The sequence below is a fragment of the Elaeis guineensis genome, chromosome 7, assembly GCF_000442705.2.
Source record: "Elaeis guineensis isolate ETL-2024a chromosome 7, EG11, whole genome shotgun sequence".
Lineage (NCBI taxonomy): Eukaryota > Viridiplantae > Streptophyta > Magnoliopsida > Arecales > Arecaceae > Elaeis > Elaeis guineensis.
Window position 1 is genome coordinate 70027661 of NC_025999.2, and position 72089 is coordinate 70099749.

The 72089-nt window shown below is 39.8% G+C and overlaps 1 non-coding gene across 1 annotated transcript; it reads left to right on the forward strand.

The window, feature by feature from the left end:
* Positions 1-17156: 17156 nt before the first annotated feature.
* LOC140859514 (small nucleolar RNA R71) lies at positions 17157-17262 on the forward strand. Its single transcript, XR_012143052.1, has one exon. It is a non-coding gene; the product is annotated as a small nucleolar RNA R71 (small nucleolar RNA).
* The last annotated feature ends 54827 nt before the right edge of the window (positions 17263-72089 follow it).

The window sequence follows — 72089 nt, forward strand, 5'->3', positions numbered from 1 at the left end:
CTCATAGGAATTCAAGTCTAAAGAGGATTCGGATTTAACCATGTGCTAGCATAGTATTCCTATGTTGTGCATGTGTGGTGCTCCCAAACTTTGAGAGGCCATGAGAGGAGTCAAGGTGACAACTTTGGGAGGCTAGGATTGGATTTTGGTCCTAGGGCTAGGACAGGAGAAATCCTAGGATGTAGCTGTGGAGAAGGAGCAGCTTCAGGATAGTCGAGTCGACTCGGTCTGATTTCGAGTCAATTCGATCTCAGAGGAACAACCAAACAAAGAGCTGCATTTTGGACATGCAGGGTTGGCATGTAGGGGAGTTGACTCGATTCTAAGATGAGTCGATTTGGATGCAGGTGAGTCGACCCGATCTCAGGTGGAGTCGACTCGATCTTTGTGGATAGAACTACATGAGATTTCTATTTAGGTCTAGGATTGGGCTTTGATCCTAGGGGCTTGGGGCTCGAGTTTATGAGTTCCAAGGGTGGTTAATTCATGTATGGAGTAGGATTTAGTCCAAAGGGATGAGAGCATGTGAGACATGGGTGTACATGGGCTCGGTGAGTGTTTTCATGTGGCTTAGCCAGAAAAATTTTTGTATCAAGGTTTATTAGGATTTGAGAAATCCTAGGGTATATAAATCCATTATGTAATAGTTAATGGAATAAGGAATACAATATGACTTTTCTCCCACAACCTTTTTCTCTCTTTTCTCTAAGGTAGCCATTCCTTCCAAGAGAATTTAGGAGAAGGGAGGCACCTCCCTCAAGGAGGCGCCCCATCTAAGGTGGGCATTTGGATTGCCCAAGGTGGTGTTTGCCCTCTTTCTTCATGCTTAGGATTAGGTGTGGAGGTCTCTTGTTGCTGGATCGAGATCAAATCTCCATGCATGGAGTGTTGCTGTGGTACCAGGTTAGGCATTTTCATATCGATTTTTCGTGTCGAGTTTCTTCCATCAGGAGATCATGGCTGATCTCTGGATCCTCACATCAGTGTTTAGATCCTAACAATTGGTATCAGAGCAGGATGGGCATGGATGAGAAGGAAGAGGTGATGGAACGTAAGGTTCAGTACAAGGCAGTGCAAGATTACAAGAACTCCAAGTTGATTCTTTGAGGATCTTTTCTTCTTGTTGGGTCCAGGGTTCCAGTACTTGATAGAGTAAAGAAGAAAAGCCCCATGGGTTTGGGGAGGAAGAAGAAGGAGATCCGTCAAAGAAAAATAGATCTGCATATCCGGTTCCAAGGTAAAAGTCTCTCTAAACCAGTTTACCTTTGTTGTGATTGTAGTTTGGCCAACCATAAGTAGCAGGATGGAGGTTGAGTTTGAGAGGGTGATGAGAAGGGGTTGCTTCTCAATGTGGAAGGGTGAGATAGAGGATTTGTTGGTCCAACTCAGATTGGAGGCAGTCTTGGTGAAAATGGTTGGAGGATGACGGATCATGGTGGAGTTCTGGGAAAAAGAGGTGCATGGGAGAAAAAGGAAGGGAATGAATCTTGGATGCTATTGCTGATTCAGAGGTGGAAGACAATCTCTAGATAGTTTTGGAAGGGTCCACGGCATGTAGAGGGTTCGAGACAAGAGCAGTAGCGATCGAGGTGCAGCTGGACATGCAACAGGGCAACGTTGTACAGCTGATCTCAGGGTTCAGTCGTTGGGTTTGAAGAGCTGGATGAGCTCTTGAATTTTAGAGGAGCCCGTGTGGTGCGGTGTATCCCAGATGGCTTCAGAGGGGTCTGAGGAGTGTGGAGGATCCGAAGGGATAGCGATGATATTCGAGGTACAACGGCAGGCTCAACAGGACAGCGTTGGATGGTTGGCCTTGGGGGACTTGGTTACGGAGTTGGCTTCTGTGACATCAGGGAGACTTCAGTTTCAGGTGGAGAGGGTTTCAGTATACAGCAAGTGCTGGCATAGAAAAGCTGCGGATTCTCCAAAAAAGTCCAGAGCAATAGTTCATGCGGCTGTCGAGCAGAAGGATGGTGCATTTATCAGATTTGTCTGTTGCAGGGTCACCAGATCATAAGGAGGTGGAGCAGCACAGGTGCATCCACACATGGAAGAGGAGAAGCATTGGAGAGAAGTTTCTTCATGGGTGATGATGAAGACCATGACCATAGCACGAGCTCTAGGTGAGGAGGTGCAGAGAGAGGTGGAGTCTCCCATATGCTCGGATAATGGTGAGGGGGCACCAGGAGAGGGCCTAGAGGTGTATGCATCAGGGTTAGATGATACAGCGACGACAGGATGCAGGGAGGATCCGAAGACCTATGAGGAGATTTCCACCAGCATGGACCATAGGTGGGTTGGAGGCAGGAGCTGCGGTCACTCCAAAATTTTTTGATACTGCGGTGAAGCATGTTGCAGGAGCAGCGGTGGTAAGAGCCATTGGGCCAGTGATGACTAGAGCCACCAAGCAGCAACAAGCAGAGTCATTGGAGCTGCAGTGGTTAGGAGTCATAGGTGGAGTTGTTGGTGGTGTGATAGGTGGAGTCACAGAGGCAGCAGCAGGAGTAGCTGCTAGATCAGTGATGGATACAACCGTTGATGATAGGACCTACAAGAGAGGTGTCCGGATGCAGGTCGAGATCTTTAGCCATAAGGGAGTCGGTGGCAATCTTTGAAAAACTTCAGGACTGAGATATATTACGATGGCGAGGAGGTCTATGCAGTTGGCTTCACTCCTCATTAGTCAGGTCATGCAGAGGATTAAAGCTCAGTGAAAAGTGGTGGTCATCAAGTTTTTGAGGGCACCAAGATGGAGATTGTTGTGCATGTGTGGTACTCCAAGCCTTGAGAGGTCATGAAAGGAGTCACTGCGATAGCTCTAGGAGGTTAGGATCGGGTTTGGGTTCTAGGACTAGGACGGGAGCAATCCTAGGATGAAGCTATGGAGAAGAAGTAGCTTTAGGACAGTCAAGTTGACTCAAACTTAGTTCGAGTCGACTCGATCTCAGAGGAACAGCCAAACAAAGAGCTGCATTTTCGATGTGTAGGGTTGGCATATAGAGGAGTCAACTCGATTCTGAGATGAGTCGACTCAGATGTAGGCGAGTCGATTCAGTCTCAGGTGGAGTCGACTCGATTTTTACAAACAGAACTGCACGGGATTTCTGTTTGGGTCTAGGATTGGACTTTGATTCTAGGGGCTTGGGGCTTCGGTTTATGAGTTCCAAGGGTGGTTAATTCATGTATGGACTAAAATTTAGTCTAAGAGGATGAGAGCATGTGAGACATGATGTATATGGGCTCGATGAGTGCTTTCATGTGGATTAGCCAAAAGATTTTTGTGCCAGGATTTATTAGAGTTTGAGAAACCCTAGGGTATATAAACCCATTATTGTAATAGTTAATGGAACAAGAAATACAATACGGCTTTTCTCCCATAATCTTTTTCTCTCTTCTCTCTAGGTAGCCGTTCCTTCCAGGAGAATTCAAGAGAAAAGGGGTGCCTCCCTCAGGGAGGCGCCCCATCCAAGGTGGGTGTTCAAATCACTCAAGGTGGTGTTTGTGCTTTTTCTTCATGCTTAGGGTTAGGTGTGGAGGTTTCTTGTTACTAGATGCCATGGAGATCAGATCTCCATGCATGGAGTGTTGCTGTGGTACTAGGTTAGGTGTTTCCATATCAATTTTTTACATCGAGTTTCTTCCACAAGGAGATCATGGCTGATCTCTAGATCCTAACGTCAGTGTTTAGATCCTAACATCCTAAACCCAATAGGATTTCTCAAATTCTTAACCCAATTAAACAGTGTGAGTCTAATTGCTCAATCCTAGATCAATTTTCTTTGTGTGTGACCCTATATGTTCAATTCTGTCTGGTAGTAGATATATTGTGATCTTCATTAACAATATCATTGAAACTCTTTTCAATTAAGTTAATTTCAAAATTATTAATCATCAAATAATTCTCAGTTGATCCTACAATCCATCAGTGATATCTAGCAGTATGTAGTGGCAATCCAGCAGAACTGAATAGATGAACCTCTAGATGTAGTTGCCGTGTGATTCGATTTTTTTATCATGAATTCCAATAAGATCATGGTTATGGATAACTCATCAATCTGATCTTGTCATATGTAAGATTCAATCAACTTGAGTTCTTAGTAAAATCTTATGAAAACTTCTTTTCATCATTCACACTTTCATGGTCATGAACTTTCGAACTCAGTTTATGATCCTTATAGAATTTCTCCCTCACTATTAGGATCGATAAATCCCATTTAGGTATACATTCTATTCCTACAATAAACTTATTGTAGCCAATATACACCTCAAGACTCCGTATGGTTAGAAAATTGATTTATGATGTAGTCAAACTACAGCAATCTCATTGTGAATAGTCAAGGCACCGTAGGTCTGAAAACTATTCACACTACTGTAGCATCAAGTATATCATGATGAGAGGTAGATATCCAAATGACTACTCATATTGGTCACACTCGATATTCTTATTCTCTAACAAGCACATGCACTCTCGCTTAATATCCCATAATGTAGATTCGAGACTCATCTACCTCTAAAAAAATGATCCATACACCAACTTATCTAGATTGATCATCATCTCCGTGATAATCCTATGGTCGAGAGTAGTTTATGAATTAATCATCAATGACACATGCCTCAAATTTTTAATTCTTAAGAATATGTGTTATCATCTTGTTAATTCATTGGATGATTTATAGACACATCACACAATATGAATAGATAAATAACTCAAATTTTATTTTATTAATAAGTCAAAATTACAAACTATGTTCTTAGAAAGATTATATATGTCGGCCTAATTGACTTCTAGTGCATACATCTAACATGAAGATGCTTTGATACTCACCGAAATCTACCACATGATGAGCTAGGATGGGCTCGAGAATATTTCCCAATATATTCCCTCGAGAACATCTCTCCTTCCTTAAAGATGGCTGAAGTCATGAAGCGATAAGTGGATAAGTACAGAAAAAGCTCAACAAATAGATCAAAAAATCAATCCCTTGGAAATATCTTGATTCTGACCAAGATCTTCGAGGCCTAGACCGACATGACATCAATAGCTTTGGAAATGCTGGAACTCAAGCTAAGACAATGTCCTCAGAGAATGACTGAGAAATACCTTGGGAAACATCTGAAGATGCAAGCCAAAGTCTCCAACTCGGCATCACTAGAATGAATTTCAATGAACCGACATCTGAAGAGAGCATTGGAAGACCATTTCCATACTCACCCAATCACCTAAAGATTGTCTAGGAGATCGGATGATCGCTGAAGCCCGATACTTGGAAAAATTCTATTAGAACAACAGAATTCAGAAGGTAAAGACACTTCATTCATTTGTTGAAAGTTCATTTACAAAGTCACCGAAGGAGAGTACAAAAGATGGATAGACAAAGGAAAAAGTTCATAACTTATCAGACAGCACCTCGACATCGACGATTGGCTCGGGATCGATCTGAACTTCCACCACTGTCGGCTCAATGGTGGGACCTTTGAGGGTAGGTGGCTCATCAAATGTAGGCCCAACTATGGGGGGAGGCTTAGCTGCAATAAGTTCCATGATGGGCTCGACCGATTCCCCAACTTACTGTTCACCCTCTTCCTTGACATCTACATATGGATCAAGTCGACTGATATCGACCTCGAGGAAGAAGTGTGTTACCTGAGCCTAACAAGAGTCAAGATCATAATCGAAGGAAGCTAAAGAGCCCGTAATGATTTCTACTTGAAAATTTGCTAAAGTCTTATAATCATCAATGGCCTTCAACTTGGCTTCAGCAACTGCCTTTGTCTTATTAGCCTCTACCTAACCCTCCAATGACATGATGTTTTCTTCAGCAAATTCACCTCCCATTGAAGTTCCCCCTCGAGATCAACAACTCTCCTTTGCTACACCTCCAAGAGATCGTGCTCCATAGCGAGGAGGCTATCGAACTACATGATCCCCTCTTTAGCGACCTGAAGCTTGGACTGGGCCTTGGAGGTGCCATCCTCTGAATCCTTTCTTTTGGCCTCCACGACCTAGAGATCCCTTTCCAACTTCCCCTTCACCCAGCCTAGTCCGACGTGATCTTGTTGATCTGGACTACATTGTGCACCAGCTATAAGGGCAAACTGAAATCAGAGAACGTCAAAATAAAAGAAAAGGAGGAACAAGAAAGTCCAAAACCTACCTTTATGATATCCTCGAATGAAGAAGCTGAGGTTTATCCGAAGGTCGGGCCTTAGTTCTGAACCAATCAACTGGCAGCAGCATCATCCCAATAAACTCTTGAAGAATTTACTAGTTTTCAAGAGCCGAAGCATCCCTTCGGAGTCTCTTCACCATTGTGACGAACTCCTCCTCATAGGTCGATAATGGAGGCCCCACCTCCTACTAAGCTGGAGAAGCGGAGACATCGAACAGACAGGGGGTGACCTAAATCAGACTGGCGATGAAGTCCATAGAGGGGGTGGTGAGGATGTTGCTCACAGACTCTGCAGTGATTGAAAGAGCTACCCCCAACAGCAATGCAACGACCATTGACTGCACATCGTCTGTGCTGGAGGTCTCGATCGAATCCAAAGAAGCCGATGGAGCTGGAACTGAAGAAGTCATCAATCTCAACCTCTTCGAAGCACCCTCCCTCGAACCAGAGTTCGGCCTCATCTTTCGAAAGGAGAGGTTGATCATCTCAGTGGTGGGTCTTATTGCTGCAACCCCAAAAAATAGCAAGTTAACATCAAATCAATTAAGATAAAGATTAGACAATCGATGAAAACTAAATGAAGAACTCGGACATACCCTAAGGAGGAGTCAGACTGAGGCCAACATTGTAGGGTGCCTACTTACTCAAGATTTTGCTTAGCCTTGGTACCTCAATGCCCATAAATTTATTGAAGTCCTCCACATCTCTAGGGAAGATGGATTTTTCATTATTCGGAGAAAGCCTGGGATTGCCCTAGACCCAATCAAAACCCTAGGGAAGATTGGATGAAATGAAGAAAAATCTCCTCTTCCAATCATGAATGGAAGAAAGGAGATCCTTGATAAACTTGCACCGTTGGCAAAGACCGAAGTACCACCACCCTCTATCATAAGGGCATCTCTTCAAAATGAACAACACCTTGAAGAGGAAAGTCCTTGGATGAGTACAGAATAGGTAACAAAAGACAATGAAAACAAAAATCATCCAAATGGAGTTTGGGGTGATCTGGATCGGAAGGATGCCATAAAAATCAAGAAGATTGGAGGCAAAGGGGTGATGGGGCAAGTGAAGACCCACTCAGAGAGTCTCCTCGTAGAATGAGACTGGACCCTTTGGAGCCAACAAGACATGACCGCTCCAATACAAAACTTCAAGCTGAAAATCAGAAGGAATGTGATATTGAGATGGAAATCCTTGGAGGTCATGATGGATAACTCCTCCCCCCAGGTCCGAAAGAACTCCGATGCCTGGATGAAGAAGCACTTGCAGCAGTAGACCAAGGGATCCTCTCAGGCCTAGACCGGAAAGGAGGCGACGAAGAGCTACACTCACCCCAATGACTTTCACCCCGATCTTCTCTATCAAAAGACATTCTGAGAAAAGACTAAAAGAAAGAAAAGAAGGGAGATCAAACTAGTGTGAGAAAGAAGGATGAGAAAATCTATCGAAAAGTAAAATTCTAGGCCGGATAGGCCTCTCAGACACTCAGAGTACTCCTTGAAATTAGAGAAGAAGAAAAAAGATGCAGTGGTGGGGAGAACTTTGAACTGAGACATGGAAAGCAACTTGCAACCAAAAAAATAGAGACAATGAGGAGGGGGCCTATTTAAACCAACCTCCGATGGCCCTGATCAAAGCCCTAATCCATTAGATCCCTACCGCACGTCTTCAATCAAGGCCGTCCAACCTCGCGGCCCTTTGACACACCACCACTCCGATTCAACCACGTCAACTAATCCACGAGAAATAGTGCCAGGCCAGTTGATGTTCAACAGGTGGCACTCCATAGTTAGCAAGACCATAACCACCAAAAAGTAGCTTTTGAAGCTGAGATAGTAGTCTGCCTTAAGCCGCCCATACCTCATAAATGCATCAAGATTTTTGAGATGCCAAATCTTTCCAAATCATTAAGCCTTGATTCACAAAGTGACTTGTCAAATCAAAGAAAAATCTTAGAAAGCGATGTGATAATTTGTCTAGAGATTAAGCAGCTCAGATTCATCCACTTGGTCAAGCTCTAAGGACTACTACTTCTTTTACCCAAGATGACCACTTCGAACTCGAAAGTAGGGGGATAAGTGTTGTGGAGTCATGCCACCTCAACCATGAACCTCGGGACATCTCCAAAAATTCTGGGTCGATGGAAATATCGGGATGACTGTAGAGACCTTCGGATCCATCACACAAAAGTCAAAGCAAAATAGCCGCACCAACTTAAACATCAATCGACCTTTGGATCAATCCTCAGCCGACCTTCGGGTCGGAACTCTATCAACCTCTAGGTTGATATCCCGTTGTCAACAGGGATGAGATCCACAGTTGACTCCAACCTCTGGGTTGGGATCCCACCAACCACCAAAAATAGGATCCCATGATCCGTACCAATACAGATCTGATTGAGACGGCACTTCAGCCATGGGCCAATCCCAATCCATCAACTCATTAGACCACGTAGGCAATCTATTAGAATCTTCTAACCAACTTCTAGAACATGGCCATGTGGATGTAACAAACACCCATGACTAACCACTAATAAGCCCAGGCCTGGCAACCTACGGACCTAGGAATAATAAACTCTGGCACCTCCCTATATAAGAAGGTAATGATGGGATCCTCAGGCAAGCTCTAGTAAGCCAATCCAAACTACTCTTAACCCTCATAGTCTCTCTATCTGTGCTCAAGCTCTGATTAACTTAAGTATTGGAGAGTCCCCCACCGAAAGCCCCCCACCTCCGGCATGAGTGGACTTCTTTTGCAAGTCTGTCTTGATGTCTCGGCATCTGAATCTTCCTCCACCCTCAGCCACATCAGCATCCCTGGAGCCTTAACTCAACAATGTCTATTACGTAATAATTAACTATTCTTCTTAATAATTCTCAAAAAAAGGTTAGCCTTTGTGATAACCTATTCAAAATGTTCTTTGGTTATATGTGCACTATCATATATTATCGACATTCAGAAACTTGTCACATTTCATATTTTTTAGGTTACTTCTAGGAGCACTTCTATAGTCTTGTTGATTGAAGCATATCTCAAGCAGTTGTTAGTCTCTTTCCCAAGAAGTTTAGTGTTCAAATCTTGGTAAGCTTTTCATTTTAGGTGTAATGATGCTAGAGGTGTTTGTCATGTGATGCAAACTAAAATGAAGTTGGCGAAATTATTTTGTCAAGCCTAGTGCCCTAGGATTTTAGAATTTTATGACCAAGGTAGATCAAGAGACATTCATAAGGCTTAATTAGTAAAACAAAGGCATCCTCAATGTTTAATAATCTCGGCACTCAAGCCAGATGAAACATGTCTGGCACTTCTCTACAAGTTCTTAATGAAACTAGCTTGCTTGGGTATCTTAAATATCACATGTTTCAACCTTTGCAGTTAGTCCTTGTCATCAGTTATCAGGAGTAAGCTACTTGTATGCATTCATTCCTATATGTTTAAGTATATAAATTGTATACCTCTGCTTAAAGTATGCTTGTCAATAAAATTTGATGAATGATTGCTTAAACTAAAACGTCACTAAAACAAATTAGTACTATAGGCAAAATGTTATTCAGTTTACTTATAAAGTATCCCCTATGTAATAGAGGATGGAGAAAAATATAGTCAACAGGAAAATAGAGAAATGCTTCATCTTTGTTGGAGTTTTCAAAGGAGAGAGATCGAAAAGTAATTTTTTCATGGGAATAACATTTTCATATTTCACAGAAAAGAAAAATTCATATGAGATATAGAAAAGTTGCTTTTTCATCGATTGAAAATTGAGATAATAAGTGTCCTTAAGCTTTTGGATAGAATGGGTAATGCGTAGTCGTTGATAGCACCAAAAATAACTCTACTCACTACGTAGGTAGGATGAGTCGAGATCGTATCCTCAGAGACCTTGGGCTAAGTTGATATTGCAAAATAAAAGAAAGAAGCATTATTTTGATTTAGAAAATAAATTATCTTAAAATTGATGTAATTAGAAAATAAAAAGCTCGAGAGTTTTGAATTAATTTTGCACTAGTAGAGTTGTATCTTTTTTTTAATTAAATAGATACGATTAATCTTAATTATCTTAAAATTGATGTAATTAAAAAATAAAAAGCTCGAGAGTTTTGAATTAATTTTGCACTAGTAGAGTTGTATCTTCTTCTTTTTTTAATTAAATAGATACGATTAATCTTAGAAAAAATATCTATCTTTTCTCGATACACCCCGTATCCGTAGATCACGGTGCGTCTCTGAAAAGTACTAGATAAACAACTCTTCTTTTCTCGACATGCCCCATACCCGTAGATCACGGTGCATCTCCGGAAAGTAAAAATTATTCCTAATATTAATCTAACAGAAAAGCATAAATAAAAGCATATGAAAGAGAGCAAATAAAGAACTCATGATGATTTAAATAAAAAGCATAATCTTTATTACATATAAAAAAATACAAGAAAGTTTAGAACAATAAATCCACTCTGTGTCGTTACAAAATTTCTTCTCTACTCCCGAGACTGCTAGCTTAGCTGCTCATGGAGTAGTCTCTTTCTCTTCCTCTATGCAAGGCTCTAGAAGAATTTCTGGGATGATCCTCAAATGGGAGTACAAGAGCCTTTTTATAGATGTTAGGAGAGAGGAGTTTTACATAATTTTCAGATGTAGGACTAAAGAAAATACTAAGGACTAAAAGATGGATGGATGAGATGGAAAGATCACAAGCAGATAAAGAAAATACAAATTCTTCCTCTTAAATTATTTTCAAATATTATATTTTTTTTTTAATTTTTAGATCCATCTACCGTCCGTCTGCTCGCCACTGTGTCCACCAGCACAACTCTCCACGAACCCGCCATGCCGCGTGCCCGCGCTCGCACTGCCGCGCGCTAGCACTGCAGCGCGCTTGTGCGCCCGTTAGCTGTTAGGAAATGCTCCTTTTTGGTTTACAAAAAGAAACTTTTGTTTCTTTAAAATGATGCCTATATCTTTTTTGGGTTCCTTGCATAGTATCTTCATTTTCTATAATACCGTATGCATCCTTCTTTTATTTTAATTTTATTTTAAATCTAATTTTTTTCAAACTTGAGTCTTTTTGATCTGCGAATCGGACTCTTTGTATCGACGATCATCTTTCCTGTAAAACATAAAAAAAATATCAAATTCTTAATAAATAAAATAAATTAAATATAATTTTTTACTTTAAATGACTTAAATTAAGTATTTATCACACCTCCCAACTTGAATTTTGCTCGTCCTCGAGTAAAATAGATATATCAACATTGTGTACCGACTCGATCTTGAATAAAAAGTTAGGTTAGGCATCCCAAAAGGTAGATGATACCTGGTCAGACCATTAAAGAGATACTTCATTGGATTATCAATTTGACCCAATTAGTGGCTGAGTATTAACTAAAAAAATTTTAAGAGCTTTTCTTTCACCAACTCTCCACTTTACTCTTTAAATCCTCTAACTTAATGCGAGAGAGGTTTATTATCTTCTTTTAATTTAGTCCCCTTATTATCCACTATTTTTTTTTTTAACATTGCCCACTTTTTTACGCGAACCACAACGCTTACTTAGGCGAAGGGGCTCGGTTACTCAGTAGGAAATCAATATATATATATATATTTAATAAAAATTTTAAGGAGAATTTTTGCATACCTCGACCTTTCCACCCAATCTCTCATGAAGCAGATTCTTTATTAAGATCAGTAAGAAGAGAATTGTAGAATCACTCCTAAAATTTGATCTAGTTTAAACCCTACCATTCATTGAGTTTTCTTAATAATTTATTCCTCAGTATCTCTAAAATTATCTTGACCGTTAATCATTCATTGATTAGGATGCCTAATTAACTCTTAATCAAAATAAAATTTGGATACATAAAACTAATTATTTCTGACCATACTCGAGGATTTGATTAATTTTCTTCCCCCTCCAACTTAATCTACATTGTCCTCAATGGAGTAGGGAAGCAAAGAAAATAAAAGGAGAGAGTACACCTGGGATAATTTTGCTTCGAAAGTTGAAGATAGCTTCATTGATTAATAGGCTCTTGTTCTAAATTTCTGCAGCTGCAGTAAAGTAAAAAAATAAAATAAAATCATTGGGTTGCCTCCCAACAAGCACTAAATTTTACGTCTTCAGCCAAACGTCAAGTTTATTATTTATTATAAAGTGGATCACACAGGTAGATGGTGTCGATTCGTTCTTTATGTGCAATTTCATCTACATATGGCTTCAGACGTTGGCCATTTACCTTAAATGTATTATCATTCCGGGGGTCATGAATTTCAATTGCTCCATGTGGGAATATTTGTGTGACAATGAAAGGTCCATCCCATTGGGATCGAAGTTTATCGGGAAAAAGGCGTAACCTGAAATTGAAAAGCCATACCTTTTGATTTAGCTCAAATGATTTTCTAGAGATATATTTGTCATGAAATACTTTGGTTCGAGCCTTGTAAATTTGTGAACTCTCGTATGCATCGTTGCGAAGTTCTTCCAGTTCATTGATTTGCAACCTTCGATTAGAACATGCATTCTTCATGTTAAAATTAAACATTCGTATGGCCCAGAGTGCACGATGTTCTAATTCAACCGGCAGATGGCAAGCTTTGTCATAAACTAATCGATAGGGTGACATACCGATAGGAGTTTTAAAAGCTGTACGGTAAGCTCATAATACATCATCTAAGCGAAGAGACCAATCCTTTCTATCGGGCCTAACCGTCTTTTCTAGGATATGTTTAATCTCCCTATTTGACACCTCTACCTGACCATTAGTTTGGGGGTGATATGGTGTGGCCACTTTGTGTGTAATATTATATTTTTTCATAAGTGCTTCAAAATATTTATTCATAAAATGAGTCTCCCCATCACTAATGATCACCTTTGGGAAGCCAAATCAACTAATGATGTTTCGTTGGATAAAACTAGTTACAACTTTATTATCATTAGTCCGTGTAGCTATTGCCTCCACCCATTTTGACACGTAATCAACTACCACCAGAATATATTCGAATCCAAATGAGGCTGGAAAAGGTCCTATGAAATCAATCCCCAAACATCGAAGATTTCTACTACTAAAATGGGGGTCAGCGGCATCATATCCTTCTTGGATAAATTTTCTGTTTGCTGACATTGCAGATAACTTCGGCCAAATTCATGTGGATCCTTGAAAAGTGTTGGCCAATAAAACCCACTCTACAGTACTTTTGCTGTAGTTTTTCTTCCACTAAAATATCCCCCACATGCCGAAGAATGGCAAAAAATGAGAATGCTTTGGAATTCACTCTCGGAGACACAACGGCGAATAACTTGGTCAGGACAGTATTTGAATAGTTCAGGTTCCTCTCAGAAATAATGTTTAATTTGCAAGAAAAATCGATCCTTCTCTTGTTTTGTCCAGTGAGAAGGTACTTGTCCTGTTGACAAGTAATTGATAAAATGGGCAAACCATGGAGGATGGCTAGAGGAGATTGTGAAAAGTTGTTCGTCAGAAAATTTCTCTTTGACCTCATCTATGCCTATCGTGTGTTCAACTAAGATCCTGGAGATGTGATCAGCTATCACATTCTCGGAAGCCTTCTTATCTCAGATTTTCAGATCAAATTCTTGTAAAAGAAGGATCCATCTGATTAAATGCGGTTTAGTATCTTTCTTTGAGAGAAGATGTTTCACAGCCGCATGATCAGAGTAAACTAGAACCTTAGACCTTAACAGATATGAGCAAAATTTTTCAAGGGCGAACACTACTGCTAGTAGCTCTTTTTCTATTGTGGTGTAGTTTAATTGGGCATTGGAAAGAGTCTTGCTAGCATAATAGATCACATGTGGCTCCTTATTGATTTTTTGGCCTAAGACGGCACCTATTGCAAAGTCAGAGGCATCACACATAATCTCAAATGGAATGAACCAGTCAGGGGATTTTATTATGGGTGCTGTTGTCAGGGCTATTCGTAATGTGTTGAATGCTTTCAAACAGTCTTCGTCAAAGACAAATGGTGTTCCTTGGCCAACAGATTGCACAGGAGTCTTGAAATCTTGCTAAAGTCTTTGATGAAGCGTCTATAAAATCCGACATGACCTAAGAAGGATCGTATTTGTTAGACCGAAGTAGGGGGTGGTAGTTTTGAAATGACTCAACTTTGGCTTTATCTACCTCGATCCCTCTTTCAGAAATAATATGTCCTAATACAATTTCTTTCCACACCATGAAATGGCTCTTTTCCCAACTTAGACGAGATTTATCTCCATACACCGTTTAAGAACTTTGAAAAGATTATGGAGGCAATCCTCAAAGGTGGTTCCAAACACAGAAAAATCATCCATGAAAACTTCAAGACATTTGTCCACCATATCCAAAAAAATGGCTAGTATGCACCGTTGAAATGTAGCGGGTGCATTGCAGAGCCCGAATGGCATACGCCGCAAAGTGAAGGTGCCATAGGGGCAGGTAAAGGTAGTCTTTTCTTGGTCATCCAAAAATACAGGTACTTGATTGTACCCTGAATAACCATCAAGAAAATAGAAGAAACTTTGTCCTGCTAACCGTTCTAAGATTTGGTCGATGAAGGGCATTGAAAAATGGTCCTTCCTAGTAACGGCATTTAGTTTTCTATAATCTATGCATACTCGCCATCCAGATGATATGCGAGTGGGAAGCAGTTCACTGTCTTCATTCTCAACCACAGTAATACCTGATTTCTTAGGTACTACTTGAGTGGGACTGACCCATTTACTATCAGATATGGGGTAGATGATTCCAGCATCTAACCACTTTACCACCTCTTTCTTTACTACTTCACGCATGTTTGGGTTCAATCTCCTCTGCATATCTCGATGGGGTTTGGCATTTGCCTCAAAATGAATATGGTGCATGCAAATGGAGGGGTCAATTCTTTTTAAATCGACAATGGACCAACCGATAGCCTCTTTGTGTTCCTTCAGAATACTAACCAATTGTGCTTCCTGATTAGGGGTCAAGTCTGATGCAATGATTGCCGGGAGGGTGTCATTGGGTCCTAGAAATACATACTTGAGCGTAGCAGGAAGGGGTTTCAATTCTAACGTAGGTGGTGATTCTAAAGATGGAACTATTGGTGTACTGGCTAATGTGGGTAATGCCTCATACTTGATTGTCCATGGAGGAGTGATTTTATCGTGTGGTGTATCCAACAAGGTGTTAACTTCTTTCATATATCCCTTAAAGTCATACACTCCAAAGTGAGCCAAGTAAGTATCTAAGGTGTCTGGTGCTAGAATGGTGGGTGTTGCATCTTCTATAATATCTTCTAGTGTATCTGCTTCGAAGCAACTATCCATTGATGGTCCTTGGGAAGCACCAAACACATTCAGTCTCAGTTTCTTATTCCAAACGATACGTCTATAACTCCTGTCCTACAATTAATGCATGCATTTGCTATAGCTAGGAAGGGTCATCCTAAGATAATGAAAATTTATCTTGGGTTGTCACTTAGTTCCATGTCGAGAACCAAAAATCAATTGAAAAGTAAAACTCATCTACCTTGACCAAGACATCCTCAAGCATTCCACGTGGTTCCTTAATTGATCTGTCGGCTAATTATAGTGTGACTGATGTTGGTTTCAGTTCTCCGAATCTAAAAAATTCATACACCGAACTAGGTAAAAGATTCACACTTGCCCCTAAGTCCAGAAGAGCTTTTTCAATGTGATAATCTCCTATAACACAGAAAATGATGGGGGCTCCTGGGTCCTTAAGCTTTGGAGGAGTGGTATGCTGGAAGACAGAACTAGCCTGTTCAGTGAGGCATACTTTCTTTGAGATTTGTGATCTAGATTTATATTTTTGAGTGCACAAATTCTTCAAAAATTTGGCATAAGCAGAGACCTGTTTGATTGCATCTAGAAGGGGAAGATTAATTTGGACTTGCTTAAACAATTCCAACATCTCATCGAGTTTTCCTCCCTTCTTATCTGCAGGAATAGGGCTTTTCAGGGTATCCAAAAATGGGGCTTTAGGCAAGTAAGATGATTCCGGTGTAGTTGGTTTATTCTCTATTTTAAGGTCTTCCTTGTTCTTGGGTGATTTGACTTCAGTTAGAGGTTTAGGATCGATCTCATTGGTTTTACTAGTGTGTTTAATGACCTTCCCATTTCTCAGAGTCATGATTGATTTGGCGTGTTCAGAAAAAACTTCTGGGGTATTAGAGCTCTCAATCACAAATTACCCTCTTGGGTTGCTCTCGGGTTGGTTAGGTAATTTTTCTCCTTCCCTCCTACTAAATGCAGTCGCTAGTTGACCTATTTGGATCTCTAGCTTAGCAATGGATTGTGTGTGGGAGTTAAGGGTCAGAGTGTTGACTTCTAATCATTCTAGTACTTTCAAAATTTTTTCTCAAAAGCTGAGCTATGACCAGTAGTAGACGGTTGAGGAGCATTTTGAAATTGATGGTATGGTCTATGCCTGTATGTTGGGTCTTGATATTGAGGTGAGGTGCGGTAGAGCCAACCACTGGTTGTGGTCTCCAGAAAAAATTTGGATGATTTCTCCAGTCGGGGTTATAAGTGTTCGAATATGGATCATTTCCTGATCTGCGAGTTTGTTGGACTTGAGCTTGCTGAACCTGCTAGTGCACAAACTCAGAAAATTGAGGTGCGGCTGGGCATTCACTAACAAATGGTTCGGATTTGCACACAATACACAAACTTCTTGGATTGGGTTAGGTGGAATCGGAGATTGTCCAGTATTTAGAAGACGGTCTAATTTTTGGGACAGTTCATCTATCTTACTGTGGATATCCATGACGTTTTCAATCTGATAAATTTTACTTCTTTTTTGTTGAAGCATGGATTGTTCTCTAGAGGTGGTAGACATATGATGTAGGAAATTCTCATTAAGTGTTTCAAAGAGCTGCCAGGCTTCATCCTCACTCTTTAGCATGAATGTCCCACCACATGATGCATCAACCATTTGTTGGTGTTTCTCCGATAGACCATCATAAAAATACTGACAAAGTTGCCATTTAGGGACAGCATGGTGTGGACATTTACGAATGAGGTCCCTTAACCTTTCTCATGTCTCATGAAAAAGTTCACCCTCTAATTGGAAAAAACTAGTGATAGCTTTTCTAATTTGATTTATTTTTCCAATTGAAAAGTATTTCTTGAGAAATTCTCTCTAAAGATGTTCCCAAGTTGAAATGGTTATAGAGTCTAAGGAGTTTAACCAATGCTTGGCTTTGTCTTTAAGTGAGAAAGGAAACAGTTTCAACCTAAGGGCATCATCGGAGAAGTTTTGGATTTTTACTGTGGAACAAATTTTAAGAAATTCATCCAAGTGTTTGTATGGGTCATCGTTACTAAGTCTATAGAATGATGGCAACATTTGAATAATGCTAGACTTAATCTTATATTGGGTAGCTTCTACTGGAGGTGCTTGAATGCATGGAGAGTAGGTATACGAGGATGGAGTGAAATATTCTCTCAATGAGCGTGGAGGATTAGCCTCACCAGGTGCAGCCATGTTTCTAACTTGGATAGTCCTAAGAGTCTTTTTTAATTCTTCGTCTAATGGTTGCAAGTCGGGTTTTAGTGATCGTCGACCTAACATGCAACTAAAAGTCTATATAGGACTATCCTAGTCTGTTAAGGATTATTTATTTTTTTTTTTTAAGAGGAGAAGAGAAGAGAGAAAAGAGTTCTAAAAAAGAGATCCTAAGAAGTCCTAAAACTAATAGAAGAATTAGTTGTGGTTAGATTTTAATTACAATCAAGTTAGCACGCAGTGGACTCTCTATCCTAAAGTTATCCTAGTTCTAGACAGCTCCTAACTGTAGTTAGCCTTCAAGCCTTCCAAGTCGGAGCTTGACCAACCAACTGGCTAGATAAGTGTAAGATTGGTGGGAGTCCCCCCATTGCTTTCCTTAGACACCAATTAAATTGGCCAGATCAGCGAACGAAACCAATTAAAAACCACCTTCCTTCAGGCCCAATCATCCCGCAAACCACTTGCCTAGACGCCAGTTAGCTGACCAAGTCTAACCTGGTTCAACTCTCAGGGTCACTTGTCCTAATGAGCTCGAAATCCTTAGGGGTCAACGTCTAATTAATTTTAGATTAAGGTTTAGGTTATACAAATGCAAGGGAGTGATTTGTAGGCCAAGGAAGGGTGATCAAATCCCCACCTTATCTTAGTTAATGGGTTGCCCCTTAAAGTTTATTATGGAGATGCAATGCAAAGAAACAAGGTGTCCGATCAAGTTAGAAATTTTTATATTTGAGGCTACGCTATTTTAGTTAAGTGTTATGAAATGTCAGTGATTTTTTTTTTTAATTCAACCGTGCCAATATCTCCGGCAACGGTGTCAAAATTTGATGCGTAGTCATTGATAGCACCAAAAATAACTCTACTCACTACGTAGGTAGGATGAGTCGAGATCGTATCCTCAGGGACCTTGGGCTAAGTTGAGATTGCAAAATAAAAGAAAGAAGCATTATTTTGATTTAGAAAATAAATTATCTTAAAATTGATATAATTAGAAAATAAAAAGCTCGGGAGTTTTGAATTAATTTTGTACTAGTAGAGTTGTATCTCTCTTTTTTTTTATTAAATAGATGCGATTAATCTTAGAAAAAATACCTATCTTTTTTCGACACATCCCGTACCCGTAGATCATGGCGCATCTCCGAAAAGTACTAGGTAAACAACTCTTCTTTCCTCGACACGCCCCATACCCATAGATCACGATGCATCTCCGGAAAGTAAAAGTTGTTCCTAATATTAATCTAACAGAAAAGCATAAATAAAAGTATATGAAAGAGAGCAAATAAAGAACTCATGACGATTTAAATAAAAAATATAATCTTTATTGCATATAAAGAAATACAAAAAAGTTTAGAACAATAAATCCACTCTGTGTCGTTACAAAATTTTTTCTCCACTCCCGAGACTGCTAGCCTAGCTGCTCATGGAGTAGTCCTTTTCTCTTCCTCTATGCAAGGTTCTAGAAGAATTTCTGGGATGATCCTCAAATGGGAGTACAAGAGCCTTTTTATAGGTATTAGGAGGGAGGAGTTTTACATGGTTTTCAGATGTGGGACTAAAAAAAATACTAAGGACTAAAAAATGGATGGATGAGATGGAAAGATCACAAGCAGATAAAAAAAATACAAATTCTTTCTTTTGAAGTATTTTCAAGTATTATATTTTTTTCTTTTAATTTTCAGATCCATCTGCCGTCCGTCTGCTCGCCACTGTGTCCGCCAGCACAACTCTCCTCGAACCCGCCATGCCGCGCACCTACGCCCGCACTGCCGTGTGCTAGCAGCACGCTCGCACGTCCGTTAGCTGTTAGGAAACACTCCTTTTTGGTTGACAAAAAGAAACTTTTGTTTCTTTAAAATGACGCCTATATTCTTTTTGGGTTTCTTGCATAGTATCTTCATTTTCTATAATACCGTATGCATCCTTCTTTTATTTTAATTTTATTTTAAGTCCAATTTTCTTCAAACTTGAGTCTTTTTGATCTGCGAATCGGACTCTTTGTATCAGCGATCATCTTTCCTGTAAAACATAAAAAGAAGCATCAAATTTTTAATAAATAAAATAAATAAATATAATTTTCTGCTTTAAATGACTTAAATTAAGTGTTTATCAATGGGATAAGATCTTTCTCTTTATTAAAGGTATAGTAGATAATTTATATAACTTTCTCAAGAAAGTAGATGCTCAATCAAACATAAGCCACTCTAAAATGTGCCACTTTTTAATGATGAACCAAATAGACAAAAACCATTTTTTCAAGTATCACATATCCAAACATTGACTTTTTAGAAGAAATATTTTAGTAAAAAAATTCTTTTTACGAACCAAATAAGTCCTTAAAGTACTTTTAGCTTTCAAATATATCCTTGAGCAAAAACCTATCTTTTCTCACATAAGTCCTAATGCTTTTTGTGACAAATATATTTCAAACTGATGCGCTCATTGGAGAAGAGAGGAATGCTTATATTATAAAGGCTTCTTTTTGTTCTTAAATATGTATAAAACAGTCAAAATTTCAAAGGATTCAAATATGAAGAGACTAAAGGAATAGAGGAATTCTTTTTTTTCTCTCTCCATCAAGAGATATTAATGGAAGACAAAGGCTACTTTTTGTGATCCAAATATACTCTTAACTGATATATTCATTGAAAAAGAGAGAAATGCTTATAATACAAAGGATTCTTTTTATTCTCAAATATATATAAAATTATCAAAATTTCAAAAGATTCAAACTTGAAAAGAGTAAAGGAATAGAAGAATTTCTCTCTTCCTCTCTCCACCAAGAGATATTAGTGGAAGACAAAGGCCACTTTTTGTAACCCAAATACACTCCAAATTGATATGCTCATTGGAGAATAGAGGAATGCTTATAATACGAAGGCTTCTTTCCATTCTCAAACATATATAAAACAATTAAAATTTCAAAGGATTCAAACATGAAAAGAGTAGAGGAATAGAGGAATTTCTCTCTTTTTCTCCCACCAAGAGACATTAATAGAAGATAGAGGTAGCTTTTGTGACCCAAATACATTCTCAATTGATATGCTTGTTGGAGAAGAGAGGAATGCTTATAATACAAAGGCTTCTTTTCATTGTCAAATATATATAAAATAGTCAAAATTCTAAAGGATTCAAACTTGAAGAGAGTAAAGAAATAGAGAAATTCCTATCTTTCTATCAACCAAAAGACATTAATGAAAGATAAATATCACCTGATGACTAACCTCCTCATCTAAGCTTTCGTATTACTGCATTTGTGTTTGTGGTGGCTTACAAAAGCTGCAGGTCGGTGGTGTATCTTTCGCACAAAAAAAGGGTTCATGTCCCTTTGCACGAATGTCACTGGATCATCCATGGGTTGCTTTGAGATTTGTGTACGTGATGAATGACAATCTTGAGCACTTTGAGATTTGTATAGTGAGTGATTCAATGGTATATTCACATAAGAAAAGCTGAATCCTTCTTTTGCATAGAAGGTACAGCTCCAATCCCAGTTATTCTCTTATATCTTCTCTTTCCCACTACCTCCTATGGTTGAAATATAGCCGAATGGGCCAGGTTAGGCTACACGCTTGCCCGAGTTAGGTCTAGAAATTATTTTGAGCTTCAGGTTAGGCTTAGGCCTAAAATTTCTTTTCAAATTCTATCCCAAGCCTCAGCTCGACCCAAGAGGAAGCCTAATTAGACTCAACCTAAGTAAGTCCCCCCTTTTTTTTTTTTATCGATGAAAAGGAAGAATGTATTAGATTTGACTCCTAATATGATCTAATTATCACTTAGTCAGGTTTAACTCTTTGGGTCAGCCATATGTCCTGAATCAATTACAGTGAGTCCAATTAATTAAGATTAAATCTTTTGATGGGACAAGACAAGTGCAAGTATAAATAAAAGTGTCCTGGTCTCTTTTCTCCAACTCTCAAGAAGGTATGACGATTCCCTATCGATCATCTATGTTAAGGAGGAGGGTGAGGAGAGAGAAAATCAGCCACCTGCGAAAGAAGACCAAACGCTCTGTGGGCTATGTGATCATCGTATTGGCGAGACGATGGCGCAAGATATGATTTATTTATAATTTTGAATTTTACATGAACATTAGAGCGTGATCCAGACATAAAAGAATTAAATTATCTAATAGGATGGCCCACCCAATATTCTTTTATTAAGAAAGAAAATGTTTTGGCAGGATGAGGGCTCGGGAGCCTGACCCATTAAAGGGTGTTGGCCACAATAAAGTCCACGAACAAAGTGGACCAGGCATTACTTACAGATTAAGTGATTGATTTAAAAGCTAGACCACGTTGCGAGAGTGATGCAACATGATCTGCCTTTTGAGAGAGGGAAACAAGTTTCTGTCAACCTTTAACAGGGTCGAACTCTCATGTTCAAAAGTTTCGAGTTAACCAGAGTTTGAATACCACGGTACCTCAATCGTCGGTTTGGTTTGTCCCTCCCCATAGGACATTCAGTTTTGCAGTAATCGCTGCGCTCATTGCGGGAGGGAGGTTGGGGCTGTGGCTTCTCGTTTGAAAACTCTGTCATTTCTTTCAATCCACGGGGTCCAGTAGCTGCCTGAAAATAAACAATCCCAAGCCAAATATTGCCATCTATCTCATATCTTAAGTCTCCACTTCGGCCAAAGTTCTTCAATGAAGGATGGTAGGGGGGATAGATTGATTCTGTAGCATATCTATTGCCAAAATAGTTTAGAGAAAGAATGTTTCATCAGGAAGATATGATCTACTGTTTCATCATTCTCACCACACAACATACAGATGGTGGCCGAGCATAAGATGATAATTTTGAAATGTTGGCAACAAATACAAAAGACTTTGATTGGAGGCCAATCAAGTGAAACCAGGAAGGACTAATTATTCTGAGCTGAGAGTCAAATTATGTTTCGTGAATTAATTAATTTGCTGCCTTTCAACAATCAACGTTGAAATCCGGTAATTAAATTTTAATTATGTCAAGTGGCAGACAAAATAAGATTGGTAAAGCAACTAGTGGTGCCAACTAGTTTAGTTGGTAGTCTTTGGTTGTTGGTAGCAAGGACCTCTTCCGCCTTCTGCAGAATTTCAGCAGGAAATTCTTCCCTCCTAGTTTGTAAAGAAAAAATAAATAAATAAATAAATAATGAAGCCACTACTCAAGCAAACCAAAACAAGCCTCAAAAGCAGGTCTTAAAAGAAGATCCGTCGATCTAAGGTAGCAAAACCAAACAAAACTTCAAGCATATAAAGTAAGAAGTCATCTAAGAATAATGAGTTCAAAGAAGTAAAAGCAAGAGAATCCAACACCCTAGAAAATAAAATAAGTGGATTTTGCTGAACTTTGAGGTGGTTACCCAAATCCCTTTGCTTCATTCTTGAGGACTACTGTGGTCATCACTGCTATGATGTGTTGTTTGGTACTGTGGTCATCCTTTTGTTCTCCTCCGTGGAGGACCGGTCACTTGTTTCTTAACTGTTTTGTATCCTTTTGTTTCTCCTCCAACAGAGTTGCCACTTGTTCGTCAACCGTTTCTATGGAAGAGAAAAGTGGGCCGTTGTGTGGCCCTGAAGACGTTACAACTGGATGTCGGCCTTTCATGGATGGTAACAGTAACAAAAGCCCACCAATGCAGCTTTACCCAGGTAAATTTTTCGGCCACTAACAGCGCAGATCAGTCAGACGTAAATATTGATGAGCACTAATATTATTATTGTGATATCTCCGCCCACGTTTGCGTTTTATCCATTAGATTGGGGTTCTGGTTCTATCTTTTATTTGAAAGGATCTTCTTTCGTGATGTCAACCATTAGATCACACCTTACACAGCTTTCAAAGCACTCCGAACTCCTTCATTCATCCACCAGCACAAATCTCAAAGCAACTATTATATAATCCAATGGTGGATTTGTAAAAAGGAAAGCAAACCCTTCTTTCGTGCAAAAGTTACAACCCACTCCCTAGATATTGAGGCTTGAGAGTTTGGTTGGCACATCAAAAATTGAAGATTGCTGTTTCTATTCCAAGTTACTTGCAGATGACAGGAGAATTTGTAGAAAGCATTGAGATAAAAATGTAACTTACATTTGCTGAGGCGTCACCATCTACACCATTTTTCGTTGCAAAGAGGTGGAAGTTCAGCCATATGATGCATCAGACCGCATCATATATTTTTTAGTATAACTTCTTTGCCACTTCAGGGAATTCCAATACCTTCTTCTCACACATTAACTTATCTTTTTGAATTGAGTGGTAGGTTCGTTTGGTTGAAGATAATCTAAAATGAAAAAATAAATTCCATACCACATTACCCTATTTAATATGAAAAGTGGATAAAAAAGATGATAAAATAAATAATGGGTTTCATATTTATTTTTCTGAAAGAGAGAGAAAGTAAAATAGATACCACAAGAAAGGTGGTATTTATTTTTCCATACTAGATTACGTAATGAAGATAGTTTAAAATTATCATTTTCTGACAGAAACACCCTCACTTATATTATATTAATATTATATTAATTATATTATGTAATATATATTAATTTATTATATATATTATATTAATATTTTATTAATGTATTATAAACATATTAATATATTGATTAATAATATCTATATAATAAATTAATATATTTATTTATGTACCAAAATATGTTTATAGTAAGAAATATATTTTCTTATATATATATGATATTTAAAAATATTCATTAACTAATGTAAATATATTTCCATTGAAACATCCGGTATTGATAGCCTTCAAGTAAATAGACTATAAATAGCCAACAATTGAACTGAACAAAAGAAAAAAATTTTTATTTGAACCATTTATTTAAAGACATTGTTGAAAATTTGACAATATTTTCATATAAAATTATCTTAAACCAAATATACTAATCTTTATCCGGTGATATTTTTTAGAGTAAATTTTCTACAAATCAAATATGGTAAAATTTATTTTCTCTTATAATCTTTTTTTTTTTTGATAAATGATTTTCAAGATTCTCTAGATTGCCCCATAATCTAGCATATCCTACCAAATGAACCCTTAAATTAGGATTGAAAGATAGAAGAAAAATTGCATTAATTTTCAACCCCTCAACTTTGCCTTAGTTCTTTTTCGGTCCTTGTTAGTTTAAAAATTTTCAATTAATCCCCTTAGTTTACTCCTTATAAACAATGTCATCGTCCCATCCATCTTGGTGTGCATAAACTATGTCACATAAATGTTCTTCTAACATTTTAGGATGATTTCAGTGCATGGCTCTAGCAACTACTTGATTGGGGATATGGGCGGTCCCATGCATACCAAGCATTTCGGGAGTGTTTGATTCGCAACCGGAATCAAAATAAAAATAAGAATCGGAATCATAATGGTTTGAAATCGGAATTGAAATTGCCAAATCCTCCCAAGCATTTGGTTCATGATCGGAATCGAAATCAAAATTGGAATGAAAAATTGAATTCACAGAGGAGAGTAGGGATTGAGTTTTATACACATTGAGCCATTCCCATTCCACCCCGAAATTAAAATCGGAATGAGACTCCTCCCAATCAAATGGTTGGAATGGAAGTCATCCATTTTGATTCCAATTCCAGACCCTTACTCCCCCCAACCAAACACCTCCTTGATAATTTGCCTGAAAAAAATTCTTGTTGACCAAAATTTTGGCATGTGATGATGTCACAACTAAGAATGCATCTAGTTGGCTGCATTGATTTCTCACCTTTGCTCCCACCTTTACTTCCAAAATCTAACCTCCCCTTAGTCCAAGGGTTGTATGGGTTGATGGAACCTGATACTTTAGGTTCAGCCGGTAGAATTTTACTTTGCCAGTTTGCTACATTGGAGAGCATCTCAAATTGGGTTCGGTTTGTATGTTTCATGCAAAAAATGATCCACTCTTTTTCATGATATGCATCATTGGATTGTGCAATGAGCGCTACAAGATCTGTACAGGCAAATAAAAGATAACATTCGAAGTGCTTCAAGAGTTGTGCGAAAGAGCTATGCTTCGAGATCTGCTAGGATGAGTTTGTTAGAGTTTCTATTCATATATTTATAGAAGTTGTATATAGATAATATTCGTATAATTGTGGGTTTTGTTCCTATTCAAAAGTTAGGAAGATGAAGAAGAAAGGAAATCTATACAATATAAGAAAATTTCATAGCAAATTCCATCATGTGGAGAATCTCAGAGTCAATTGCCGAATATATTTTTCCTTTATGTGAACTCCATATGGGAAAATCTCTAGTCAATTGAAAAATATATCTTTTTCTTTGTGTGAATTCCATTATATAAGAGAATCGTCCCGAGTCAACTACTTAATAACTTTCCTTATGTAAATTCTATCACGTGATTCTTCTTCTCATCATGCATATTATTATCACTCCCCCTCAAACTTGAATGTGGCCAAAGGTCTATTTTGACATGGAGATCATGAAAACGAACTTGCGACAATATGACTTGGTCATTATATCAGCCAATTATTGATTTGAAGCTACATAGGAAGTAAATAGAGCACCTCTGGCCACTTTCTCTTGAACATAATGATAATGAATTTCAATGTACTTAGATCAAGCATGAAAAATGGATTTACAGTCATATATAAAGCACTAAGATTGTCACAAAAAAGTATGAGAGGCTACGGTAAAGAGATCCCAATATCACATAAAATAAATGAGAGACATGTTAATTTAGCAGCTACAAGTGCCATGGCTCAATATTCTACTTGTGCACCGAACCTGGCAATAGAAGATTATTTCTTTACACTCTAAGATAAACAATTGCTTCCTAAAATATGCAATAGCTCATAGTTTAGTGATGAGTAAAAAGACATCTCCCCCAATCAAAGTCTGAAAAAGCATATAGATCTATTGAACTATCCTTTAATATTCTCATTCCTTGATCCAAGGTGCAAGTAACATACATGAGTATGCATTTAACAATTTTGTAGTGATCCATAGTTGGTCCATGCATGAGTTGACCAACATAATTAATACTATAAGATAAGTCTGGCCTCATAAAAGTAAGATATTGCAAAGTGCCAACTATTCTTCGATAGTGAGTAGGATCCGGATATGAATTGTCATCCGACAAAGTTTATGGTCTTTTATAGCCATTGGCATTGGAATAGGCTTGTAACGAAGCATCAATGATTTACTCAAAAGATCCTAAGTATTTTTAGATTGATTCAAAAATAAGCCACTAGCAAAAGTATGTACCTCGATACCAAGAAAGTAGTGAAGCCGATCAAGATTTTTGATTGCAATGGTATGGCTCAACTGAGTGATGAGCCAACCAAGATGCTCTAGATTATCCCATGTTAAGATCATATCATCTACATATATAAGTAACAAAAAAGTGCCTTAAGATGAGTACCAAATAAATAAGGATGGATCAATGGTGCTACAAGAGAAATCCATAGTTGACGATCAAATCACACTCGAGGAGCTTTCTTAAGACCATAAAAAGCCTTTTTCAATCCACATGCATACGATGGAAATTTGGGGTCAATGAACCCTAATGGCCGTTGCATATAAATTGGTTCTTGTAAATATCCATGAAGAAATATATTCTTCACAACTAATTGCCTGATATTCCATCCTTTTGTCATCACAATAGTGAGAATTGTATGGATACTTCTAGCTTAACTATAGCTGAAAAAGTTTCAAAAAAATCAATCCTTTTGACTTAGTTAAACCCTTTCACAGCTAAATGAGCCTTGAGTCGGTCAAGATTTCCATCATACTTAAGTTTAGCCATGTAAACCTATTTACAGCTAACAATGTTCATATTAGAGAAGGGTGGAGCAAGATCCCAAGTTTGGTTAGACTATAGTGCATCAATTTCTTCATTCATGGCTTTTAATCATCCTGGGTGAGTAAAAGCAAATTTGACTATCTTGGGTTCTTTTAGCATACAGGGAATATTAGATAAATCATAAAGTACTACATAACAAGGATTAGACTTAATAAAATCTTGCATGGATCTTGTGGTGTTGTCGAGTAAAAGTAGAAGTTAAAGGCTTAGATAGTACGCTTTGGTTGACATAAATAAATGACGCACCCAAATTGCTCTATGTAGTAACTTCTTGTGATTTATGGATCTATATATCAGAAGATGGTCCTTTAGATTGATGTCTAATTATGTGATTTTCATATGTGTGATCAACATCAATTCGTGATGGACCAAGCTCATAATTCATTGTGTCTAATCTTGTAGATTCAAAATTATCTAAATCTATTATTAGATTTCTTGAAATGATTTGTTGTGCAATATTTGAAAGTATTGAAATTTTGTCCACTTTTGTTAGAAAGGCCTGCACAACAAAAGGATAAGAAGAAGCATTAATAATGGATTTGTTAGATAAACCTTTATCAATTTGACCAATCCATTCTTGAAAGATAGATAGCTCCCCATAATCTGAGCAGGACTATAAAGTGAGTTTGAATCAACAAATGAAAGGGTTGATTCATTAATGACTATATATGGTGAGATGTACACTCTTCATATGGGAGGATAGGACACTGATACCCCTTCTTTTTATTGCCATATCCCATAAAGACATAGGGTAAAAATTTTGGATTTAGTTTTGATCTTGAATATCCACCTAAGTAAGAAAAACACTAATGTCCAAGAAAACAAGAGTCGATATTTAAAGTTGGTCTATGCAATCTATTGATTAAGAAAATAATAGCACTGAAACAATCAATCCAATACATCTTTGGGATGTTTACATGAATCATCATAGTGAGTTCTAGTTCCTATACATTTCTATGTTTTTGTTTGGCAAGACCATTTTGTTCAGGAATTGTTGGACAGGAAATCTAATATACAATTCCATTGCAACTTAGATAATCACCAAACTTATTATTTGAGAATTCTCCACCACCATTTGATTAGCAAACTAGATTTTTGCATAAACTTGGCAATGCATGTATTTATAGAAGTGAACAAAATATGCGAAGAAATCATATTACCTTATTAAAGGATATAAATATAATCATGTAAATTAGGAATAGTCATCAATAAAAATAACATAGTATCTAAAATTTTCAATGGATCAAAAAGAGGCCACCCCTATAAATCTGAATGTATTTGTATGAAAGTTTCTCACAATTACTAGCAGAAGAAAGAATCGGTGGACGGTATGACTTTTGCATTTGGTGCCACCTTTCTTCAATCACCTTTCTAAACTAATTTGAAAACATGGCAATTTTCTTATCACCAAAATAGCATTGCCATTACATAGAGCATACAAGGCCTCTTTCTTACTCCCAATTGCCACTGTGTCTTTGCCTCCTATCTTAATCAAACAGCCATCACAGAAAAATTTAATATTATATGGTAAATCAGTGGTTAGTTGGCTAACAGATATCAAGTCCTTTTTAATATTAGGAATGTTGGGTATAAAATACCCACAGCCGAAGTCCTCAGTGGAATCGACTACAGGACAGCTCCGCCCGGACTCCTACGGGAGCCGGGCTCCGCCGCCGACATCGACTACAGGACAGCTCCGTCCGGACTCCTACGGGAGCTGGGCTCCGCCGCCGACATCGACTACAGGACAGCTCCGTCCGGACTCCGGACTCCTACGGGAGCCGGGCTCCGCCGCCGACATCGACTACAGGACAGCTCCGCCCGGACTCCTACGGGAGCCGGGCTCCGCCGCCGACATCGACTACAGGACAGCTCCGCCCGGACTCCTACGGGAGCCGGGCTCCGCCGCCGACATCGACTACACGACAACTTCACCCGGACTCCTACGGGAGCCGGGCTCCATCATCAAGAACTCCAACAGCTTCAGCCGCAAACAGACTCCGCCCGGACTCCTACGGGAGCCGGGTTCCGTCCTCAACGTTAATTGCTGGTAAGCCCCGTCCGGACTCCTACAGGAGCCGGACTCCGCTTTTAACCTTGACTGCAGAAAAACTTCGCCCGGACTCCTGCGGGAGCCGGGCTTCGTCCTCGGCTCCAACGGCTGCAGACAGATTTAGTCCAGGCTCCTACGGGGGCCGGACTCCGACCGCTGCCGAACTTCAGCCGATGGATCTGCACCCCCTGGCAGGCCACCATAACGGCCACGATCCTGCTCCACTTCCTGTGGCGGATTTCGCGCAGCTCCATCACTCCCTGACAGGCCGTAGTAACCATCGCAGCTCTGCTCCACTTCCTGTGGCGGATTCCGCACAGCTCCACTACCCCCTGGCAGGCCACAATAACGGCCACGATCCTGCTCCACCTCCTGCGACGGATACCGGGCGATTCTCCCATCCGCTGGCAAGTCACGACAACGGACGCTGCTCCACTCCTCGCAACTGATTCCACGTGGCGAGCTACGGTGATAGCCACGATTCCGCTCCACTACCCTTCGCAATAAATTTCCCCTGACTATGGGCGGCCCACTACCAGACGGTTACAAACGTCGCCATCAATCCGTTACCTCCTCCGCCTATAAAAAGGGGGATCTAGATACGTTATTCTCTAAGCTCATTTCTTATCTCAAAACTCTGCTAAATTCTCCGTTCGAGCACTCCATTCTTGTTGAGGCAGAGAACTGACTTGAGCGTCGGAGGGTCTTGCCGGAGCAACCCCACCTCCGGTTTAGACTTCCTTTGCAGGTCTCGGCGGCGACCGTGGCTTCCCCGACTCCAGCTTCTCCGACGCAAGCAGATTTTTGCACCAACAGGATTGGCGCTAGAAGGAGGGGCTTTGAACCTTCGCAGTACCCTTGTTCTTAAAGGAGTGTTCAACGAAGCCACCTCCGATCGTCTCTCCGACACCCACTCCTAATTTTCCCCTGTGAGATCCACGCTCGATGCCTCCGCGCAAGGCGTCCACACGACGGTCCTCGGCCTCCGCGGCCAGATCTCAGGCTCTGGCCTCCCCTCCTGTTTCCCAGCCTCCTCCTCCTCCTCCGGCGGCGGCGGTCGGCGCGGAGCAATTCGACTTGCTGGCACAACAGGTCAGAGGCCTCGTCGACGCTGTACAAGCAATGCAGCAGCAGCAACCGCAGGCGTCGGCGCATCCGGAAGGGGCATCTCCGGAATGCCAGAACCCGGGGGCGGGGCGGGCCACCTGGGCCAGCCGCCCCGTCCTTCCCGAAAAAATAAATCCGAGGGTAGAGAGCCCTCAATCGGATCACGACTCCATCCTTGGAAGATCCCTGCCCCCGTTCTGCCAAAGGACCCTCGAGACTCGAAGTCGAGAGGATTTTCTGGACCAGAGGCTCCAGGAGATGAACCGACGGATTGAAGAACTCCGCCACGCGCCCCCCGCTTATGGTGAGGATATTTGCACTGGCCCTCCCTTCTCCCAAATGATCATGCAGGAACCGATCCCGCCAAACTTCAAGCTTCCCCAGATCGAAAGCTACGACGGGACTTCGGACCCGGTTGATCATCTGGAGGCCTTCCGGACGATGATGCTGCTTCACGGCACTCCTGACGCCATCTTATGCCGGGCTTTCCCGTCTACTTTGAAGAGAGCAGCGAGGAACTGGTACTCGGCTTTGAAGCCGGGTACCATCTTTTCCTTCGATCAAATGAGCCACCAATTTGTGGCCCATTTTGTCAGCAGCCGGCATCCCCGGAAGGGTTTGGAGTCCCTCATCAACATCAAGCAGAGGAAAGGGGAGTCCATACGGGCCTACGTCAACCGCTTTAACATCGCGGCGTTGGAGGTCCGGAACTTGGACCAATCAGTTGCCATGGCCGCCCTGAAAGGTGGCCTTCAGAAGAATGATCTTTTGTACTCCCTGGAAAAGAAGTACCCCAGGGACTTTGCTGATTTACTGGCTCGGGCTGAAGGATATGCCCGAGCGGAAGAAGCCTTCAAAATGAAGGACGAAGAGACAGCAAGGGAGCGTCAAGCGGGAGATTCGAATAAGCCCGCAGTTGAGAAAAGGCCAAAGGAAGCCCGGCCGCGTTCCCGATCCCCTCCTGGACATAAGCGCGCCCATACTCCACCCCGGGCACGCAGGCAGAGAAGCCCGGACCGCGGGGTTCGGCGGGGCTCCCCACCAGGGAGATTTCGCAACTACGCCCCCCTCAACGCCTCGAAGGCCCAGGTATTAATGGAGGTCAGGGAGCAGCTCCCTAGGCCGGAGAGGATGCGCACACATCCCGGGAAGTGCAACCCCAACAAGTTCTTCCTCTACCACCGCGACCACGGCCACGATACCGAAGAATGCATCCAGCTCCAGGACGAGATCGAGGAGCTCATTCGGCGAGGTCGACTCGACAGATTCATCCGCCGCAGGCCTGAGGGTAGAGGAGACCGGCCAAGAGCCCTCCCACAGCCTGAACCGCGAAAAGGGAGGAGCAACCCGGGGACCGGCCTCCCATCGGGACCATCGACTCCATCACCGGAGGGCCTCAAGGAGGAGCGGAAAAACTGTAAATGTATCACTTACGATTTCACCTTGAATTTACTTTTCTTTCTACCTAACGTGCCCTTCCCACCTGGCATGGATGTATTATGACTGGATATGATCCCTCCAAAAACACAGTCATGTCAGGAACAGGAGGAGAACCTCATCCTGACATGAGCAAAGTCAAAGGCCCGGTTCTTTTAGACCGGATGGGGGGAGAGGCCTTACAACGTCCTAATGCGCCCCCACAGCCATGTCAGGAACAGGAGGAGAACCTCGTCCTGACATAAGCAAAGTCAAAGGCCCAGTTCTTTTAGACCGGAAGGGGGGAGAGGCCTTACAACGTCCTAATGCGCCCCCACAGTCATGTTAGGAACAGGAGGAGAACCTCGTCCTGACATGAGCAAAGTCAAAGGCCCGGTTCTTTTAGACCGGATGGGGGGAGAGGCCTTACAGCGCCCAAATGTGCCCCCACAGCCATGTCAGGAACAGGAGGAGAACCTCGTCCTGACATGAGCAAAGTCGAAGGCCCGGTTCTTTTAGACCGGATGGGGGGAGAGGCCTTGCAGCGCCCTAACGCGCCCCCGCAACCAGGCTGGTAACGAGAGGAGAACCTCACACCGACTCGAGCAAAATGGAAGGCCCGGACTCCTACGGGAGTCGGGTTCCGCCTACAAGGAAGACTTCACCCGGACTCCTACGGGAGCCGGGTTCCGCCTACAAGGAAGACTCCACCCGGACTCCTACGGGAGCCGGGTTCCGCCTATAAGGAAGACTCCACCCGGACTCCTACGGGAGCCGGGTTCCGCCTACAAGGAAGACTCCATCCGGACTCCTACGGGAGCCGGGCTCCATCCACGACTTCTGCAGCGGGGGTTAATGGTGGCGAAACCCGGCCGCCTAACAAGATCGGATGAAGGGAAAAAGCCCCCCCCCGACGACGTCTACATCAAACAAGTCAAACAACAAGAAAGGTTCAGCAGACAACAATATCAGTGCAACGCGTGGATGAGGTAGCACAAAACGCTCTTTTTTTCATTTTCGATATACACACTACAAGGCCAGGACGGCCAAGGAAAGAAGGACAAAACGATAAAAAGGAAATAACTACATGATAAGACATAAAGACAAAAGAGCTCTAAGGAGGCCCTGCTCCCTCCGACCTAGAGTTATCTACTCCATCCCTCAACCAAGACTGCCTCAAACTCTCTATTTCTCCTTCTAGCTCTTCCCTCTTCTGCAGCGCATCCTGGACCGTCCGACGGAGTCGCTGGCTCTCGGCCTCCGCCTCTCGATGCCTCTTTCTCAAAACTTCGGACTCCGCCTCCGCGTCCGCGACGGCCCACCGCTCAAGTGCCAATTGGATCTTCACTTGTTGCAGCTCGACTGTCTTCTCCTCGAGGGAGACAGAGATCCCCTCAACAGTGCCTCTCAGGGCTTGAAGCTCTTCAAAATCTTGGGCGGAAGTAAGCTGTGCCCTGTTAGCCAGCTGCCTCTGAAGACGAACGACTTCGTCAGCCGCCGTCCGGAATCTCCCTTTATACTCTTCCACCTGCCTACGCCAGCTAGCCCGCTGCACGTCGTGGCTTATCTCGGCGTCTTGAAGCTGCTTCTGAAGGTCGGAGACCTTCTGCGACCATCTCTGTTCATCTTCGACCCGGGCCAAGAGCCGGGATGAATTTCCTTCCAGCTGGCCGATCTTCCTCTTCGCAGCTGACAGTTCCACCTTCAGGGCGCTGATCCTGGCTTCTTGAGCCCAAATTCGGTCACTGGTGCTTTTCTTGCATTCCTCGAGTTCCTTTGCGAAGTTCGCTTTCCTCCGGCTGTAATCCATAATTGCCTTCACATGGAGACTCCGAAAGTGGGCGGCCTCAGCGGCGGCTTCAGAATGGCCTTCTCTCGATTTGCGGAGCTCGCCTTCCGACTTCTTCAACTTCTTCGTCAGGTGAAGGACCTCCTTTTTTAACCGCTGGATTGTCGATTTCAGTGGGACCCCCAGGGGCAAGGGGAGTGCTTCTGCAGGACACTGCCATCGGAAGGTAGAAGTGTCAAAGAGCGACTCATTGCAAGGAGAAAGGCAGAAAGAAGGAGGAAGGGGCGGGAGAAGCCATCCACAATAAGAAATTTGACTTTATTGATTGAATAATTTTGAAGACAAACAGAAAGAAAATATTGCGACGAAATAAGGGCACAAGATCTGAGGTCTCAGACCTCAGGGGCGGGAGGTGGAGAACTCGGTGCGGGGGTTGCGACCGCGGTGGCGGCGGACGAGGGGCCGGCCTCGTCTTCAGACTCCTCGAGGAAGCCGAGGTCGAGCTCGAGGAATTTGCTGGCCACCTTCTCTTGGCAGAGCTCGAACCCCTTGGTGAATGCCTCCTGGCCGAACTGGACATTCAGGTTCCTCATCTCCGCGGAGGCCTTGAATTCCTCCACCGCAAGGGCCCTGGCCTCCGAGACCAGGACCGGAGTTTGCTCGACCAAATGGGCAACCTCGGCCTCCGCCTTCCTCGCCGACTCCTCCAAGATCTGCCTCTCCTCCTCCCGGGCCCGCTTCTCTCTTTCCAGGGCCTCCTGGAGGGTGGCTACTTCAGCCGACTTCGCTTGGAGGCGGGCAACCTCGGCTTGGCAGCGTTCCTCCACCTGGAGGATGTCCCTCCTCATGCGGCTCACCGCCTCGATATAGGCAAAGAGCTGGTGCCCAATCTGCAAGGACGGATAGAGAATTACGACAGAGGTCGAGTGACCGTTTAAATAAAGATCCGTTTACCTCGAGGAAGGACCCCAAAGAGTTCCAAGCCCGCTGCTCAGGATCGACGCGGTCGATCCTCCCCACGACGTCGGACAGGATGCAGTCGTCGATCAACCGCCTGATCAAGTCCCTATCGTTGAAGGGGTTCTCCGATCCCTCCTCAGAGCAGACGGACTCGTCTACAGCAGCTCGATGGCTACTCGCCCTGCGAGCCACCGATTTCCTCCTCCTCCCTGCGGCGGGCACCTCCGTGGGGCGAACCCCCGGAGCGGGGGCCCCAGTCGGTGGGCTCCTCGAGGAGGCCCGGGGAGCCACTGGCTCGGCATCTGAAGGAATGTCGATGGCCGGGGCCGCCTGGACGGGCGCAGCCAAGCTCGTCTCCTCCGCCCTGGCCCTCTTCGTCGATCCGGAGGCCGCCGCGCCCTTTCTCTTCTGAGCTCTCATGCCCCTGGCGAGCATCCGCGTTGCTTCGGCGTCCATTGCTAAAAAAAAAAAATATATATGAGAAAAGAAAAAAGAAGAAGAAAGAAGAAAAAAGAGAAAAAGAAGCAACACCGATCAATCAAGAGTCAAAAAAAAAAAAAAAGAAAGAAAGAAAAAGAAGAGAGTGGGAAGGAAAAAGAGGTAAAGAGAAGAAGAAGAGGAAGGCAAGAAAAGAAAAGATAAGATGAATACTTGCTGGATCCTGAGGACTCAGGCCGATGTTGAAAAGAAGCTGCTCCCTCAGAAGATTAGGAAGGGAAGGAGCGGGATAAGTTAGAAGCTTCTGGGCGGCCTGGAGGTCGTCCTCCCCCAGGCTGGGAGCCCGGCGGACGGAATCCCTCAGAGAACCCCAAAGGGGCAGGCCCAGTTCCAGGGTCGGGCAGTGGACGAAGAGGTATTTCCCCTTCCAATTGTGAATCGAAGAAGGGGCGCCCTTCAGCAACCCCTTCTTACCAAACTGGGGGGAGAAGTACCACCAGTCTTTCGTCGAAGGATGGCGTTTGAAGGTATAAAAATACCTAAACAAGGAGAGGGATGGCTGAACCTCGACTATGTGGCAGAGGGAGAGAAACCCTATAAAAAATCTAAAGGAATTCGGGGCCACGGAAGTGAGAGAGATGTCCAAGAAGCGGAAGAAGGCAGCGACAAAGGCAGGAAGCGGAAGCCGGAGTCCGGCACGGAACGCTTCCTGATACAAACAAAAGCGACCGGGAGGAGGAGTGCTGGCCCGGTCAGAGGGGCCAGGTAGCTCCAGATCGTACTCCGGAGGAACCCCATACTGAATCCTTATCAGAAGGAGTTCCTCCGAAGTCGACGAACATGGAATAACGCCCGGTGCGAAAACCGGGCGAGGCCCAGCCCTGGATGCGGGTTCGTCCACAGAGACAGGGACCTGGGGGTTTGAAGCAGAAGAACTCTCGAAACTGCCGGGAGCAGAAGAACCAGAGGACATTTTGAGTAGTTTCGAAGGGAGGATCTAAAGGACCCTAAAAAGACGGACCGAAAGGGGAACGAGAGGCCGAAGGCTAACTCGGAGGGACGCACAAAAGTAATGATGAGAGGAGAAGCCCCTAGGCGATGAGAGGAAGGTTGGCACTAACCTATATTACTCTGAGGGACCTGGGGGACGAAAAACGGGAGGCGCCTACGGCTCGAGAAGACGCTCACTAAAGCAGGGCTCTCGAAGAGAAGACAGACACCAGCGAAAACTCAGGAATGGAGTAAGACGCCTAAAGGAGGGAGGACGGGTTTAAATAGACCCTGGGATCCGATGCCATAATGATCGCGAATCCCCCAGGCCAGTCCGCATCCGACATGTGTCCCACTCCCCCTGGCAGACGGCTAAAAGCGGCTGACGGTTGGCAGGATCATAATTGCGCCGTACCTAGGCCAGAGTACCTGCGAGAATTTCGAAGCGTCCCCTCGTACCGCTCCAATTCGAAAAGACTCCGGCACGCGCATATTTAATGCCAAAATATCCGGAGGCGGCAGTGCGCAGGATTCGAAGGGATGGTTTCGGCTGTGCCCATCTCTCTCTGTACTTCCTTCGTTTGAAGTTCAAACTCGAAAGTAGGGGGACTGGTGTTGGGTATAAAATACCCACAGTCGAAGTCCTCAGTGGAATCGACTACAGGACAGCTCCGCCCGGACTCCTACGGGAGCCGGGCTCCGCCGCCGACATCGACTATAGGACAGCTCCGCCCGGGCTCCGCCGCCGACATCGACTACAGGACAGCTCCGCCCGGACTCCTACGGGAGCCGGGCTCCGCCGCCGACATCGACTACAGGACAGCTCCGCCCGGACTCCTACGGGAGTCGGGCTCCGCCGCCGACATCGACTACACGACAACTTCACCCGGACTCCTACGGGAGCCGGGCTCCATCACCAAGAACTCCAACAGCTTCAGCCGCAAGCAGACTCCGCCCGGACTCCTACGGGAGCCGGGTTCCGTCCTCAACGTTAATTGCTGGTAAGCCCCGTCCGGACTCCTACGGGAGCCGGACTCCGCTTTTAACCTTGACTGCAGGAAAACTTCGCCCGGACTCCTGCGGGAGCCGGGCTTCGTCCTCGGCTCCAACGGCTGCAGACAGATTTAGTCCGGGCTCCTACGGGGGCCGGACTCCGACCGCTGCCGAACTTCAGCCGGTGGATCTGCACCCCCTGGCAGGCCACCATAACGGTCACGATCCTGCTCCACTTCCTGTGGCGGATTCTGCGCAGCTCCATCACTCCCTGACAGGCCGCAGTAACCATCGCAGCTCTGCTCCACTTCCTGTGGCGGATTCCGCACAGCTCCACTACCCCGTGGCAAGCCACAATAACGGCCACGATCCTGCTCCACCTCCTGCGACGGATACCGGGCAATTCTCCCATCCGCTGGCAAGTCACGACAACGGACGCTGCTCCACTCCTCGCAACTGATTCCACGTGGCGAGCTACGGTGATAGCCACGATTCTGCTCCACTACCCTTCGCAATAAATTCTCCCTGACTATGGGCGGCCCACTACCAGACGGTTACAAACGTCGCCATCAATCCGTTACCTCCTCCGCCTATAAAAAGGGGGATCCAGATACGTTATTCTCTAAGCTCATTTCTTATCTCAAAACTCTGCTAAATTCTCCGTTCGAGCACTCCATTCTTGTTGAGACAGAGAACTGACTTGAGCGTCGGAGGGTCTTGCCGGAGTAACCCCACCTCCGGTTTAGACTTCCTTTGCAGGTCCCGGCGGTGACCGCGGCTTTCCCGACTCCAGCTTCTCCGGCGCAAGCAGATTTTTGCACCAACAAGGAACAAGAAGCATACTTTTTAGATGAAGTGGGTAATTATCAGTAGTAACTATTGTCACGCCCCGAATCCAACACCCGAATCAGATACATGATGGCCGCACACTCCTTAGAGCAAGTCCTAAAGAATATACAAGGCCAAATTAAATCATTACAACCTTATCAACCATAATAATTTATTTCAACAATAATTCATAAAATCTTGCATAATTACAATTTAAATTTCTTCAATTCTCTGATAAGATACTATGATACTCTTATTTATCCTTCTGCTCACCCGTAAATCCAGGCCATATCCAATCATAAGCATCCTGTAACTCTGAGAAGAAAAGAAAGATAAAGGGGTGTGAGCTTTACAGCCCAGTAAGAATTTCCATATCACACCAATATAATAATATAATCTGAAAATAAAGATAAGCAATAACACATAAAAGCCGATGTTCACTGTCCAAAATACTGCAAACATTTATAGATTATCTATTTTATCAAAAGAGATGCATTGTCATATATTAATAAGTGAAATAATTTTATTCAACGATTGTTTCATGTCTTATCTTTCTATCACATCATCTTTAATCCTTTTCTTTTTGGCTTTGGCTTTGGACTACCAGGATTATGCGACGATCTTTTATTCGGATCGATTTCTGTGATCTTCCTTGGATCGAAATATTCATGATCCTTCTCGGATCAAAGTGGCCATGATCTTTCTCGGATCAAATCATTCATGATCTTTCTCGGATCAGATTCTTCATGATCTTTCTCGGATCATATTCTTCCACACATAAGCCTGTGGGGGCTGTCCCAGGCATAAGCTCCTGGCAGGTTATTCCACATGACAAGCCCAGTCCAAACCATATTTCTCTTTCTTTTCATTTTCATGAAATTATAATATTTGACTTTATTAATCAATTCAAATTTTGCAGTGTAATAAATATGTCATACCCATATAATCATGCCATCAATCACTGATACATATATATTGATATAACATACTCATGCTCAAAATCACATAAATAAATAACAGTGTCTCAGATATAACAAATTTATCGATCTCAAATCCAACGATGCAAAATTAATGAGATAAAACCAACAGTAAAATAACATACATAATGATGATCATGTATAGGGATTCTTACCTTTACCGGTGACTGATCCAAGCACAGAAATCAATGTTCTTCTTCAATTTATAAATTTCTTTAACAAAATATTCCACTCGATATCATATGCAGACAATCATCTCTTCATAATCCTAATCAAATATAAAAATCATATATGGAGAAAATTATTCGATAATCAATCCTAATAATACAAATCTAGGACCTCTCTCAGGATTAACCAAAATTAGGGTTTGTCTAAGTATCTGGATCCTCCACTGATCCATAAGATTTCTAGAGAGAAAAAATTCATGAAGAGAGAGAAAATTCTAGAGAGAGAATCTTCATATCCTTCTAATGAGGCAATCATGGTCGAGATCATCAGAGGTCCTATCAGGGTGACTTAATATGAATCAAATGTTATAAATTTTGAATAGGATCGAATTGAGATCAGATCTACTGCACAAATTTCGGAGCAATCTTAAATCATCATATTTTTATTTCAAATTTATTCTAGGGTCTGTGATGCAATCAGAGAGAGAGTAGAAAGATTCTAGAGAGATAAAATTCATAAAAAGAGAGAAAGATCTAGAGAGAGAAAATAAAGAGAGAATTTTGAGAGAGAAAATGTAGAGAGAAGGTAGAGAGAGGAGAGAGGAAAGAGAGAGGAGGGAGAGGAGAGAGAAAATTTCTCTCTCTTCTTTTTTTTTTCTATTTTTTGTTTCCTTTATTTTTTTTTCTTTTTTTTTCTTTTTCTCTTTTTTCTTTTCTTTTTCTTTTTCTTTTTCCTTCTTCTTCCCACGACCTCCCTTGGGCCGAACAGAGGATGGATGAGGGGGCTCCAGCTTGGCTCCGGCGAGGGATGGCGGTATGGCCGAATGTCCGACAGTAGGTAGAGACAGTGGTGGAGCTAAGGATGGCCGGCGATGAGGTTCGGCCGGCAGGAGATTTAAAGAATTTGAGAAATAGGGGATCCGCCCCTTTTCTTTTTATTTTCCGATCATTGGCCGATCACCGACGGCCAAGACCTTCAGGAAAGAGGGATAGAGAGATGAGGGTCCGATCTCGGGATGAGACGCCGCAACCGGTGGCGCCGGTGGCCGGAAAAGAGAGGAAAGGGTTCCGGCCGAACAGAGGTTTCCTGTTCCATGAAATTTTTCGGTGATCCTGACGGCCGGCGAGGAGTCTAAGACCATGGGAAGAAAGAGAAGAGGGAGAGGAAGAAAGATTGAACCCTCACCTGAACTCCGGTGGCCTCTTCGACCTTCGATTTTCGACGAATACAAGAAGAGGATGCCGTGGCTTCCAACGAAAAAAAAAGAGGAATTAAGCTTGAAGATCGCCGGTGGAGGTTCTTGAGAGAGGGAGAGGCTTATTTATAGAGGTCCCTAGGGCTCCGATGGTCCTAAGATTCACTTTCCACCCGGGATTCATCGGGGAAGAAGACTCCCATCGGGAGTCTTCTTCCCATTCTGTTTCTTTCTTTTTTTTTTTTTTTTTTTTATGGGTTTTGGGTTTTGGGCTTGATTCTGGGCCCAATTGGGCCAGGATGTTACAACTATAGCATAACAAACATGTGTAACCGGAAGAATTTCACTATTTCCAGCCATAATACCATAACTACCAATATAAGATTTCAAGTTATTTAACTTACCTGCATCTGAGGTTATATGTGATGTTGCAGCTGTATTAGGCAACCATTCTGACTTATCTGTAGTAGTCGAAGCTATTAATTTCTGTGCAATATCATCATCTTGATATGAATGGTTAAATTTATTAAAGCATCTTGCAGCTATATAGCCATATTTCCCATATATTTGATAGATAACTTCATTCCCGGTTTTATTATGTTGACAATTTTGACTAATTTTTACATTAGCAACGGCACAATCTATTCTATTCTTTTGAAATCCTCCACTTCTATTTGAGCCTTCTCCTTGGACAAAATCTTGCCCATTTGAATTGAAATGAGAGTTTCCTCATTTCTTATTAGAAGCTTGTTGGCTTGTACTACCAACTTGTGGTTGCCTTTGAGAATTACCATCAGGGGGACTGAATATACTCTCCAAAGCTTTGTAATAAAGGTATGAGATTTTCTTATGAAGGAACAAGTAGCTTTAACATGGTAGTCACAAAAGCTTCGTAACCAAACCCTACTCCTCTTAATGATAATAGAACCTTATTTTAATCTGATCTGGTTTCCCTATATTACAGCCAAATTTATCACATATATACATAAAACGTCTTAAATACTCATGCAAAGAATCTATACCTTTTGGAATAATAGCCAAATCATGGGTATGATTTGACTCACGTTCAATTGAATCTTGGACGTATGTGAAAGCCTTAGAGATCTTGGCTTTGAACTGGGACAAGAACCTGTGTCCTCTCTAACAGGTAATTTGTTGGAGTGAGCCAACGAGATTCAAAGTTTCCAACATTGAGTGTTGACTGATAAGGGTTCTTAGATCTTGGGTTTGAACTTGAGGAAGAGGCTATTCTTGGTTTTGATCAAAGAGTACTCTAGTACCATAAGAAAATAATAGAACAATATGATTTTGGCTCTCTAACTCAGGATGAGTTTGAGATTGTATTCATCCATTTAAAGAGGTTATACCAAGACCATGTTCCTATGATTGTGGATTTTTCCATTTCAAAATTCAAAAAGATGAAGAAGAAAGAAAATCCATACAATATAAAAAAAAAAAATCGACCGCATAGAAAATCTCTAGAGTCAGTTACCGAATATATTTTTCTTTTGAGTGAATTATATTACATGGGAGAATCTCTAGAGTCAATTGTTGAATATATCTTTCTATGTATGAATTCCATGGTATATGAGCACTGTCTAAACTGCTAAGTAACTTTCCTTGTGTGAATTCCATCATGCGACTATTTTTGCCATCATACGTTTTGCTATCAGATCTAATGATTGATGTCACGAAAAAAGATCGATCATTCTTTCACGTGAAAGATACAACCCAAACTATCTCAAAATCATGCTCATCTTTAACAGGAGGGATATTGGATAAACACCAAGTCTCATTAAGCAGAATGGCGCAAGGAATTGTGGTCAAAGGAAGCAGAAATCAAGGAACATACATGCAATATATCTTCCTTCAGAGTATCATGTATCATAGAGATGACAGTATCCTATCATGGGCAATGCCAACCGAAAGCTACTACCATGTTTTGGAGTTGGTCTACTTCAAACATGCAGCAGAGCAAAGGGTACAGCTGCTTAGAGCATTCTACATCTAATGTCAAATCTAATCTGCACTATTAGCATAAACAATCCAAGAAGAAATTACAGTGGGAAAGAAAAACACAAGCATGCTTCCAAATGCAATAATAAGACTTTGGTGGAGGTAATTTGGATCCTGCACCGTCGTATCGAACGAGCAAAAATGATTGTAAACACAAGAGAAGAATGTTGTTCCAATCTAACAAAAACCACCCAATATATAATATACTGAGACATTTCGGAGCTACGAGCAAAGAAAAAGGAAGGAAAACACAAGCATGCTTCAGCCCCTTCAACCCCTCCACCTAATATTTCCTTGGTAGTATCAAATCACGCTGCTGCATGACTAGCAGACCACTGCCATCGTCACCAACCGCTTGGTTGGTTGCCAATATTGTCCATCCGTTCATCCGTCTTTGGTCTATCAATTAGAATTACGTCATACTCTTTAGGGGGTTTGGGCCTTACTATCGGAATAAAAATGAGTGATTCTTATTCTAAGCATTTGGTTAGAAAGAGTCCATATCCAATCCGATTTTAGGAGGAATAGAAATATCCTAATTTTTCAAAATTCAATTCTGACTCTTCTCCAATATTCAATCCCATTCTTATTGACTCTGATTCCAATCACGAATCAAATATTTCAAGGAATATGGTCATTCTGAATCGCATTCTAATCTATTCTGATTTTAATTTCAATTCCGATGGTGAACTAAATACATCATTGCTTTTTATGAGATGGTTGTTGGTGGTCTAGTGCCCATATTCCAGATGTGGAAAAATTGAAGGTAATAGAATCCGTATCCTTTGATACTTGGTTAGATTATGCCTACCAGCCATATGATAATCTTACACCCTAGATTGTCACCTAGATGCAAAGCTTTCTAGGTGGTAGCTGGTAAAGAAGTGAAGAGGTGGGAAAGCTGGGGTTGACATGCGTAGCTAGGCGTGACAGGTAGATGGAGGGAATTACACCAAGAATCAAAAAGCCGCATCTATGTAGCAGCTAGACAATCATCGACGAATTATAGGATTGCTTTAGAGAGAAGTCAAAAGGATAGGAGTGCAAAGCATTACCAAAGAAATGGGTAATTATATCATTTGAAATGGCATGATAACCATATAAGATGGCTAGTGCACGGAAGGATAATTTTGGATCAAATGAGAATGCTGAGAGGTCAAATTAAAAATTTTTAAACTAGAGAGGGCTCAGGGGAACTGAGGCAAAATCTAGGAGGTACTAGTGTAATTTGATGATTCTCAATTCTGATTCCAAATGGCATTTTCAAAATATGTAATTTTTAATATAAATTTTGAGAGCATTAGTCTTGTGCGAAAATCTAGAGTTCAACTTCACATCCTCTCTATGGAAATCACAGCCATCAACGTATTTTCCTCATTTATAGATAAAAATAGGTATATTTTTAATCATTTTGAAGTAAATAAGTATAGCAAATTGGTAAAATATATGATATATATCCATATGAGATCTATTAATTTGTCTTCACAGGATAACCCATTTTAACTAAAATTGCAAGTATCTAATCTCGGTGCTGAAAATTTGTTGTTTAGTAGGAATATAAGCACTATATAACCTCTTGTTTGAGTTTATGTACAAATTGTTGAACCTATCACTATAATTTCATGACTATGATGGTGCTTTTTAAAAAAAAAGTACAATTCGAAAATAACAAACTTCAAACATGCTCTCTTGGTAAAATATTAGACGTTGACACCTTTATGTCTTTTATTAGTCTGCCCTCATCCAACTTTGGCCAGGCTTTCTTCTGTCTTAGTTTTTACAAAATAATGATAATAAAAAATAAGAAGAGTAATGACCTTCATCAATCTGTAACCCTTCTTTCCTGATTCCTTCCCTATCATAGTCATGGAATCCTATCTACGTAGGAGATATTAAATGGATACAACAATCGATGTCCAAAGTATGCTTCGATATGTTATGCCACTTGGTAAGAATTAATATATATAATATTCAAGTGGATGTTGCAATACATGCTAAATAAAGTATGAGCACCTATCGTGAATGCCACCCAGCTCCAATACGCTTTGACAAAGAAAGACGGTGATAGAGTGTACGAAAGTTTGCATTATTAAGAACAGATAAACCACCTCATTTGATTTTTTTTTTCTTTTTTTTTTTTTTGGTAGCAACCGCCTCATTTGATTAATATATTTATCTGGGTCGCATCTTTGTAATTAGGACTCAAAACATAAAGGATCCTTTTTTAAAAAATAAAATAAAGAAGCACTCCTTTCCATCATGGTTTTATTTTTATTGGGAGTATCAATGTTTCATGGCAGCCAGCGATTGGCATGTTACATGAAAGTTATGCAGATGATAGGCAAGTCCTATTCACCATTCTATCAATCATCACATAGCAAAGATTGGAGTGGAGAATAGAGGAGATTATTCCCGTGCATCATGTAGTCATGCATTATGCCAATCATCCATTTACATTTTATGATTCAATCCATCATTGGCCTACAGAAAAAAGATAAGGTGGTTGACATGATGCATGGCCATACTAATACACATATGTGGGTATAATTTCTCAAGTGATGCCGTAAAATATTTCTTACAAAAATTTAAAATACCATCGCAACAACTAACACGAGAGGAAGAAGATGAGCAATATGGTGTGGAGCGGGAATAAGTAAAACGATGCACAGTGATGTAACTGATATGGTGTGTTGTGATGTTAGTGATATGATGTGTTGTGAAGAAAGTCGGGCTGAAGAAGTGAAGAAGAGGAATTGGCGTCAGGAAGCAATTGGGTAGTTAGGGAAGAGTGAGCTGGGTTCACTTGGGTTGTTGGGAATTAGTTAGATCTGTGGTAACAGATTAGAGACAGTTATAAAAGAGAATTGTATCTGTATCTTGATGTGAAAAAAATAAAGATTGATGAGTTGTTTCTCTTCTATGTTCTCTGTATTCTTCTAAAGTTTCTCCCCTTTCTTGTTATAAATCTCTCACTTTGCATTAACTGGTATCAAAGCTGGTGATTCCCGGCCATGGCGGAGGGGACGCGAGCTCAAGAGTGGAGGTGTGAGGCGATAATGATGATCAATGAATCTGAGAAAAGGCAAGAGGCAATATTGAAGGCTAATGTTATGACCCAAGTCCAACTGAGAAGATGCAAGCCCAAACCTAATAGGCAAAAAAAAAAAAAAAAAAAAAAAGATATCGGAGGAAGAAGACTTCCGTTGAGAGTCTTCTTCCCATCGTGAAAAAGAGAGAGAAATCCGAGTAAAAACAGGATTTTCCTCTATAAAATCTAAGCCCCTCGTCTCCTCCTTCATTAATCATCGGAAATTTCTCTTTCATCTCTTTTTTCTTTCGATTTTTCGTGATTTATTTGCTCGTGGATTGAAAGTTTTTATCGGTAATTTCGTGACCTAAAAATCTCCACAAAGAGCAAGGTATCTTCTCCTCAATCTCCTCTTGATAATAAACTAGAATTTTTGCCGATTATTACGGTGTTATTTTGGAAAAAACTTTTGGTACCAAGAACCCCTGTTTCGGGTTTTTGTTTTGGGTTGTTTCCGGCGTCGTCCGCCGCCGCCGAGCACCCAGACCGGGTATCGCGGTTGCACCGCCTTGGGTTGGACCTCTCCTCTCATCGTTCTGGCGAGATCCTGTGGGGGATTTGGACGGGAAAGAAGGGGGGATCACGTCCCCTGTTTCGGTCTAAACGGGGAAGAGGAGGAAGAAGAAGAGAAGAGGAAAAAAAATAAAGAAAAGAAGAAAAAAGAAAAAAAAAGAAGAAAAGAAGAAAAAGAAAAAAAAGAAAAGAAAAAAAAAGAAAAAAAAAGAAAAAAGAAAGAAAAAAAAGGGAGAGAGAGAAAGAAAAGGAGAGAGAGACTTTCTCTCTCTGCTCTCTCTCTCTTAGATTTTTTTAGGATTTATAGATTTTAATAATAATAATAATATAAGAAGAGTTTTTATGGATCAATCAAAAAAATCCTGGACACTGTCATCTAGTCGATCCACGTGAGGATATTAGATTTTAAAAATTTTTATTTTTTTATTTTGATAAAATTTTGATAAAAAAATATGATATTTGACGTACCAGGTTCAGAGAAGGATTTTCAAGATTTCTAGGATCCCTAGTTTGGATTTTCTTTTGAGGTAAGTAGTATTTTACCTTTACTAAATTTATCTGATAAATTATAAATTTGGATTACATTAATTCATGGCATGCTTGTGATTGAAAATAATTGTTGAAAATTTTTATGATGATGTATGATCATAAAGAATGATATGATTAATTGACTCGAATATTATTTATTTATATTATTATTAAAATAATATATGAATTGAAAGATGATATGAATTGACAACCTGGTTATATAAAGGACCCCGCCAATGGAGGCATATACATTGGCAAATGATTTGTCCTGAGGATTTATGTCGCCAGCGAGACCAGCAATATATCGTCAAAGAGACCAGCAACAAACCACCAGCGAGACCAGCGGTTCCAAAAGACTTTGCTGCCAGATGATTCGCAGCCTACCGCAAGAAGATACGCAATATTATGACCCTACTACAGAAAAAATATGGTCATAGTTTATAGTTGATAAGAAGAACTTAAGAAATTTGATGAACTTAAGATGATAAGCATAATTTGAAATTATGATGAATTGAAAATTTATATATATGATTGATTAGTGTGATGAATTAAATTATGAATTCATGAATTTGCATGTTGATTATGTTATTATCAACGAACTGATATGTATAATATCATTTTTTGATTTATTCAGTTAAAGGTATGTACTGCTTACTGGGCTATTTAGCTCATGATGAGTTATATTTTTTCTTTACAGATCTAGAAAATTAGCGTGATGCAAGATTTCGATTGAGAGAGCGATTAGAGATAGAGTTAGTTTATTTGATTTAGGATTTTTTCAGAATTGATGCAAGATTTTATTTTAAGTGTTAACTTTGTCAGACAATTATTTTTCTTTTTGATATTGAGTTTTGATTTGTTATTTGAATTAAGGTTTGATCATTAAAAATTAAAATTTATTCAGCTTTATGTGTATGATATCATGATGAAATACCTTGCATGTTTATGAGAAAAAAATTTTATAAGTATGCGGCGGTTGTCATGACCATCGACTCAAAATCTTGGATCGAAGGCGTAACAATTTATATGGTATTAGAGCATAAGTAGATAGATAAAGACATGTAGAATAGAATGGGCGAGTGATGGGTAGATATTAGGAAATTCGAGAGGTTAGTTATAATGATTATGATCTGATATATCTTAAGTAAGTTTATAACTTTATTAAGGATAAATTATCATCCCAAATTTGTCATTGGTCAATATGCCCCCACGACGAATGAAGAATACTCAAAGAGCGGTAGGAAGAACATCAAATCCACTTAGTGATAATACTCCCCAATTGAATAGTGGCACATCTCAGCAGGAGGAAATCATTGACCTTACTGGAAACACTCCGACAGTGTAGGCAGAGCCGAACATGACTTAATTAATACAAACTCTGATAGAAGTAGTACGAACACAGCAACAGTTACTTCAACAACAACATGCACAGTCACGTCAGCATCCTCCACCGACATCTGAACATGGAGAACATCCAATGCAGAGAAACAACATCATCGAGTTTAAAAAGCTGGCTCCTCCAGCCTTCAAAGAGACCATCGAGCCATTGGAAGCTGACAACTGAATTATGGAGATGGAGAAGGCATTCATCGTGCAAGAATGTCACGATGATGAGAAGATCTGCTACACAGCATATCTGTTACAAGGTGAGGCATACAATTGGTGGCATATACTTGAATAAAAATATGAACACGATAGGATACCACTCACTTGGGAGAGATTTCGAGGTGAATTCTTTGACAAGTACTTTCCTCGAAGTGTCAGAATACAGAAAGAGCAAGAGTTCATTCATCTGAAATAGGAGAACAGATCCGTTACGGAGTATGAAGCTAAATTCATGGAGTTAGCTAAGTTTGTTCCAAGATTAGTTGAAATTGAGCAAGATAGGGTGCATAAATTTGAAATGGGACTGAAGACAGAAATTAGAAAATAAGTTGTACCCTATGAGTTAACTACTTATGCCTCAGTTGTGAATAAAGCTCTAATAATTGAGAGAAAAGTTAATGAAGCACATGCTGAGAGAGAACGAATTCAGAGGAAGAGAAATATATTTGGTGGAACTCAAGGACGAAATCAGAACAATAAGGGTCCAGTAAAAAAGCCAGTAATTGATAAAAATTATGAGAATGAGACGGTTAGATGTTCGAGATGTAGTTGAAGAGAGCATGAGTCTTCTAATTGCCCATGGAATACTAATTCTTGTTTTAGCTGTGGACAGAAGGGATATAAAATTGTAGATTGCCCTTAGAGAAATGAGAATAAATCCACACAAACAAAGGATGGAGGTCAAAAGTCAAAAACTCAAGAAAGGATCTATGCACTCACACAACAGGATGCTCAAGTCTCTAATGCTGTGGTAACATGTACCATTCCTGTATCTGATAATTATACTTCTGTTTTGTTTGATTCTAGTGCTACACATTCCTTTATATCCACTATTTTTATTAGACAACATGATATAGTATGTGAACCTATGAAAACTAAATTATATGTTGAGACATCAATTGGTGGTATTTTGAGTATCGAAACTATGTGCAAGTCATGTAGTATCAGAATAGGAGAAAAAGAATTACCGATAGATTTGGTGGTCCTAGATATGCATGATTTTGATGTCATTCTAGGAATGGATTGGCTTGCTACTTATCATGCCTCTATGGATTGTCATGAAAAGAGAGTGAATTTTCAAATACCAAGAGAATTAGTATTCAATTTTGATGAAAGTACAGGAATCACCCCTCCATGTACTATTTTGTGTGTGCAAGATGGACAGATGCTAAGAAAGAGATGTAGAGGTTATATAGTATCAATAAAGAGTACAGAACATGATGAATTGAGGTTACAGGATATTTTTATTGTAAATAAATTTTTGGATGTATTCATTGATGATTTATTCGGACTACTATCGGACAGAGAAATTGAATTTACCATTGAGTTGGCACCTAACACCGGTCCGATTTCTAAAGCTCCTTATCGAATGGCCCCCATGGAGTTGAAGGAGTTAAAAGATCAATTACAGGATTTATTGGATAAAGATTTTATAAGACCTAGTATATCTCCTTGGGGAGCTCCAGTCTTGTTTGTGAAAAAGAAAGATGGTAGTATGAGGCTTTGTATCGACTATAGAGAGTTGAATAAAAATACTATCAGAAATAAGTATTTTCTATCTCGAATCGATGATTTATTTGATCAGCTGCAAGGTGCATAATTTTTTTCTAAAATTGATTTTCATTTAGGATATCATCAATTAAAAATCAAAGTAGAGGACATACCAAAGACTGCATTTAGAACTCGTTATGGATATTATGAATTTTTAGTGATGCCATTTGGGTTAACCAATGCTCCAGTGGCCTTCATGGATTTAATGAACAGAATATTCAAATCCTATCTTGATAAATTTATTGTCGTATTTATTGATGATATCTTGATATATTCAAAAAGCAAATTGAAGCATGAAGAATATTTAGGTGTGTACTATAAATATTGAGAAAAGAAAAGCTTTATGCCAAAGTAAAGAAGTGTGAATTTTGGTCGGACAAAATAGTCTTTTTAGGACACATCGTATCTAAAGATGAAATTTTTATGGATCCAACAAAAGTGGAAGCTGTGATGCAGTGGAACAAACCTACAAATATTTTCGAGATTTGAAGCTTTCTGAGAATGGCAGGTTATTACAAATAATTTGTAGAAGGATTCTCCTGCATAGCTGTACCTTTGACTCGTCTTACTCAGAAAGGGATTAAATTCGAGTGGATCGAAGATTGTGAATAGAGTTTTCAAGAGTTAAAATAATGATTAGTTTCAGCCCCTATCCTTACTATACTAACAGAAAATGAAGGATTCACAATATATAGTGATGCATCTAAAAATAGACTTAGCTGTGTATTGATGCAACATGGTAAGGTAGTAGCTTACGCCTCAAGACAATTGAAACCATATGAATAAAATTATCTAACACATGATTTAAAGTTAGCTGCAGTGATTTTTGTCCTGAAAATTTGGAGATATCATTTATACGGTGCGCAGTGTGAAGTGTTTACTGATCATAAAAGTTTAAAGTATATTTTTACGCAAAAAGAATTAAACATGAGACAGAGAAGGTGGTTAGAACTATTGAAAGATTATGATTTAACAATTTATTATCATCCTGAAAAAGCTAATGTTGTCGCAGATGCCCTTAGTAAAAAATTTATGAAAAATTTGGCTATTTTAATCACACATCAAAGCCAATTATTGGAGGATATAAGAAAACTAGAATTAGACATTCGAGTATATAACTCAACAGTACGATTAGCTAACATGAGGGTTCAGCCAACACTCATTGAAAGAATTATAGTCGCCCAAAATGATGATCCATAATTAATGAAAATAAGGGATTCAGTGGAAGCTGGTGTTCAATCTGAATTCAAGATACATGATGATGGTTCGTTGAGGTTCAAAAATAGAATTTGCATATCCAATGATTCAGTACTCAAACAAAAAATACTTCAGGAAACTCATCAGACCGGTTATACAATCCATCCGGGAGGTATTATGATGTATAGAGACTTAAAAGAAATATACTGGTGGAATAATATGAAGAGAGAGATCGCTCAATTTGTGGCTCAATGTTTGGTGTGTCAACAAGTTAAAGCTGAACATCAGAGATCCGTAGGACTACTTCAACCTATCGATATTCCAGTATGAAAGTGGGAACATATCACTATGGATTTTGTAACTGGATTACCTAAGACTCCAAGTAAAAATGATGCAGCCTGGGTGATTGTGGATCGATTGACAAAGTCTGCACACTTTCTATCGATTAGAGTTGGATTCACTTTGGAAAGACTAGCAAAATTATATATGAAAGAAATTGTAAGGCTACATGAAATTCTAGTGACTATTGTATTGGATCGAGACACCATATTTGTATCACAGTTTTGAAAGAGCTTACACAAGGCATTAGGAACAAAATTGAACTTCAGTACAGCTTTTCATCCACAAATTGATGGCCAGTCAGAGAGAACTATTCAGATCTTAGAAGATATGTTGAGAACTTATATTTTAGATATGAAAAGTTCATGGGATAAGTATCTACCTTTGATTGAATTTGCTTATAATAATAGTTATCAGCTAGCATTGGTATGGCACCTTATGAAGTATTATATGGTAGAAGATGTTGATCACCGATTCATTGGGATGATGTTGGCGAGCGGAGAATATTGGGTCTTAAACTTATTCAACAAGCAGTCGAGAAGATTCAATTAATCAAAGAACGACTTCAGGCAACACAAAGCAGACAGAAAAGTTATGCAAATAACAGGAGATAAAAATTAGAATTTCAAATTGATGACCATGTATTTCTCAAAGTGTCTCCTTCAAAAAGAATCTCAAGATTTGGCATTCGTGGCAAATTGAATCCTAGATATGTGGGTCCGTTTGAGATTTTGAAAAGAATTGGTGAGGTGGCTTATAGACTTGCCTTACCACCTTCACTTGCCGGAGTACATGATGTTTTTCATGTTTCTATGTTGAAGAAATATTTATCAGACCCAAGTCATATCGTAAAATGTGAACTATTGCAAGCTAAGAAGGATCTATCATATGAAGAATATCCAGTACGAATCGTGGACCGTAAAGAACAAGTGCTAAGATGTCGCAACATTTCTTATGTCAAAGTAGTGGAGTCGACATTCGAAAAGAGAAGCTACTTGGGAACTAGAGGAAGGAATGAAGCAGAAATATCCCCAGCTCTTCGAGACTACAGGTACGAAAAAAATTTCGAAGATGAAATTTTTTTTAGGGGTGAAGAATGTTATGACCCAAGCCCAATTGAGAAGACCCAAGCCCAAGCCCAATTGAAAAAAAAAAAAAAGAGGATATTAGAGGAAGAAGACTCTCAACACTCCCGTTGAGAATCTTCTTCCCACCGTGAAAAAGAGAGGGGAATCCGAGTAAAAACCAGATTTTCCTCTATAAAACCCAAGCCCCTCGCCTCCTCCTTCATTAATCATCAGAAATTTTTCTTTCATCTCTTTTTTCTCTCGATTTTTTATTGTTTATTTGCTCTCGTATTGAAGGTTTTTACCGGTGATTACGTGGTCTAAAAATCTGCACAAAGAGCAAGGTATCCTCTCCTCAATCTCCTCTTGATTATAAACTAGAATTTTTGTCGATTATTACGGTGTTGTTTTGGGAAAAACTTTTGGTACCAAGAATCCCTATTTCAGATATCTGTTTGGGTTGTTTCCGATGCCATCCACCGCCGACGAGCACCCAGATCGGGTGTCACGGTTGCGTCGCCTTGGGTTGGACCTCCCCCCCTCGTCGTTCCGGCAAAGATCCCATGGGGGATTTGGACAGGAAAGAAGGGGGGATGTCCCCTGTTTCAGTCTAAACGAAGAAGAAGAAGAAGAGGAAGAAGAAGAAGAGAAGAGGAAAAAAAAAGAAAAGAAGAAAAAGAAAAAAAAAGAAAAAAAAAAAAAAGAAAAAAGAAAAAAAGGGAGAGAGAGAAAGAGAAGGAGAGAGACTTTCTCTCTTTGCTCTCTCTCTTGGATTTTTTAAGATTTATGAATTTTAATAATAATAATAATAATAATAATATAAGAAGAGTTTTTATGAATCAATCAAAAAAATCCTGGATGCTGTCATCTAGTCGATCCACGTGAGGATATTGGATTTTAAAAATTTTTATTTTTTTTATTTTGATAAAATTTTGATCAAAAAAATATGATATTTGACGTACCAGGTTCAGAGAAAGATTTTCAAGATTTCTAGGATCCCTAGTTTGGATTTTCTTTTGAGGTAAGTAGTATTTTATCTTTACTGAATTTATCTGATAAATTATAAATTTGAATTACATTAATTCGTGGCATGCTTATGATTTAAAATAATTGTTGAAAATTTTTATGATGATGTATGATCATAAAGAATAATATGATTAATTGACTTGAATATTATTTATTTATATTATTATTAAAATAATATATGAATTGAAAGATTATATGAATTAACAACCTGGCTATGTAAAGGATCCCACCAATGAGGGCATATACGTTGGCAAATGATTTGTCCTGAGAATTTATGTCACCAGCGAGACCAGCGATATGTCGTCAAAGAGACCAGCGATAAACTACCAGCGAGACCAGCAGTTCTGAAGGACTTTGCTACCAGATGATTCGCAGCCTACCATAAGAAGATACGCGGTATTATGACCCTACCACAGAAAAAATATGGTTATAGTTCATGGTTGATAAGAAGAACTTAAGAATTTTGATAAACTTAAGATGATAAGCATAATTTAAAATTATGATGAATTAAAAATTTATATATATGATTGATTAGTGCGATGAATTAAATTATAAATTCATGAATTTGCATATTAATTATGTTATTATCAGCGAACTGATATGTATAATATCATTTTCTGATTTATTCAGTTAAAGGTATGCACTGCTTACTGGGCTATTTAGCTCATGATGAGTTATATTTTTTCTTTACAAATTTAAAAAATTAGCATGATGCGGGATTTTGATTGGGAGAGCGATTAGAGATGGAGTTAGTTTATTTGATTAGGATTTTCTCAAAATTGATGCAAGATTTTATTTTAAGTATTAACTTTGTCAGACAATTTTTTTTTTTTTTGACACTAAGTTTTGATTTGTTATTTGAACTTAGGTTTGATCATTAAAAATTAAAATTTATTCAGCTTTATGTGTATGATATCATGATGAAATGCCTTGCATATTTATGAGAAAAGTTTCTTATAAGTATGTGGCAGTTGTCATGACCATCGACTCAAAATCTTGGGTCGGGGGCGTGATAATTTATATGGTATCAGAGCATAAGTAGATAGATAAAAATATGTAGAATAGAATGGGCGAGTGATGGGTAGATATTAGGAAATTCGAGAGGTTAGTTATAATGATTATGATCTGACATATCTTAAGTAAGTTTATAACTTTATTAAGGATAAGTTATCATCCCAAATTTATCATTGGTCAATATGCCCCCACGACGAATGAAGAATACTCAAGGAGTGGTAGGAAGAACATCAAATTCACTTGGTGATAACACTTCCTAATTAAATAGCGGCACATCTCAGCAGGAGGGAATCATTGACCCTACTAGAAACACTCCGACAGTGCAGGCAGAGACTCAATTCATGCAAACTCTGATAGGAGTAGTACAAACACAGCAATAGTTACTTCAACAACAATATGCACAGTCACGTCAGCATCCTCCACCGATACTTGGACATGGAGAATATCCGATGCAGAGAAATAACATCGTCGAGTTTAAAAAGCTGACTCCTCCAGCCTTCAAAGGGACCATCGAGCCATTAGAAGCTAACAACTGGATTATGGAGATGGAGAATGCATTCACCATGCAAGAATGCCACGATGATGAGAAGATCCGCTACACAGCATATCTGTTACAAAGTGAGGCATACAATTGGTGGCGTATACTTGAACAAAAATATGAATACGATAGGATACCATTCACTTGGGAGAGATTTCGAGATGAATTCTTTAATAAGTACTTTTCTCGAAGTGTCAGAATACAGAAAGAGCAAGAGTTCATTCATCTAAAATAGGGAAACAGATTCGTTACGGAGTATGAAGCTAAATTCATGGAGTTAGCCAAGTTTGTTTCAAGATTAGTTGAAATTGAGCAAGATAGGGTACATAAATTTGAAATGAGACTGAAGACGGAAATTAGAAAATAAGTTGTACCCTATAAGTTAACTACTTATACCTCAGTTGTGAATAAAGCTCTAATAATTGAGAGGAAAGTTAATGAAGCACATGCTGAGAGAGAACGGAATCAGAAGAAGAGAAATAAGTTTGGTGGAATTCAAGGATGAAATGGAAAATGTAGGGTCATCATTTTGTTGTTGAGGTTTTTGTTTTGCCCTTGGATAACTATGATGTGATTTTAGGAGCTCAATGGCTTGCTATGTTGGGTGAGATAAAATGAAATTTCAAAACATTGAGAATGGAATTCTAGTAGCAGAATAAAACTTGTGTGTTGACTGGGGATGAGAATTTCAATTGGAAAGAGCTAAAATAGAAGAAGATGGGTAGGTTACTATCTAGGAAACCTCAATTGGCTGCAATGCAATTGCTGTTGCCAACTGGTACTGATCAATTTATTCAGAATATGGAGTGTACTGCCATCATACAGCAGCCAGAAAAAGACTAGTCTGAATTGAAAGCATTGCTAGAGGAATTTGCTGATTTCTTTAGGGAACCAGAAGGACTACCTCCTAGTAGATCTCATGATCATAAAATTCAGTTGATTGAAGGGTCTCAACCAGTGGTCTCAACCAGTGAATGTTAGGCCATACAAATATGCTGCACATCAAAAGGATGCCATAGAGAAGATGATTCAGGAAATGCTGCACAGGTGATACAACCAAGTTAGAGTCCTTACTCCAGTCCAGTCATTCTGATAAAGAAAAAGGATAATACATGGGGAATGTGTGTGGATTATCATGCCCTCAACAATCTCACTGTTAAGGATAAGTTTCCTATTCCTATAATTGAGGAGCTTTTGGATGAATTAGGCAATGTTGTTATGTTCTCTAAAATTGACCTAAGGTCTAGATACTAGCAAATTCGAATGCATAGTGCAGATATCCCTAAAGCAGCATTTAAAACTCATGAGGGGCACTATGAATTTCTGGTTATGACCTTTGGGTTGACCAATGCCCCATCCACTTTTCAAAGCCTCATGAATTCAATTTTCAGGCCTTACTTAAGAAAGTTTGTCTTAATATTTTTTGATGATATCCTAATCTACAGTCTTTCATTGGAGCTTCATTTATAGCATCTAAGACAAGTTTTTCAGGTGCTTAGAGATCATCAGCTGGTGGCTAAAAGATCCAAGTGTTTCTTTGGATGTGATCATGTGGAGTTCTTGGTGCAATAATATCTTCTGAAGGTGTAAGCACTGATCCTCAGAAGATTGATGCAGTCAAAAATTGGCTTGTTCCAACTAATATCCAGCAGCTTAGAGGGTTTCTTAGCCTCACTGCTTACTACAGAAGATTTGTCTAAAATTATGAAAAAATTGCTAGACCCTTGACTGAACTATTAAAGAAAGATAATTTTGGGTGGAGTGAGGAAGCTCAAATTGCTTTTAATACAATGAAGGAGGCCACCATAACTGTACTTGTACTTGCATTATCTGACTTATCTAAGCAGTTTATAATTGAGACAGATGCTTCTGGATGTGGGATTGGAGCAGTGTTAATGCAAAATGGCCATCCAATTGCCTATATCAGCAAGGCATTGTCTTCTTTGGAGCAAGCTATGTCCATTTATGAAAAAGAGATGTTGGCCATCCTATTAGCATTTAAGAAGTGGGAGCATTATCTACAGTACCAGCATTTTGTAATCAAGACAGACCACTAAAGTCTCAAGTATCTACTGAAATAGAGACTTAATACTTCACAGCAGTAGGCTTGGTGAGCAAGATTGATGCAATTTGACTATGAAATTTGCTATAGGAATGGTAAAAAAATTTAGATAGCTGATGGACTTTCTAGAATACCTAGAGTGTTATGTTGTTACAGTTTCTCTATTGTCATCCTCACTATTTGCTCAAATTCAAGATTCTTGGGCAACTGATCCAGTATTGTAGGCCATTATTGCTGCCAAAGAAGCCAATGATCAATCTCATTCCTTGTATACTTGGCATAATAACCAATTAAGGAGGAAGGGTAAATTAGTAGTGGGGCAGAATATATCTTTAAGATAAGAATTATTAAAGTTGTTTCATGAAAGTTCAGTTGGCGGCCATTCAGGAGCTACTGTTATAGCAAAAAGAATTTCTACTGTTGTCTATTGGTCTGGTTTATGGAGAGATGTTAGGGAATTTGTGAGACAATACTTGGTTTGTCAACAATATAAATATGACAATGCAGCTTCTCCTGGCTTATTACAGCCTCTACCAATACCTGTTGGTGCCTTCCAAGATCTTACCATGGACTTTGTTGAAGGTCTTCTCAATTATCAATGTAAATCAATGATCTTTGTGGTACTAGATCGTTTCACAAAGTATTCCCATTTTGCTGCTCTTTCTCATCCCTATACTGCTAAGTCAGTAGCTCAGGTCTTTATGGACTTAGTCTTTAAACTACATGGGATACTTCATACCATAATAAGTGATAGAGATCCAGTGTTTGTTAGTCATTTCTAAAAGAAATTTTTTTCATTATAAGGGGTCTCTATTAATCTATCCACTACCTACCATCCTCAGACTGATGGCCAGACAGAAGTGGTCAACAAGTGTGTGAAAAATTACTGAAGATGTATGGCAGGGCAGTTGCAGCATCAATGGGTTAAATGGCTTCCTATGGCAGAGTACTGGTACAATACTTCGTTTCACTCCTCCATTAAAACAACTCCATTTGAGGCTTTATATGGATTTCTTCCACCAATCCATTTGTCTTATTTTCCTCATGATTCTCAGGTAGTTGCAGTTGACAAAACCTTGCAAGATAAAGAGCAAGTTATCCAAGTTCTGCAAAGTAACTTGCAAAAAGCCCAGTAATGTATGAAGACTTTAGCTGATAAAAAGAGGAGTGAACATTCTTTCAATATTGGAGATTGGGTTTGGTTAAAGTTGCAGGCAGATAAGCAATTGATGCTCATTCTGGAAAGCCAACATTGCAACCTCGTTATTATGGCCCATTTGAAGGAAAAACCGGCTTTTTCCTTGTAGGATCTTCCAGATCTAATGAGATATGGGGTAGAATATTTTAAAAAAATATATCCTACTTTATTTTAGATCTAAGGTCTATTATATTTGATTCTTATTATCTGATATTTAATCTAAAATTAAACCTAAAACTTGAGGATTAGAGAAATACCTCTAGGGTAACTAGATTACCCTGTAGATGATCGCAGCAATGCCCGAGGTTCTAAAATAGCCATGCAGTCACCTGGCCTCTACCGGTATCCACTCGAGCATGATCTGGATCATCTTCTCCTCATGAATCTTTATTCCAAAAATCAGATCTAGATCTAATCTACAAGATCTTCAAAAGATCTTCTGAAGCTGGAGCAGCAGCTTCTCGACAAATCCCTGCAGCCTTCTGATCAGGAAGCCACCACGCCTTGGACAGGCACCAGATGGATGCCCAACTTCTTGGACATGAAGAGGGGAGGGAGAGGAGCAGAGAGGGTGTAGAGAAGTGGAGGGGTTTCACATTTTTGCTGGGTATTGAGCAGATTCTCTCAAACTTAGGCACAGACAGAGTTTAAATAGACCCTACTGTGCCATGCAGTGCCACATCATTCGATCAATCAAAAAATTTCAATTAATTCTAAAAAAATTCTGATTGATGGAGTGATGTCATCTGATCATATCAGAAAAGAACCCTACCAAACCCTCCTACTGTTAGTGCCAACACTGGATAAACACAGTGAGATTGGCGCCCAACAGTTTGAGTCGATCAAGGCATAGAGTCCTCATCTCATGGGACTCTATCCTTATCCACTTGGGGCACATGCCCAATCTGATCTTGGCACCCATTTTGAGGCCTAATTTAGCAGGTGGATACTCCACAAAAACTCTCCAATGACCTCTTGCCAAGTGGCCTTCAGTTCAAGATCCATAAGTCAATATTTGATCGATGTCCTAAAACGAAAATGGCAGGTGATAGAAATTGACAGGTGTTATCTTAAATTCATCTCATGAATTAAGACAAGACTTTTTTGAGCTGGACTGGCTCTAGTCAGACTGAGAGAAACCTTCTCAAGGTTCTTTGGGTGAGCCAAATTACATTTGGCTCAATCGAGATGAAAAAGATTGTACGAGAAGAAAGTTAGGCTCAATCGTGTGCTAGCACGATTTTCTTGAACCTAATTGGATCTAATCTAAATCAATTGAACTGGGCTAGCTCAATTGATGACATCCAGGCCCTAACTCTTATTTGTGTGATCCAGTTAGGTTCATTTCCATATGGTAATGAGATATGTCATGATCTCATCATCGACATCATCGAAACTCCTTTCGATGGATCAAAACTCTTATGATTCAGACAATTAGAATGATCGATCATCAAGATCATTCTAATTGCTCTCAAAATCCATCAGTGACACCTAGCAGTATATGGTGGCAACCCATCAGAAATGAAGACGAACTTTTTGGTGCAGCTATCTGTGTGATTGAGTTCTTCTATCATGAGTCCTGACTGAATTAGGGTTAAGGTGAACTCGTCAAACCCAATATCAGTCATATGAATCAATCGATCGATCCAAGTCCAATGTGAAACCTTAATGAAAAACTCTTTTCCATTATTTCACTCTGCCATGACCATGGGCTTAAGGACTTGATCTTTCGATCATCATAAAACCACTCCTCTTATCTATCGAGGTTGATAGATCCCATCTTGGTGCAATCTGGTTCCTACAATGAATATGCTACAGCCAACATACACCTCAGGGTTCTGAATGGTTAGGAGATCGAGTTATGGTGTAGTCAAACTATAACACACTCAAGATGAACTATTGATGTATCTTAGGTCAAAGAACTAGACACACAGCTGCAGCATCGAGCTAGTCATCGACGAGAAGATAGACTTCCTTATGACTGCTCGAGGTGGTCACGCTCAGTACTCTCGTTCTCAACGAATATTAGTACTCTCGCTCCGGTGTCTCCACACCGTAGACTCAAGACTCATCTACCCTAAGAAAGCGATCGTATACCAACTCTCTGGATCGATCACCATCCTCATGATGATCTTATGGTCAGGAGTTGTTTATGAGTTAGTTATGTAAATTCATGCCTTAAATTTTTAACTCTTAAAAATATGAATTAACATTCCTACTAACTTAAAGGATATATCATAGACATAATGTATACAATGTGATAGTAGAATAACCCTTTTATTCATTTATAGTTAAAATTATAAATTTACCCTTATATTTGTACAGGAATATGTCAGCCAATCTGGCATCTAGGGCACACATCTAACAAACTCCCACTTGACCTAATGCCAATTGGCTACATATCTAAGTCCCATCTTCTCAAGGTGGGCTTCGATCTTTTGCTGGCCTAATAGCTTTGTCAGTGGGTCTGCTACATTATCTGTGGAGTCGACTCTTTTAACCTCGACATAACCTTTTTTGAGGTAATCATAGATCAGATGGAATCATCGCTCGATATGCTTGGACTTCTGGTGAGACCTTGGCTCCTTAGCTAGGGCTATGGCACCATTATTGTCGCAGTAAAGAGGGATAGCATCCGATGACATCACTCCAAGGTCTGCGGCAAACTTTTTGTACCAGAATGCCTCCTTCGCAGCTTCTGATGCAGCAATATACTCTGCCTCCATGGTGGAATCAGCAATCACCATCTGCTTGAAATTTTTTCAGCTAACTGCACCACCATTGCAAATGAACAGACTCCCAGATGTCAACATTCGATCATCTATATCAGACATAAAGTCTGAGTCTGTAAATCTCTGAATCTGGAGTTCTCCTTTCCCAAAGACTAAAAATATATCCTTAGTCCTTCTCAAGTACTTAAGGATATATTTTACAGAAGTCCAGTGCTCTTCGTCTGGATTCGACTGATATCTGCTTGTGACACTCACAGCATGGGCTATATCAGGTCGTGTACATAGAATGACATACATGAGGCTCCTTATTATGGAAGCATAAGGGATCTTGCTCATACGTTCAATCTCCTCAGGTGTACTAGGGCACATCTTCTTGGAGAGATGAATGCCATGTCTAAAAGGTACTAAACTTCTTTTAGAGTTTTTCATGCTAAACCTTTTTAGCACCTCCTCTATGTACATCTTCTGTGAAAGTCCCAGCATCCTATTTGATCTATCTCTATAGACCTTAATATCCAGTATAAAGGATGCTTCTCCTAGATCTTTCATAAAGAACTCCTTAGACAACCATATTTTGACTGAGGTCAACATGAAAATATCATTCCCAATCAGGAGGATATTATCTACGTACAGTACGAGGAAGATAATTGTGCTCCCATTGACCTTCTTGAACACACATGGTTCCTCCTCATTCTTGATGAAATCAAACATTTTGATCACATCATTGAAACGAGTATTCCAGCTCTGAGATGCTTGCTTAAGTCCATAAATGGACCTTTGCAGCTTGCAGACCTTCTGATCATCATCACTGGATGTGAAACCAAGCAGCTGTTCCATATAGATATCTTCCTCAAGATATCCATTTAAGAATGCCATTTTCATATCCATCTGTCATATTTCATAATCGAAATAGGCTGCAACAGCAAGCAATGTGCGGATGGATTTTAGCATGGCTACGGACAAAAAGGTATCCTGATAGTCAATGCCTTCGCGCTGACTATAACCTTTCGCTACGAACCTAGCCTTGAATGTCTCTACATTTCTATCTGCACCTATCTTTCTCTTAAAGATCCATTTACACCTAATAGGTACAATACCTTCAGGTGGATCTACCAAGGTCCAGACTTGGTTTGAGTGCATTGAGTCAATTTTTGATCTCATTACCTCTAACTATTTCTCAGAGTTGATATCTGATATCGCCTCATCTTAGGTCTTGGAGTCATCACCATGAGCTCCATTTCTCATGAGGAACATTTCCTCTACTTCTTCTTGTATAGTACCTAAGTACCTTTCAGGAGGACGGAAAACCCTAATCGATCTACAAGGTGGAAGAGGTTGTGTTAGGACTAGTTCTAATTGATTGGGTTCCTCAGATTCTTTAGCTCGTTGCTCTTGGGAGACATTCTCCTTGAGCTTAATTATTCTTCCGATGCCACTATCTTGAATAAACTGTTTTTCAAAAAAAATAGCATGTCGATTCATAATCACATTGTGATCTTCCGGAATATAGAAATAATGTCCTAATGACTCTTTAGGATATCCTATAAATCAAGCTCTAAAAGATCTGAACTCTAACTTGTTCACCTGCTGTCTTTTGACATGAGCTGGACAACCCCAAATTCTGAGATGACTCAGACTTGGCTTTTTACCATGTCATATCTCATACGGTGTGGTAGGAACAGTTTTAGAGGAAATCCTATTCAATACATATATTGCTATCATGAGACAATGTCCCCAAAGAACTCAGGGAGGTCCGTGAAGCTCATCATAGAATGGACCATATCTAATAGGGTCCGATTCCTCCGTTCTAAAACCCCGTTGAGTTGTGGCGTTCCAGATGGAGTCCATTGAGAGACTATACCATTATCCTTAAGATAGTCTAGGAACTCCCAACTAAGGTATTCACCTCCTCGATCTGATTAAAGAACCTTAATGGGCTTTCCTGTTTGTTTTTCTACCTCATGCCTGAATTCTTTGAACTTTTCAAAGGTTCAGACTTGTGTTTCATTAGAAATACATATCCGTACCTAGACATATCATCGGTAAAGGTAATGAAGTAAACATAGTTGCCTCTAGCAGGCACATCAAATGGGCCGCACACATCCGTATGTACTAGAACAAGTAGGTCTGTGGCCCTTTCCCCATGTCCTATAAAAGAAAGCTTGGTCATTTTGCCTTGAAGGTATGATTCACAAACTGGATATGACTCAGAAGTCAACAGACTCAATAGTCCGAATTTTTCCAATTTGTTAACCCTGTCTTTCGCTATATGACCTAACCTTAGGTGCCACAGATACCTATCATTTAGACTATCTCTAGGCCTTTTAATTCCTATGGCATTCACATTTTGCTCGATATTAAATACAGATACATCAATATGTAGCTGATAGAGACCATTAATAAAAAAATTATTTGTAACTTTATTATTTTCATAAAATATGTTACAATGGTTCTTATGAAAGCTAATCACATAGTCTTCTTGTGCTAAACATGAAATAGAAATCAAATTTCTGCTTGCTGCAGGCACATAATAACGGTCTCTAAGAACTAAATCTAATCCTAACGGTAATCGCAGAGGGTAGGTTCCCACGGCCACAGCAGCAACTCTTGCTCTGTTCCTGACATGTAGGATCATATCTCCATCCCTCAGCCTCCTGCTCTCCTCAAGACCCTGCATAGAAGTGCACAAATGAGCACTAGAACCAGAGTCAAGTACCCAACTGGATGCAGAGAAAATTATAAGATTAGATTCTATAACGAGCATACCTCCAGAAGGACCATCCTTCTTGTTCTTCAGGATGCCCAAGTACTAAGGACAGTTTCATTTTCAATGGCCGTCTGAATTACAGTGGAAATATTTTCCCTTTTCAGCAGCCTTCTTCTTCGGTTCCGTCTTCTTCCTTTTCCCATCCACCTTCTGCTTCTTCACAGATATTTTTTTCTTTCCAAAAGACTTTCTCTTGAAAGAAGTCCGCTCCACAGTAAGGACTGAGCCTTTTGAACCCTTCAAAGAAAGCTCAGTCGTAACCAACATGTTCATTAACTCAGCCAAGGTACACTGCATCTTATGCATATGAAAATTCATGATGAACTGACCATATGCATTAGACAAGACTGAAGGATCACATCAATCTGAAAATCCCTGTCTAAGATAACACCGAGTTTCTCAAGCTCCTCAAGGTCCTTGATCATTGTCAAACAATGATCTTGGACTGACTGCCCATCACGCATTTTAGCCTTAAAAAGCCTTTGGTAGACTTGATACTTGGCTGTGCGACTTTGTTCACCAAACAACTCTTGTAGGTGAGCAAACATTTGGCGGGTAGTCATAATGTTCTCATGCTGGTGCTGCAAGTCATCAGACATGGCACCCAACATGTAGTACCTGGTTTTATTATCGTCATCCATCCACTTTTTCAGAGACGCTCTTTGTTCAGCAGTCGGACATGCTGGTATGGCAAGTGGGTCCTGGTCTAAGACATGAGTCAGTTTCTCGAAATCCAGAATAATTCTGTAGTTTCTTAATCAGTCCTTGAAATTGGGTCCAGTCAATCTGTGGGTGTCTAGTATTTTGGTCAGGGGGTTGAATGCAGACATGTTTCCTATAGAGAGTCAAGAGTTTCTAGTTAGATTTTGTAATCAGACTTAACCAATTTGTTTAGGGGTTTCATTTTTAAATAAATTAGGCTCTCACTATTTTTTCAGATCCCTACACTCCCTAGGTAGAGATGTGAAAATCTCCGTGATTAGTGATTTCTAGTGGGTGGTGCGGTCTCACCGACTGGCTCACCACCTCACCTAATAGTTATTGGTGATGGGTCAACCGATGAGTGGACAACTCTTGTCCAATGATTTTCTAATCATGGTACACCCAAAACTTGGTCTCTAATTTATGAAGCTCACCGTGTCCGAAATATTGCTCCAATCCTTAGTTAAGTCAGACCCACCATTTGCATGAATTAGATTCCTGATTGGGTCCCTCATCGTATCTGAAATATTAAGCACAACCCATCCTCTAATTCGTAGCATCCAATGCCTAATGGACATGGTTGCGTCTTTCCGGTGCAATTGAGCCACTATAACCAGTCGAGAATAATCAACCTCGGGAAGGGCCCGCACATCCATAATGGTGGAAGACCTTAGACTTAATATTTTCTTAGAGAGATTTGATTTAGGTCTCATTAAACTTGACTTGACATAGTCATAACAATTATAACTAACCTAGTGGCATGGGTTAGCTCGAATTGTTAGCCACCTCAAATCAGAACTGGGTCGACACATATGGCCAGATAAGTGAGACCGGTGGAAGAGATATGCCATTAACTTGACAAGAACACATTCGAGTCGAGTAGCTCCCAATTAAAAATCAGTCGGTCATATCTGCCCAACTTACCTTAGACATCAAATTATCGAACCAGAACCAATTGGGTTAGCCTACAATCCAGGCTCTAACCACTGAGCCAAATTAGGTCTTAACTTGATCGAGTCACATATGAATGTGATTCAACTTTGATCTAGATTTAATCCTATTAGGCTGGTTAATTATTAGCTTTCATGATCCCACCTAACCAACTTTTGATTCGGTTTGATCAACCGCTAGACCTAATTGAGCTACCCAAGCCCGAACCCAATTTTATGAAAATGACTTAAATCTGAAATTCTCAATTTTAGATCTAATTTAATTTCATAAGCTTAATTTATTAATTAATTCTTGGGTTCATAAACAAAATATATAAAATAAATCCTAGGATTTCAGGATCTAGAATTTTACAGAAAAATAAGTTTCATTTCTGATTAAGGATGAACGCGCAGCACCCCTACACGCCATAAGAACACCCCATTGAATGGGAGGAGAGGGTCTTAAACCCTACTTTGTTCTTATGACCATACGGCCATGAGGAATACCTTAATCAGAAATATTAATTTAACTATAAAATTAGTTAGATCTAAGTTACATATCACATATATAATTTCAGATCTAACTTATACATACTTTGCATATATCTCATGTATTAAATCTGATCTAATTAGCATGCTTTCAGATCTGATACATCACATGTAACATCTGAAAAATAAGATTTAAATTGAACTATTCAATATAAAATTTATTCTAGATAGTTACTAGAATAATTCTACAACTAGTCTAGGCATGCAGCAGATCAATCTTATGAATTAATTAAATTTTATTTTTTATTTTTTGATCTGAATATAATATTTATAACATCAAAAAATTAGAGAATAAATTAGATCTAATTTATATTTTAATCATATTAAAATATAAAACTTCAAGATTATTCATAGTTTAAACTATTCCTAGTCTAGTCATGCATCTCATACATGTTAGATCTGCTTAGATTTAATTTTAAATTTTTTGATTTCAGATCCAATCATATCTGATGTGACATCTAAAATATATTAATATCAGATAAATAAAAATAAAAATCAGATCTAAATTAGATCTGAAATAGAGCTATCAACCTGGCTCTGATACCAGTTGAAGGAAAAATCAGCTTTTTTCTTGTAGGATCTTTCAGATCTAATGAGATCTGGGGCGGAATATTTAAAAAAAATTATTCTACTTTATTTCAGATCTAAAGTCTATTAGATCTGATTCTTATTATCTGATATTTAATCTAAAATTAAATCTAAAACTTGAGGATTAGAGAAATACCTCTAGGGTAACTAGATTACTCTGTAGATGATTGCAGCAACACCCGAAGTTCTAAAATAGCCACGCAGTCGTCTAGTCTCTATCGATATCCATTCAAGCAGGATCTGGATCATCTTCTCCTCATGAATCTTTGCTCCAAAAATTAGATATAGATCTGATCTATAAGATCTTCAAAAGATCTTTTGAAGCTGGAGCAGCAGCTTCTCGATAAATTTCTGCAGCCTTCTGATCAAGGAGCCACCACACCTTGGACAGATACTAGATGGATGCCCAACTTCTTGGACATGAAGAGGAGAGGGAGAGGAGCAGACAGGCTATGAAGAAGTGGAGGGGTTTCACATTTTTGCTGGCTATTGAGCAGATTTTCTTAAACCTAGGCGCAGATAGGGTTTAAATAGACCCTGCTGCGCCATGCAGTGCCACATCATTCGACCAATCAGAAAATTCTAATTAATTCTAAAAAAATTTTGATTGGTAGAGTGATGTCATCTGATCATATCAGATAAGAACCCCACCAAACCCTCCTACTGTTGGTGCCAACATTGGATAAACACAGTGAGATTGACGCCCAACAGTTTGAGTCGATCAAGGCATAGAGTCCTCATCTCATGGGACTCCATCCTTATCCACTTGGGGCGCACGTCCAATCTGATCTTGGTGCCCACTTTGAGGCCTAATTTAGTAGGTAGACACTCTACAAAAACTCTCCAATGACCTCTTGCCAACTGACCTTCAGTTCAAGATCTATAAGTCAACGTTTGATCGATGTCCTAAAACAGAAATGACAGGTGACAGGAATTGACAGGTGTTGTCTTAAATTCATCTTATGAATTAAGACAAGATTTTTTTGAGCTGGACTGGCTCCAGTCAGACTGAGAGAAACATTCTCAAGGTTCTCTGGGTGAACCAAATCATATTTGGCTCAATCGAGATGAAAAAGATTGCACGAGGAGAAAGTTAGGCTCAATCGTGTGCTGGCATAATTTTCTTGAACCTAACTAGATCTAATCCAAATCAATCTAACTGGACTAGCTCAATTGATGACATCCAGATCCTAACTCTTATTTGTGTGACCCAGTTAGGTTCATTTTCGTATGGTAATGAGACATGTCATGATCTCATTATCGACATCATCGAAACTCATTTCGATGGACCAGAACTCTTCTGATTCAGACAATTAGAATGATCGATCATCAAGATCATTCTAATTGCTCTCAAAATTCACCAGTGACACCTAGCAGTATATAGTAGCAACCCATCAGAAATGAAGACGAACCTCTCGGTGCAGCTACCTGTGTGATTGAGTTCTTCTATCATGAGTTCCGACTGAATTAGGGTTAAGGTGAACTCGTCAAACCCAACATCAGTCATATGAATCGATCGATCGATCCAAATCCGATGTGAAACCTTAATGAAAAACTCTTTTCCATTATTTCACTCTACTATGGTCATGGGCTTAAGGACTCGATCTTTCGATCATCATAGGACTACTCTTATCTATCGAGGTTGATAGATCCCATCTTGGTGCAATCTAGTTCCTACAATGAATATGTTACAGCCAACATACACCTCAGAGTTTCGAATGGCTAGGAGACCGAGTTATGGTGTAGTCAAACTATAACACACTCAAGGTGAACTGTCGATGTATCTCAGATCAAAGAACTAGACACACAGCTGCAGCATCGAGCTAGTCATCGACGAGAAGGTAGATTTCCTTATGACTGCTCGAGGTGGTCACGCGCAATACTCTCGTTCTCAACGAATATCAGTACTCTCACTCCGGTGTCTCCACACTGTAGACTTAAGACTCATCTACTCTAAGGAAGCGATTGTAGACCAACCTTCCGGATCAATCACCATCCTCATGATGATCCTATGGTCAGGAGCTGTTTATGAGTTAGTTATGTAAATTCATGTCTTAAATTTTTAACTCTTGAAAATATGAATTAACATTCCTACTAACTCAAAGAATGTATCACAGACATAATGTACACAATGTAATAGTAGAATAATCCTTTTATTCATTTATAGTCAAAATTACAAATTTGTCCTTATATTTGTATAGGAATGTGTCAGCCAATCTGACATCTAGGGTATACATCTAACACCATTTCGTGTGATGGAGTGTGTAGGTCCTGTGGCCTATCATTTGGATTTACCAGTAGATGTTCTTATTCATAATGTGTTTCATGTGTCTTTATTACGTCCTGCTTATAATGCTGATCCTACTCAGCCAATTCTGCTACATTTCATGCCACCTCTTGTTGCTACTCCGCAAGCTATTTTAGATAGAAGAATGGTGCGTCGCAAGAATCAAGCTATTGTGCAGTGGTTAATTCATTGACATGAGTTCTTTCCTGCAGATGCAACATGGGAGTACGTTGAAGAGATCAAAATACGCTTTCCAAATTTTCTTGAGGACAAAGAATCTCTCAATAGGGGGATATTGATACGAGAGGAAGAAGATGAGCAATACGGTGTGGAGCGAGAATAAGTAAAACAATGCGCAGTGATGTAAGTGATATGGTGTGTTGTGAAGAGAGTCAGACTGAAGAAGTGAAGAAGAGGAATTGGCACCAGAAAGCAGTTGGGTAGTTAGGAAAGAGTGAGCTGGGTTGAGTTGGGTTGTTGGGAATTAGTTAGATCTGTTGTAACAGATTAGAGATGGTTATAAAAGAGAATTGTATCTCTATCTTGAGGTAAAAAAAATGAAGATTGATGAGTTATTTTTCTCCTATGTTCTCTATATTCTTCTAAAATTTCTTCCCTTTCTTGCTCTAAATTTCTCAGTTTGCATTAACAACTCCACTAGAGTGGTTCAACAATGATTTTTTTTTTTTTTTTTTTTGTGGTTTTGTAAGAATAAGAGAAATTGGTCCCGTTCCAAAAAGTAGGCTTTGACAATCCAAGTTACAACCAACCACCTCACCAAAGTCCCAAGAAAGTATAAATTCCAACTTGCTGTACTTTGATGATATCATGATCTTAGGGTCAAATCCTCAATCTAATTGATGAGCCTTTCCTCATGGGTTCGAGTTATATCTTTCTGGCAAAAGAATGATTTTTTTTTTTTTCACGACAACCATTAGGCCATACGTCATACAACTTGTGGAGAACTTCACCTCATACAACTTGCAAAGCACTTCGGACTCTCTCTCTCATCCGCTTACATTGATTTTATAGCAGCTATTGCATAATCTAATTACGTATATCATCAAAAAAAAAAAAGAAAAAAAAAAGTTGGATCAATCTTTTCTGCAAAAGATACAACCCGAACCATCCTCGTGTACACATGGCATCATACCACATGCCTATTTTCCAAGGTTAGCCGACTCCGTTCGGTGCATTTGGTCGCGCTACGAATCCTCGTCAGCAACCATGCTCTCCTCACGTGATCATTTTTGACTTTGACCAGGTCAGGTCCAACCGGCGGCTGGAAGAGGCCTAACGGTCCTGCCACTGCCAATTTCCTTATTTTCTAAGAGCAAAAGTCTAACAAGCGGGCGTCAAAAGTGGAGTTGAACAGTTGGCATTTGAAAAGCTATTGTAGACCCAGAAAAAGACCCTTCAACGAACCCAGATAGATATAGCTCGGGCTTGCTGTCCGTCAACCTCTTTTGGAGACAATCTTCTTGCTTGTCCATCCACTTGTGCCATCCCCCTTTGGGAATATTTGCCCCATTTGGCAGACCTCGTGTAGAGAGGATTTTTATAAGCAGGCACCATGATTGCTTAATATATAATTAATTGTTAAATATAAATAAATTTAGGTTACCATGTTATTTCCTTGAATGTTCATTCTTTCCTTATCCTCTTCTTATTGGGGGTAAAGCTATCTTCTTACGTACCCTCTCATCCTTATAATCCTTATTTATATTTTATAAAAAAATTATTTTCTCATAAAATGGTAAAATAGTAAAAAATAAATACAGAGTAGCATGTAATTTAGTAGATTTAACTGGATCATTTTATTCACATATTGACGCATTTGTTCCTTATTTCACTGAAAAATAAAGTATAGTTGAATCATTAAAATAAAATAATTTATTTTTATCTCAAAAAAAATAGAACAGTTATTTTTAAAATGTCGATAAGCTTTTTTTTTTTTTAAATTGACCTCAGGTACAGTAGAAGCCTACCAACCGCGCGCGCGGGAGAGAGAGAGAGAGAGAGAGAGAGAGAGAGAGAGAGAGATTGAACAAATTGCCTATTCTTACTTAAAACATTAGAGGGTTTGGGCAATAATTTTTGATGCAAAGAAAAGGAGGCCTATCACTAAAGCGATTCAAACCTTAAAATTAATTAGCATATGGAAGGTGCTAGTGGAAGAAAATTCCAGAAAATCAACATGGGATGTGAACCGGTGAATCCAAAATCTAAAAAAAGAATGCCATATTTTTTTAAAAAAATGTGATGTAGTGGAATCAACGTCCAACTTAACTTGGAGGGTGACATGGGGCTTTAGACCGATACCATGATGACTTAGAAGAATAACCAAGAGAGGTCACTTGACAATCTTCCACCGTCCATACTTCATTTAATATAAAATACACCCGCTGAGTGATTTTCTTGAGTTACTAATAGTGGACACATGCAATACATATTAAAAAGCTAATAAAAATTTTAAGGTACTGACAAAAAAGGGATCACAAAATGTAGATTATGTAATGGATATAAATAAAAATATGTAGATTAGCTTATGAACATAAACATCATATTTATCTTAAATTTTAAATAGAGTTAAATAAGTTGGAGATATGGATAATCGTTAGATTTTCTTTTGAAGAAATATAGCTCAACCGTCTTTGAGTATCCTAAGTGAAAATGTGTATATAAGAAATAAAGATGAACAAATAAATACAAGTGCACCTCTTCCCCCTTGCAATTGGTCTAGAAGACTTATAATAAAATTTCATGTAGGTCATATAACATGACCACATGAACCTTAGAGTATCATCCTAGAGTTCATGCAGGGCCTTAAATTGAAATAAAATTTGATATTTTTAGAATTAATAACTAAAGATCAAACATCTCAATTAAATAGTTTCATCAAGGTAAATAGCCAACTAGTTCAAATACAATTATTTCAAATATTCCATGGTATCAGAAATTCAACTAACTAATAAACTAACAAATCTAACTCTCGAACTTCTTGTCCAACCCGATCAGTTATGCATCCTGAAACTTTGAAAGAAAAAAGAATCGAAAGGAGGAGTAAGCTTTACAGCCTAATAAGAATCCCCACACACTCACACTCATATAAAATAATTTAAAAATTATTAGATGTATATCCTAGAAGTCAAGTTGGTCGACACATATAACATTTCTAGTGGCATAGTTTTGTGATTGAATAAAATAAATTGGATTAATTTTCATTCATGTTGAGTCATGTATCCATAAATCGTCTAAGAAATTAATAGGATAATGACGCATATTCTCAAGAGTTAAAATTTGAGATATGTATTATTGATGATTAATTCCTAAATACTCTTGTTGGGACAAGTCAACCGATCTCTGACTCTGATTGTACATTGACCGCATGAACACATT